General features: G+C 45.3%; 1 protein-coding gene and 21 non-coding genes across 22 annotated transcripts; 21 read left to right on the plus strand and 1 right to left on the minus strand.

Moving 5' to 3' along the window:
* Positions 1-17739: 17739 nt before the first annotated feature.
* trnae-uuc (transfer RNA glutamic acid (anticodon UUC)) lies at positions 17740-17811 on the plus strand. Its single transcript has one exon. It is a non-coding gene; the product is annotated as a tRNA-Glu (tRNA).
* Positions 17812-18680: 869 nt separating this feature from the next.
* Positions 18681-18752, plus strand: trnae-cuc (transfer RNA glutamic acid (anticodon CUC)). The gene has a single exon. It is a non-coding gene; the product is annotated as a tRNA-Glu (tRNA).
* An 885-nt stretch (positions 18753-19637) lies between these two features.
* Positions 19638-19709, plus strand: trnae-uuc (transfer RNA glutamic acid (anticodon UUC)). Its single transcript has one exon. It is a non-coding gene; the product is annotated as a tRNA-Glu (tRNA).
* An 869-nt stretch (positions 19710-20578) lies between these two features.
* Positions 20579-20650, plus strand: trnae-cuc (transfer RNA glutamic acid (anticodon CUC)). Its single transcript has one exon. It is a non-coding gene; the product is annotated as a tRNA-Glu (tRNA).
* An 885-nt stretch (positions 20651-21535) lies between these two features.
* trnae-uuc (transfer RNA glutamic acid (anticodon UUC)) lies at positions 21536-21607 on the plus strand. Its single transcript has one exon. It is a non-coding gene; the product is annotated as a tRNA-Glu (tRNA).
* An 869-nt stretch (positions 21608-22476) lies between these two features.
* Positions 22477-22548, plus strand: trnae-cuc (transfer RNA glutamic acid (anticodon CUC)). Its single transcript has one exon. It is a non-coding gene; the product is annotated as a tRNA-Glu (tRNA).
* An 885-nt stretch (positions 22549-23433) lies between these two features.
* trnae-uuc (transfer RNA glutamic acid (anticodon UUC)) lies at positions 23434-23505 on the plus strand. The gene has a single exon. It is a non-coding gene; the product is annotated as a tRNA-Glu (tRNA).
* An 869-nt stretch (positions 23506-24374) lies between these two features.
* Positions 24375-24446, plus strand: trnae-cuc (transfer RNA glutamic acid (anticodon CUC)). Its single transcript has one exon. It is a non-coding gene; the product is annotated as a tRNA-Glu (tRNA).
* An 885-nt stretch (positions 24447-25331) lies between these two features.
* trnae-uuc (transfer RNA glutamic acid (anticodon UUC)) lies at positions 25332-25403 on the plus strand. Its single transcript has one exon. It is a non-coding gene; the product is annotated as a tRNA-Glu (tRNA).
* Positions 25404-26272: 869 nt separating this feature from the next.
* trnae-cuc (transfer RNA glutamic acid (anticodon CUC)) lies at positions 26273-26344 on the plus strand. The gene has a single exon. It is a non-coding gene; the product is annotated as a tRNA-Glu (tRNA).
* Positions 26345-27229: 885 nt separating this feature from the next.
* On the plus strand, positions 27230-27301 carry trnae-uuc (transfer RNA glutamic acid (anticodon UUC)). The gene has a single exon. It is a non-coding gene; the product is annotated as a tRNA-Glu (tRNA).
* An 869-nt stretch (positions 27302-28170) lies between these two features.
* Positions 28171-28242, plus strand: trnae-cuc (transfer RNA glutamic acid (anticodon CUC)). The gene has a single exon. It is a non-coding gene; the product is annotated as a tRNA-Glu (tRNA).
* An 885-nt stretch (positions 28243-29127) lies between these two features.
* trnae-uuc (transfer RNA glutamic acid (anticodon UUC)) lies at positions 29128-29199 on the plus strand. The gene has a single exon. It is a non-coding gene; the product is annotated as a tRNA-Glu (tRNA).
* Positions 29200-30068: 869 nt separating this feature from the next.
* Positions 30069-30140, plus strand: trnae-cuc (transfer RNA glutamic acid (anticodon CUC)). Its single transcript has one exon. It is a non-coding gene; the product is annotated as a tRNA-Glu (tRNA).
* An 885-nt stretch (positions 30141-31025) lies between these two features.
* trnae-uuc (transfer RNA glutamic acid (anticodon UUC)) lies at positions 31026-31097 on the plus strand. Its single transcript has one exon. It is a non-coding gene; the product is annotated as a tRNA-Glu (tRNA).
* An 869-nt stretch (positions 31098-31966) lies between these two features.
* On the plus strand, positions 31967-32038 carry trnae-cuc (transfer RNA glutamic acid (anticodon CUC)). Its single transcript has one exon. It is a non-coding gene; the product is annotated as a tRNA-Glu (tRNA).
* A 2783-nt stretch (positions 32039-34821) lies between these two features.
* Positions 34822-34893, plus strand: trnae-uuc (transfer RNA glutamic acid (anticodon UUC)). The gene has a single exon. It is a non-coding gene; the product is annotated as a tRNA-Glu (tRNA).
* An 869-nt stretch (positions 34894-35762) lies between these two features.
* Positions 35763-35834, plus strand: trnae-cuc (transfer RNA glutamic acid (anticodon CUC)). The gene has a single exon. It is a non-coding gene; the product is annotated as a tRNA-Glu (tRNA).
* An 885-nt stretch (positions 35835-36719) lies between these two features.
* Positions 36720-36791, plus strand: trnae-uuc (transfer RNA glutamic acid (anticodon UUC)). Its single transcript has one exon. It is a non-coding gene; the product is annotated as a tRNA-Glu (tRNA).
* An 869-nt stretch (positions 36792-37660) lies between these two features.
* On the plus strand, positions 37661-37732 carry trnae-cuc (transfer RNA glutamic acid (anticodon CUC)). Its single transcript has one exon. It is a non-coding gene; the product is annotated as a tRNA-Glu (tRNA).
* Positions 37733-38617: 885 nt separating this feature from the next.
* On the plus strand, positions 38618-38689 carry trnae-uuc (transfer RNA glutamic acid (anticodon UUC)). Its single transcript has one exon. It is a non-coding gene; the product is annotated as a tRNA-Glu (tRNA).
* A 19233-nt stretch (positions 38690-57922) lies between these two features.
* LOC137331546 (probable G-protein coupled receptor 139) lies at positions 57923-61272 on the minus strand. Its single transcript, XM_067995405.1, has 2 exons — positions 61203-61272; positions 57923-58827 (listed from the first exon to the last, which is right to left on the minus strand). The coding sequence occupies exons 1-2, from the start codon at positions 61270-61272 to the stop codon at positions 57923-57925; spliced, it is 975 nt and encodes a 324-aa protein (XP_067851506.1).
* Positions 61273-69587: the final 8315 nt, after the last annotated feature.

The following is a 69587-nucleotide window of genomic DNA, read 5'->3' on the forward strand; positions in this document are numbered from 1 at the left end:
GATCTACAGAGCTGCGACATTCTGTGTGAAAGGCTCCAGTGACTGGCACCCGCACTATACAAATGCCGGGTGTGAGGTAACTGTTTATTTATCTATAACTGTTAGGCAAATTATAGAACAGACTTGGATTGTGTTGTTGCTCAGTAATGAAAGAAAACAAACATTTCAGTTAAACCAGAAAGAAGCAGATTTTACACAACTGTGACAAAGGATAACAGGATCGGAGTATCTAAAATAGATCCTCTGAACAAGTAGGGATTTGACAATCATTATCGGATCAGTAAATACAGGTCACTGAAAGAGTCTGATAATTTAATTGCAATAAATGACATTTATTGCTGTTTTTCTCACTGCCCAAGATACGTCCACTGAAGAGGCTCCTTCTCACTGTTTCTTGCACGTCGGCCGACACCAACTACAGCAGTCTGTATGTCAGAGCATCCCACCCTCTTGCTGAGGTTTAGGGGCAAGCCTCAGCCACCGGACTGTCAACGTGTGTAGGAGAGGGAAGCAGAAACACCAAACATTCAGTAACAAAGAGCAAAATACAGCTTGCGAGTCCACGTCGGTTTCTATGCAAGAGCAATCCAGCCAGTCCCACTCCCCCGCCCTTTCCCCGAAGCTCTGCAATTGTTTTTACCTCCAAGTACTTATCCAGTTCCCCTTTGAAGGCCATGATTTAATCTGCCTCCACCATCCCCTCGGGCAGTGCATTCCAGATCCGAAACACTCGCTGTGTAAAAAAGTGTTTCCTCATGTCACCCTTGGTTCTTCTTCCTCATGTCACCTTTAGTATCAGTAATACTGTTATTAATAAACACTGTACATTATTAGTATGATTAATAGTGTTAATAAACACTGCACATTATTATTATCAGTAATAAAGCTATTAATGTGTTATTAATTAACACTGCACATGATTATTAGTATCAGTGACAGTGTTATTAATAAACACAGGTGGTTTATCCTGATTCCTGTTATTTCTCTCTCTGTCTCGTTATATGTCTCGCTCTCGCTTTCACTCTCAGTGATCCCCAGGCTGAATTATTACGGTCGCACAGAATCTTTTGCAGAGGATCTCGCCTCCGCTCTGAATACCAACCGGTCATTGACGGTTCTGTTCTTGGATAAAAATAATCAGGGAGATTCAGGAGTGAAACTGCTGTCTGCAGCTCTGAGGAACCCGGAGTGTAAAATACAGAAACTGCAGTAAGTACCAGACTGTGTGAGATTGTGTTTTTAATAACTGGATGCCTAACACTACATTATTATTAGTATCAGTAATATTGTTATTAACAAACACTGTACATTATTAGTGTCAATGTTACTAAAAGTAAAGTAGTGTTTATTAATATCAGTAATACTGTTATTAATGAACACTGGGGATTTACCCTGATTCCTGTTATTTCTCTCTCCATGGTCCCCAGACTGGATCGTGTGGGTTTCACAGATTCTTGTACTAATTGATCTCGTCTCTGGCCTCAGGACAAACCGGTCACTGACGTTTCTGTCCCTGAGATTAAACTCCTTCACAGACCGACCTGTCCCCGCTCTCCGCTCCCTCATACTGACCCGCGAGAGTCTGGAGTGGATCGGGTGAGTATTTGTGTTAATGCATAATGTAATGAATAAAATATCAATGGGATTCAGTCCCTTTTATGGTGATACTTGTCTGTAATTATGATTGAAATATTAGCTCGAGTCTCCCTGTTACTTATACTGATGTGCATTCGGATTATTTCCTGTTTAATCTTTAATCTGTTTCAGGCTGTCGAGGGATCAAACGGCAGGAGACACCTGGAATCGCTGTGGCAATCCAGACCCGGATTGAGAGCGGAATTTGATCATTTCAGTTTATAAACATTATTGGTCTCATTGTCTGGACATTTTTGGCCGATTCCCGGTCCCTCCCCTTTAACCGGCCCCGCTCCAGGTTTAAATCCTAACGGCCCTTTAACGGTTTCCGGCTCGAGCTGAGCGAGCGCCGTCTCCCATTGTGACGTCAGAGGCCCAGCGACAGGGTCACGAGGATCAGTCACCCGGTCCCCCAGCGCTGATTCCGCCGGTGACCTGGGACTGGATGGTCCCCAATGGGGAACTGGGTAAACGCACAGACAGTAAGGTCCCAGGGTGGGGCTCAGTCTGGGCTGCAGTGGGAATCTGGGTAAAATCACAGACAGTGAGGTCCCAGGGTGGGGCTCAGTCTGGGCTGCAGTGGGAATCTGGGTAAAATCACAGACAGTGAGGTCCCAGGGTGGGGCTCAGTCTGGGCTGCAGTGGGAATCTGGGTAAACGCACAGACAGTAAGGTCCCAGGGTGGGGCTCAGTCTGGGCTGCAGTTGGAATCTGGGTAAACGCAAAGACAGTGAGGTCCCAGGGTGGGGCTCAGTCTGGGCTGCAGTGGGAATCTGGGTAAAATCACAGACAGTGAGGTCCCAGGGTGGGGCTCAGTCTGGGCTGCAGTGGGAATCTGGGTAAACGCACAGACAGGAAGGTCCCAGGGTGGGGCTCAGTCTGGGCTGCAGTGGGAATCTGGGTAAAATCACAGACAGTAAGGTCCCAGGGTGGGGCTCAGTCTGGGCTGCAGTGGGAATCTGGGTAAACGCACAGACAGTAAGGTCCCAGGGTGGGGCTCAGTCTGGGCTGCAGTGGGAATCTGGGTAAAATCACAGACAGTAAGGTCCCAGGGTGGGGCTCAGTCTGGGCTGCAGTGGGAATCTGGGTAAAATCACAGACAGTAAGGTCCCAGGGTGGGGCTCAGTCTGGGCTGCAGTGGGAATCTGGGTAAAATCACAGACAGTGAGGTCCCAGGGTGGGGCTCAGTCTGGGCTGCAGTGGGACTCTGGGTAAACGCACAGACAGTGAGGTCCCAGGGTGGGGCTCAGTCTGGGCTGCAGTGGGAATCTGGGTAAACGCACAGACAGTGAGGTCCCAGGGTGGGGCTCAGTCTGGGCTGCAGTGGGAATCTGGGTAAACGCACAGACAGTGAGGTCCCAGGGTGGGGCTCAGTCTGGGCTGCAGTGGGACTCTGGGTAAAATCACAGACAGTAAGGTCCCAGGGTGGGGCTCAGTCTGGGCTGCAGTGGGACTCTGGGTAAACGCACAGACAGTAAGGTCCCAGAGTGGGGCTCAGTCTGGGCTGCAGTGGGAATCTGGGTAAAATCACAGACAGTGAGGTCCCAGGGTGGGGCTCAGTCTGGGCTGCAGTGGGACTCTGGGTAAACGCACAGACAGTAAGGTCCCAGGGTGGGGCTCAGTCTGGGCTGCAGTGGGACTCTGGGTAAACGCACAGACAGTAAGGTCCCAGGGTGGGGCTCAGTCTGGGCTGCAGTTGGAATCTGGGTAAACGCACAGACAGGAAGGTCCCAGGGTGGGGCTCAGTCTGGGCTGCAGTGGGAATCTGGGTAAAATCACGGACAGTAAGGTCCCAGGGTGGGGCTCAGTCTGGGCTGCAGTGGGAATCTGGGTAAACGCACAGACAGTAAGGTCCCAGGGTGGGGCTCAGTCTGGGTTGCAGTTGGAATCTGGGTAAACGCACAGACAGTAAGGTCCCAGGGTGGAGCTCAGTCTGGGCTGCAGTGGGAATCTGGGTAAACGCACAGACAGTGAGGTCCCAGGGTGGGGCTCAGTCTGGGCTGCAGTGGGAATCTGGGTAAAAGCACAGACAGTAAGGTCCCAGGGTGGGGCTCAGTGTGGGCTGCAGTGGGAATCTGGGTAAATGCACAGACAGTAAGGTCCCAGGGTGGGGCTCAGTCTGGGCTGCAGTGGGAATCTGGGTAAACGCACAGACAGTAAGGTCCCAGGGTGGGGCTCAGTGTGGGCTGCAGTGGGAATCTGGGTAAATGCACAGACAGTAAGGTCCCAGGGTGGGGCTCAGTCTGGGCTGCAGTGGGAATCTGGGTAAAATCACAGACAGTAAGGTCCCAGGGTGGGGCTCAGTCTGGGCTGCAGTGGGAATCTGGGTAAAATCACAGACAGTGAGGTCCCAGGATGGGGCTCAGTCTGGGCTGCAGTGGGAATCTGGGTAAAATCACAGACAGTAAGGTCCCAGGGTGGGGCTCAGTCTGGGCTGCAGTGGGAATCTGGGTAAAATCACAGACAGTAAGGTCCCAGGGTGGGGCTCAGTCTGGGCTGCAGTGGGAATCTGGGTAAATGCACAGACAGTGAGGTCCCAGGGTGGGGCTCAGTCTGGGCTGCAGTGGGAATCTGGGTAAAATCACAGACAGTAAGGTCCCAGGGTGGGGCTCAGTCTGGCCTGCAATGGAAACTGGGTAAATTATCAATACTTTCCTGCCTTCCCAAAATGAGAAAACAATCGTTGCTGAAACAATTTCTTTGGTACAGATTCCTGTCATTTACACACTGAAGGGTGAATTTTTAAACAGCTGGAACTACACAAGGGGACTGGAGAGAGTGAAATTGAAGAACTTGTAATGATAAATTCACCCACCCGCTCATAAAGTAAAACGTTGTGAAAGTTTATTCAACCAGTGGAAATTATACTGCAGCAAGTGGGCAGGACCCATGTCAGGCCCTCCAGTCTGAACTACTCTGGGCCTAAAAAATAAGCAGAAGATGGTCTAAATACACAGCTGGTTCGTCAGCATTTGAGCGGAAAGAAGATAGTTTGATGTTTCTGGTCATGTTGCTTATGATGTAACTTTTTGTGATGAGACTATTTTTCAGGTCCTGACAGATCTGCTGTATATTTATATTATTTTCTGTTTTATTTTAAGTTCACCATCATAAGCAGTTTTTCTCCCCTCTCCACTCTGGGATAACAAAATACCAAAACTTCTCACTGTCTTCATCATACGTCAAAAATCAAGAGATGGGACCCAATAATCCATTGTACTGAGCAATGGTCAGATTAGAACAACAAACACATACAAGGAATATGAACCGATCTACAGACTGACCGATCGAGGGGGCGGGAGACTCGACTATGGTTTAATGCCAAATATCACAACACAGACATGTCATAATAATCACTATACACGAAGCAATAATATATATATAGTGGGTTGAACAAGTAATCGGAAGAAGAAAAGAAAATACTTGCATTTTCTAACACCTTTCATGTACTTTTGAGCTGAGTAACTGTGGTAATGTCGGCACACCAGGCAACCAATTCTCTCTCATATCCCAACAAATTGCAATGAGATATCAGGCCATTTAATGGACTAGATTCCAACTATCACGATACGGTAGTGTAGTGATTATATTACTGGACTGATAATCCAGAAACGGTGTTAATAACCCAGCGAACTTGAGTTCAAATGGCAGTTTGAGAATTCTAATTCAGTTGAAAAGAAATTGGATCTTTTAAAAAGTGATATTACAGACCATTAAACTGTCCCAGTTTCATTTAAAACAGGTTTATCAATGATTTTTGGGAAGGAAACCAGCCGTCTTTACCCGGTCTGACCTATATATGCCTCCAATCCCTCAGCAATGTGTTCGACTGTTAGGTTACCTGCTCTCAGAAGTGCCCGAGTGAGCCATTCAGTTGTATGAAACAGCGACGTCAACCGTTGAAGAAGGCCCACCAGCAACTTCTCAGGGTAATTGAAGTGAGCAATTAATGTGGCCTTACCAGCGACGCCCACAGCTCAAGAATGAACAAACAAAAACTTAACACTCGGGCGTAGAACTGGTGTTTCTGATGATTGAAATGAAAATCGAACAACTTCTGTGAATCCGCTGATTTCTACCGCCAGTTTCACACCCGAGCAGAAAGTTGGGGGATAAATGTTCATTGGAACATCGGGGGACTCTCCTACTCTTCACGCCTTAGTGCTGTCGGATCTGTTCCGTCCACTGAAACAGATAGAGGGGGCCCTGGTTCAACATCTCATCGGGAAAAGCAACAGTCAATGGAAAAGGAAATCGGACCGAGCACCAAACAGGGCTGCCTAATCGCTATTGCCCGTTTTGCTCCAACGTCCGAGGCGAAATTATTCTGTAATCTGTTCAGTAGACAGGCGAGCTAATGCTGTTAAAATGTCAGATATCTAAATAGTTAATCTTGGGGGAGGGGAATGTGTCAGATTTTTGGGGGAGGGAACTATGTCAAATTTTGTGGGATGGGGACTGTGTCATATTTTAGGAGGAGGGGACTGTGTCAGATTTTTGGGTGGAGGGGACTGTGTTAGACGTTGGAGGAGGGGACTGTTTCAGATTTTTGGGGGAGGGGACTGTGTCTGATTTTTGGGGGAGGGGACTGTGTCTGATTTTTGGGGGAGGGGACTGTGTCTGATTTTTGGGGGAGGGGACTGTGTCTGATTTTTGGAGGAGGGGACTGTGTCTGATTTTTGGAGGAGGGGACTGTGTCAGATTTTAGGAGGAGGGGACTGTGTCAGATTTTGGAGGAGGGGACTGTGTCTGATTTTTGGGGGAGGGGACTGTGTCTGATTTTTGGAGGAGGGGACTGTGTCAGATTTTAGGAGGAGGGGACTGTGTCTGATTTTTGGAGGAGGGGACTGTGTCTGATTTTTGGAGGAGGGGACTGTGTCTGATTTTTGGGGGAGGGGACTGTGTCTGATTTTTGGGGGAGGGGACTGTGTCAGATTTTGGAGGAGGGGACTGTGTCTGATTTTTGGAGGAGGGGACTGTGTCTGATTTTTGGAGGAGGGGACTGTGTCTGATTTTTGGGGGAGGGGACTGTGTCTGATTTTTGGGGGAGGGGACTGTGTCTGATTTTTGGGGGAGGGGACTGTGTCTGATTTTTGGGGGAGGGGACTGTGTCTGATTTTTGGAGGAGGGGACTGTGTCTGATTTTTGGGGGAGGGGACTGTGTCTGATTTTTGGAGGAGAGGACTGTTTCAGATTTTGGGGGGAGGGGGCTGTGTCTGATTTTTGGGGGAGGGGGCTGTGTCAGATTTTGGGGGGAGGGGACTGTGTCTGATTTTTGGGGGAGGGGACTGTGTCTGATTTTTGGAGGAGGGGACTGTGTCAGATTTTTGGGGGAGGGGACTGTGTCTGATTTTTGGAGGAGGGGACTGTGTCTGATTTTTGGGGGAGGGGACTGTGTCTGATTTTTGGAGGAGGGGACTGTGTCAGATTGTGGGGGGAGGGGACTGTGTCTGATTTTTGGGGGAGGGGACTGTGTCTGATTTTTGGGGGAGGGGACTGTGTCAGATTGTGGGGGGAGGGGACTGTGTCTGATTTTTGGGGGAGGGGACTGTGTCTGATTTTTGGAGGAGGGGACTGTGTCTGATTTTTGGGGGAGGGGACTGTGTCTGATTGTGGGGGGAGGGGACTGTGTCAGATTTTTGGGGGAGGGGACTGTGTCTGATTGTGGGGGGAGGGGACTGTGTCAGATTTTTGGAGGAGGGGACTGTGTCTGATTTTTGGAGGAGGGGACTGTGTCTGATTTTTGGGGGAGGGGACTGTGTCTGATTGTGGGGGGAGGGGACTGTGTCTGATTTTTGGAGGAGGGGACTGTGTCTGATTTTTGGGGGAGGGGACTGTGTCTGATTTTTGGAGGAGGGGACTGTGTCAGATTTTTGGGGGAGGGGACTGTGTCTGATTTTTGGGGGAGGGGACTGTGTCTGATTTTTGGGGGAGGGGACTGTGTCTGATTTTTGGGGGAGGGGACTGTGTCTGATTTTTGGGGGGAGGGGACTGTGTCTGATTTTTGGAGGAGGGGACTGTGTCTGATTTTTGGGGGAGGGGACTGTGTCTGATTTTTGGGGGAGGGGACTGTGCCTGATTTTTGGGGGAGGGGACTGTGTCTGATTTTTGGGGGAGGGGACTGTGTCTGATTTTTGGAGGAGGGGACTGTGTCTGATTTTTGGAGGAGGGGACTGTGTCTGATTTTTGGGGGAGGGGACTGTGTCTGATTGTGGGGGGAGGGGACTGTGTCTGATTGTGGGGGGAGGGGACTGTGTCTGATTGTGGGGGGAGGGGACTGTGTCTGATTTTTGGAGGAGGGGACTGTGTCTGATTTTTGGGGGAGGGGACTGTGTCTGATTTTTGGAGGAGGGGACTGTGTCAGATTGTGGGGGGAGGGGACTGTGTCTGATTTTTGGGGGAGGGGACTGTGTCTGATTTTTGGAGGAGGGGACTGTGTCTGATTTTTGGAGGAGGGGACTGTGTCTGATTTTTGGGGGAGGGGACTGTGTCTGATTTTTGGGGGGAGGGGACTGTGTCAGATTGTGGGGGGAGGGGACTGTGTCTGATTTTTGGAGGAGGGGACTGTGTCTGATTTTTGGGGGAGGGGACTGTGTCTGATTTTTGGGGGAGGGGACTGTGTCTGATTTTTGGGGGAGGGGACTGTGTCTGATTTTTGGGGGAGGGGACTGTGTCTGATTTTTGGGGGAGGGGACTGTGTCTGATTTTTGGGGGGAGGGGACTGTGTCAGATTGTGGGGGGAGGGGACTGTGTCTGATTTTTGGGGGAGGGGACTGTGTCTGATTTTTGGGGGGAGGGGACTGTGTCAGATTGTGGGGGGAGGGGACTGTGTCTGATTGTGGGGGGAGGGGACTGTGTCTGATTTTTGGAGGAGGGGACTGTGTCTGATTTTTGGGGGAGGGGACTGTGTCTGATTTTTGGAGGAGGGGACTGTGTCTGATTTTTGGAGGAGGGGACTGTGTCTGATTTTTGGAGGAGGGGACTGTGTCTGATTTTTGGGGGAGGGGACTGTGTCTGATTGTGGGGGGAGGAGACTGTGTCTGATTTTTGGGGGGAGGGGACTGTGTCTGATTTTTGGGGGAGGGGACTGTGTCTGATTTTTGGAGGAGGGGACTGTGTCTGATTTTTGGAGGAGGGGACTGTGTCTGATTTTTGGGGGAGGGGACTGTGTCTGATTTTTGGGGGAGGGGACTGTGTCTGATTTTTGGGGGAGGGGACTGTGTCTGATTTTTGGAGGAGGGGACTGTGTCTGATTTTTGGAGGAGGGGACTGTGTCTGATTTTTGGAGGAGGGGACTGTGTCTGATTTTTGGGGGAGGGGACTGTGTCTGATTTTTGGGGGAGGGGACTGTGTCTGATTTTTGGAGGAGGGGACTGTGTCTGATTTTTGGAGGAGGGGACTGTGTCTGATTTTTGGGGGAGGGGACTGTGTCTGATTTTTGGGGGAGGGGACTGTGTCTGATTTTTGGGGGAGGGGACTGTGTCTGATTTTTGGAGGAGGGGACTGTGTCTGATTTTTGGGGGAGGGGACTGTGTCTGATTTTTGGAGGAGGGGACTGTGTCAGATTGTGGGGGGAGGGGACTGTGTCAGATTGTGGGGGAGGGGACTGTGTCTGATTTTTGGGGGAGGGGACTGTGTCTGATTGTGGGGGGAGGGGACTGTGTCTGATTTTTGGGGGAGGGGACTGTGTCTGATTGTGGGGGGAGGGGACTGTGTCTGATTTTTGGGGGAGGGGACTGTGTCTGATTGTGGGGGGAGGGGACTGTGTCTGATCCTATTCATTCAATTCGGTGGGATCTGATAATATGCGTTTAATTCGCTGGGATCTGATCCCATGCCTTTAATTCGATGTGATTTGATCCCATTCAATTAATTCTCTGGGATATGATCCCATGCCTTTAATTAACTGGAATCTGATCCCATTCATTTAATTTGCTGAGATCTGATTCCAACCATCTAATTGGCTGCGATCTCATCCCATGCTTTTAATTCGCTGGGATCTGATCCCATGTTTTTAACTCACTGGGTTTTGATCCCATTCCATAATTTTCTGCGATCTGATCACATTCCTTTAATTCTCTGGAATCTGATCACATTCCTTTAATTCACTGGGATCTGATCCCATTCCATAATTCTCTGCGATCTGATCACATTGCTTTAATTCTCAGCGATCTGATCACATTCCTTTAATTCATTGGGATCTAATCACATTTCTTTAATTCCATGGGATCCGATCCCATGCCTTTAATCCACTGGATCTGATCCCATTCCTTTAATTCACTGGGATCTGATCCCATGCATTTAATCCATTGGATCTGATCCCATTCCTTTAATTCACTGGGAGCTGATCCCATTCCTTTAATTCACTGGGATCTGATCCCATTCCTTTCGGCCGTACTGTGCTCAGTGGATTGGAATACAGTTACTGAGCCAGCAGTAACTGGATGAAACACCAGTTCCAAAACATTGACGGGACGAATGGGCTAGAATGTAAATCTAATTATCACGATGTAAGGGAAAATCACTGATAACGTGACCTCCTCTTCAAGACATTTTATAAGCATCCTGACTTTGCAGGGCACGACACAGGTTTTCCCCTCCCTCACCGGCTCCCGAGCAACGTTAACTTTTAGCACACCACAAAACTCAGTTTGTTGATATAAGAACATAAGAACATCAGAAATAGGAGCAGGAGTAGGCCATATGGCCCCTCGAACCTGCTTCACCATTCAATCAGATCATGGCTCAGCTTCGACCTCAACTCCACTTTCCCGCCCGATTCTCATATCGCTTGATTCCACTAGAGTCCAAAATCTATTCATCTCAGCCGTGAAAATATTCAATAATCTGCACCCAAAGGCAAATCAGGACAAGGAAAAGAAACGGACCAAACACTTCCCACAAGGCCCAAGAGACAAGCTGGCGGGTGGAAAGTGACGAGTTATTTGAAGAATGAAGAGGCGCTTAAAAGAGATCAACTTACAAGGTGGTAGTTTACAAGGGGGCAGTTTACACGAGAGCAGGTTACAAGGGATCAGTTTACAAGGGGGCAGTTTACACGAGAGCAGGTTACAAGGGATCAGTTTACAAGGGGGCAGTTTACACGAGAGCAGGTTACAAGGGATCAGTTTACAAGGGGGCAGTTTACACGAGAGCAGGTTACAAGGGATCAGTTTACAAGGGGGCAGTTTACACGAGAGCAGCTTGCAAGGGATCAGTTTACAAGGGGCTGTTTAAAAGAGAGCAGTTTAAAAGGGATCAGTTTACAGGGATCAGTTTACAATGGATCAGTTTACAAAGGGTCAGTTTACAATGGGGCAGTTTACGAGTGATCAGTTTACAAGGGGGCAATTTACAAGGAGGCAGTTTACAACGGGGCAGTTTAAAAGGGGACAGTTTACAAGGGAACAGTTTACAAGACGCAGTTTACAAGGGATCTGTTTACAAGAGATCAGCTTACAAGGCATCATTTTACAAGGAGGCAGTTTTTAAGGCACCAGTTTATAAGGGAATAGTTTACAAGGGAACAGTTTACAAGGGATCAGTTTACAAGGGAACAGTTTATAAGGGATCAGTTTACAAGGGATCAGTTTACAAGGGAACAATTTATAAGGGGAAAGTTTACAAGGGATCAGTTGACAAGGGAACGGTTTATAAGGGATCAGTTTACAAGGGAACAGTTTATAAGGGGACAGTTTACAAGGGATCAGTTTACAAGGGATCAGTTTACAAGGGAACAATTTATAAGAGGAAAGTTTACAAGGGATCAGTTTACAAGGGAACAGTTTACAAGGGATCAGTTTACAAGGGGGTAATTTACAAGGGAGCAGTTTACAAGGGAGCATTATACAAGGGATCAAGTTACAAGTGGGCAGTTTACAAGGGACCAATTTACAAGGGATCAGTTTACAAGGGACCAGTTTATAAGGGAGCAGTTTACAACGGATCCATTTACAAAGGGGCGGTTTGCAAGGGATCATTTTACAAGGGGACAGTTTACAAGGGAGCAGCTGCCAAGAGGGCAGTTTAAAAGGGAGCAGTTTACAAGGGTTGAGTTTAAAAGGGACGTTATCATAAGTGACCAGGACACTTATGATAAAGTGAGCATTACCCATGAATGCCAACCTGAGCAGTGATACCTGGTAAAGATAGGAGGGTGGCTCCATGTTAGAGGTGTGTTTGGGAAACAAGTACTGTGTCCACCACGGTCAGTACCATACTGCTAATCTACCCGAATCTGATAGACATTCCATCTCAAAAGCCAGGCCATCAATCAAAAGCTAGCAGGATCCTGATCCTGAAGGTTCACCTTACTGTTTGGATCTAGCAGCCGTGAATAACAATCAATTAGATCTGTTTGTGCTGGAAGCCAGAGTGTGTTCCCTTGCAGTGCCCACCCTTCTCGCCCTGAGTACCACTCGGACTGTGTCCAGCAGTGTGTGGAGTACGTCCGAATGAAGAATGAAGATTCCATAAGAAAGGTAGAGTCATAGAACCACAGAAAGTTACGGCATAGAAGGACGTAATTCGGCCCATTGCGTCCGTGCCGGCAGAAAAAGAGCTATCCAGCTTAATCCCACTTTCCAGCACATGGTCCGTAGCCCTGTAGGTTACGGCATTTCAAGTGTGCATCCAATTACTTTGCCAATGATTTGAGGGTTTCTGCCTCCACCACTCTTTCAGGCAGTGAGTTCCAGACCTCCACCACCCTCTGGGTAAAAAAAAAATTCTCCTCAGCTGCCGACTAATCCGCAGACCAATTACTTTAAAGCTATGCCCCCTGATCACTGACCCCTCTACTAAGGGAAAAAGGTCCTCCCTATCCACTCTATCTAGTCCCATCATAATTTTACATACCTAAATTAAATCTCCCAATTAGCCTCCTTTGTTCCAAAGAAAACAGCCCCAGCCTATCCAATCTTTTCTCATAGCTAAAATTCTCAAGCCCTGGCAACATCCTCGTAAATCTTCTCTGTAGCCTCTCTAGTGCAATCACATATTTCCTGTAATATAGTGACGAGAACTGTACGCAGTACTCAAGCTGTGGACTAACCAATGTTTTATACATTTCCAGCATAACCTCCCTGCTCTAATATTCTATGCCACGGCTAATAAAGGGAAGTATTCCGTATGCCTTTTTAACCAGCTTATCGACTTGTCCTGCTACTTTCAGGATCTGTGGACATGCACTCCAAGGTCCCTTTTGTTTCTCAATATCCTACCATTTATTGTGTACTCCCTTACCTTGTTTGACCTCCCCAAATGCATTACCTCACACTTCCCTGGATTGAATTCTATTTGCCACTTTTCTGCCCGCCTGACCAGTCCATCGATATCGTCTTGCAGACTATAGCTTTCCTCCTCACTACCAAACTCACAGCCAATTTTTATATCGTCTGCAAACTTCTTGATCAAGCCCCCCACATTCAAGTCCAAATCATTAATATATACCACAAAAAGCAAGGGACCTAGTACTGAGCCTTGTGGTAACCCACTGGAAACAGCCTTCCAATCACGAAAAAAACCATCAACCATTACCCTTTGTTCTTACCACTGAGCCAATTCTGGAGCAACTAGCCCCTTTCCCTTGGATTCCATGGGCTTTTACTTTGTTAACCAGTCTGCCATGTGGGACCTTGTCAAAAGCCTTGCAAAAATCCATGTACACTACATCGTATATGTTACCCTGATCAACCCTCCTTGTTAAGTGCACAAAAAATTGAATCAAATTATTTAGACACAAACTTCCCTTAACAAATCCATGCTGAATGTCCTTGATTAACCTGTGCCTTTCTAAATGACGATTATGCTGTCCCTCAGAATCGATTCCAATTATTTGCCCACCATCGAGGTTACACTCACTGGTTTTTAATTACTCGGTCTTTCTGTTTCTCGCTTTTTAAACAACCGTACAACATTAGCATTCCTGCAATCCTCTGGCCGAGCCAGTGAGGATTGGAAAGTGATAGTCAAAGCCTCCGTTATTTCCTCCCTTGCTTCTCTTAACAGCCTGAAATGCATTCCATCCGGGCCTGGCGGTTTATCTACTTTCATAAATGCTAAACCCCTTAATACTTCCTCTCTCACTATGTTAATCCCATCCATTATTTCACACTCATTCTTAATTTCAATCTCTGCATCATTCCCTGTTTTTGTGAAGAAACATGCAAAGTATTAATTGAGAACCATACCCATATCTTCCATCTCCACACATATGTTAACTTTTCGATCTCTAATAGACCTTATAGGGTCTTCAAAAGACTTGGTGTTCTCCCGTGGACTCCTCAAGTCAGACTGGCAGCATTCAAAACCGGAGTGCCTGAGAAGCACGGTTTGTGAGGCCAGGAAAGGTTTAACGAGAATCACGTTCTGCTGTAATTTTCTACAGCATTCTGGAGATCAGGCAATCCTGAACAACATAATCTAGAAACAAAAGAATGAGAGACTATCCCAGTCTCCACCCTGACTGCCTGAGGTCCTTTAGCAGATTGGTGATTGTCCAGTAATGTGAGCAAGTTGATTGATTTGTTAACTCCCCAACTCCTGATGATATTCTGGACTACCTACGTGTGGATCATCCACTCGTCAGGGTGGATTACAAGTTAGCTGAGTGTGCCGACTGTTTTATTGTCCATCCCGACCAAAATTGGCACCAAGAATATCAACCCATGCTTCAAGCACCAATGGGAAGTAACGTGTCATGTTGACAGAGGTACCGGGTCTGGGCCCCTCCCTGTTTGTAGGCGCTCCGGACTACTGTCAAATTGTGTGTCTGGAGGCGCAGTGACTTACGCCGCATCAAGTCTGAAGGTATATAATGTCTTATTGTAGCATTCAAACCTTGAGCCTGTTGAAATGCCAAGTGAACTCATCCATATCGATTGGCCTAGAAGTCCATTGATCCTGAATGTAGCCTCCCACCCATATCGAAGCTGAACAGCCTGATGGCTGCAGCACCAATACCTGGAGAACACTGTGATCTCAGGACCAGCAGCTCTAGTTCAGATGCTGTGACAAAGGAGGCCTGTGGAAACTTAATTGATGGAGCAAGGCTTAACTGGTGAAATATCCCCAACAGTTCGTCCTTCTGGAGGAAGAAGATGACTATGACTATCACTCACTCGCTCTCAGTGTGGATGGTCGAAGATACTGATCTCAACTGCCAGTTTGCCCATTAGTAGCTGGTTGCTTTGATGGTCAAACCAAACTACATTATGAAAACATGAAGGCTCAAGGAGCTAATGCATTGGATGCTCACTAATTCTGGTCTCCGAGGCCCAAGTGTCCCGAGTGATCCATTTCCACATGGAAGTAGTAGAAATGGCTCATCCATCCACATCTGTGGTGGGCTATCAAAGGCAGGAATCACTGCTTGGAGAGGGAGAGCTGGAGAGGGCCTTGAAGGTTACTTGTTGCGTGCTCCCTGCTTTCCAGGTCCTAATCTGGAAACACGGGCTAACATGACACAAAGACATTGCAGTCCGGCGAAAGCTTTGAAAAGACTGCTGTCCCTGAAAGGGCCTGTAGATGGGGTGGGCTCAGCTGCAAAGTGAGACAGTGTCTCCTTGCATGCCAATCCGGGAATGCCTGAAAGTTCTGCTGGAGATGCTTGTACCCTGAAGCAGCTCCTCCACTCGCTCGCCACAGAAGCCCTCAGCATCTAAGGGCATCTGCAGTGGTTGTTGCTGCAGTTACTGAAGGAACTCCAAGATGCGCAGCCAAGCTAAGTGGTGATACAAGATCCACTGGACGATAGACCCTGCTCCTTTATTAATGGCAGCCACACAACCTGCTGCTGCAGTGATGCTCTCTGAAAGTGGTCCTCACTCTGTGGCAGGGATTGCTCCCTCAATTCACCTGTGAGGCATTATCCTGCAATAAGTAAAGCTGGCCACTATGGATTTGGTGGTGGAGAACACGAATATGCGTCAAACACTGAAGGAAGCTCCGCCAAACCCACATGTCCCACTATTTGGATTGTGGTGGGTGGAACAGGACTAGTTTCCTGAGCGATGACTTTCCCTCTGATGCTTTCACGACTGAAGTTCAGCAGTTGGATCAGTGAACTGAAAAGTGTGAAGCAGGTTGGCGGAGGCACTATAGACGCTGTCTACATTGGCCACAACCGGAGGGTGCTGATCAAGACCGACCAAACGGCCCTGGAGTTTGGTAGATCGCATCCAGCAAAGGTCGATGGCTGAGACCTTTGCAAGACCCCAATAAAGACTCAATTCTCCAGGTGCAGGGACTTCCAGAACCTCCAGTTTCAGACTCTGCGTCACACATGTGTTGAATACATGAATAAGCCTCAGTGACTGGAGGTTGTGGTCGGACTCAGGCTCCCAACTGGACTTCCGAAGGTGGGAAGCCGCCAAGCAGCTTCTGTGGGCTGAACCGACAGAGAAGGTTCATAACGGGATGCAACCAACAGAGTACCCTTTGTCGTCCAGTACTTCCCCGGAGCGGAGAAACTACGCCATGTTCTCCGCAGCCTTCAACATGTCATCAATGACGACGAACACCTCGCTATGGCCATCCCCACACCTCCACTACTCGCCTTCAAACAGCCACCCAACCTCAAACAGATCATCGTTCGCAGCAAATTACCCAGCTTTCAGGAGAACAGCGTCCACGACACCACACAACCCTGCCACGGTAACCTCTGCAAGACATGCCAGATCATCGACACAGATACCACCATCACACGAGAGGACACCACCCACCAGGTGCATGGTTCATACTCCTGTGACTCGGCCAACGTTGTCTACCTCATACGTTTCAGGAAAGGATGACCCAGAGCATGGTACATTGGCGAGACCATGCAGACGCTGCGACAACGGATGAACGGACACCGCGCAACAATCGCCAAACAGGAGGGTTCCCTCCCAGTCGGGGAACACTTCAGCAGTCATGGACATTCATCCACCGACCTTCGGGCAAGCGTACTCCAAGGCGGCCTTCGAGACACACGACAACGCAAAATCGTCGAGCAGAAATTGATAGCCAAGTTCCGCACCCATGAGGACGGCCTCAACCGGGATCTTGGGTTCATGTCACGCGACACGTTACCCCACCAGCGAACAAATGTTATCTGTTTTTAATATAACGGGTCAGTTGCTGTCTTTTCTATGTTTCTACCTCTCTATCTCTGTTTATTTTTGTTTGTTTTTTTTTTGGTGATTTGTATATTCTGAGACCTTGCAGGTAACAACTGTCTGTCTGCACACTGATTGCCTTGGCAACGGGCAGTTGAAAAAACTGTCTGTAATCATCAAGCAATGTTCTGTGAATTATAAATGCGATTTCATTTCGAGGATTTCATTTCGTTCACCTGAGGAAGGAGGAAGCCTCCGAAAGCTTGCGAATTTAAAATAAAATTGTTGGACTATAACTTGGTGTTGTAAAATTGTTTACATTTCTTTAAAATGTGTTGACACTGATCAAAGTTTGTGGGAAGATTTTTGTTGCCATTTCTCCCAAGATTCGGAAAAGACCTGTTGCTTGTCACTTTAATTGTCGCCAACTTTTAACTGTAGCTCACAGTGTCAGAACAGTAACTGTTCTCATTAGCCATTTATGTCTCTCCTGGCACGACATCTCCTTAACAACACCAACTAATCACAGCACCTCTTTCTTCAAATTGAATTCCAGTGTAAAAAATGAGCGTTTTCAAAGCTAAGGAAGATGTGCAAGATTGGAAGGAGTGTGCGACTGGAGATAATGGGCCTGAGGCAGTGAGAACATCTCTTGAACATTATCAGTACCTAAAAGGAGGGAGATGAGATCTTTGAGTTTATTTCTCCTGGCATCAGCAAAACCCATCGTCCCTCAATGCCCAACATCTTTCATCCATTTCGAGTGCATGCCGACCCGAACTTGGTGCTGTCATTGTCTGAACAAGTGTTTCATGTTCTTCGATGACCGTCGCAGACACGATGGGCCGAATGGCCTCCTTCTGTGCCCTGAATGTTCTGTGTTTCTATGTACGAAAAGAAAATGCCATTTTGGCCGAGCAGCTTGTTTGGGGAGAAAGGGACGTGAAATGCAGAGACAAATAGGAAAAAGAGGCTTGGACTGATGGCCTGCAAGATCGTGCCATGTGCTTCCCTGGTGGTCTAGTGGTTAGGATTCGGCGCTTTCACCGCCGCGGCCCGGGTTCGATTCCCGGTCAGGGAAAGTTATTTGCAAAGTGCTGTTCGTTCTGATGCCAGTGATTGCTCCTGATCGCTATCAGTTTTACACTGCTGTGGTTGCAACAAGGGGCTGCCCATCATTCCTTTATCTCACAACCCATTGGAGTGACACACAATGTACTTTCTTGCCTTCTGTAAAATGCCAGTATTTATTTTTAAAGAGTCGTGACGCTGATCAAAGTTTGTGGGAAGGTTTTTGTTGCCATTTCTAACAGATTTGGAAAAGATCTGCTGCCTGACACTCTAATTGTCGCCAACCTTTAACTATAGCTCACAGTGTCAGCACAGTCACTGTTTTTTTAGACTTTTATGTCTCTTCTGCCACTACATCTCCTTAACAACACCAGCTGATCACAGCACCGCTTTCTTCAAAATGAGGCCCAGTGTAAAAAAAAATGCACGGTTTCAAAGCGAAGGGAGGTGTGCAAGATTGGAAGGAGTGTGCGACTGGATATAATGGGCCTGAGGCAGTGAGAACATCTCTTGAGCATAAAGACATTCAGTATCTGAAAGAAGCAGGCTGATGAGCTCTTTCAGTTTATTTATCCTGGCATCTGCAAAACCCATCGTCTCTCAAAGTCCATCATCTTTCATCCATTTTGTGTGCATGCATACCCGAACTTGGTGCTGTCATTGTCTGAACCAGTGTTTTATGTTGTTCGATGACCGTCACAAACACGATGGGCCGAATGGCCTCCCACTGTGCCGTGAATGTTCTATGTTCCAATGTGCTAAAAGAAAATGCCATTTTGGGCGAGCAGCTTTTTTTTGGATCGAAAGAGACCTGAATTTCAAAGGGACAATTAGGAAAGAAAAGGTTGGACTCCTCTCTCGCATGCATCAGCCGTAGCTTCCCTGGTGGTCTAGTGGTTAGGATTCGGCGCTCTCACCGCCGCGGCCCGGGTTCGATTCCCGGTCAGGGAAGATTGCTTTCTTGGTGCTCGTCGTTCTGGTGCCAACGAATGTCCCATCACTGAGCCCAATGCTTGCTCCTGATCAACATTAGCTTTTTCGCCAACATAAATGCTAATCGAGCAGCGGGCAGCCGATCATTCTTTAATCTAACAAGCCATTAGAGCGACATACAATGCACTTTCATGCCTTCTGTAAAATGCCTACATTTCTTTAAAATGTGTTGACGCTGATCAAAGTTTGTGGGAAGATTTTTTTTGCCATTTCTCCCAAGATTCGGAAAAGACCTGTTGCTTGTCACTTTAATTGTCGCCAACCTTTAACTGTAGCTCACAGTGTCAGAACAGTAACTGTTCTCATTAGCCATTTATGTCTCTCCTGGCACGACATCTCCTTAACAACAGCAACTAATCACAGCACCTCTTTCTTCAAATTGAATTCCAGTGTAAAAAATGAGCGTTTTCAAAGCTAAGGAAGATGTGCAAGATTGGAAGGAGTGTGCGACTGGAGATAATGGGCCTGAGGCAGTGAGAACATCTCTTGAACATTATCAGGACCTGAAAGGAGGGAGATGAGATCTTTGAGTTTATTTCTCCTGGCATCAGCAAAACCCAACGTCCCTCAATGCCCAACATCTTTCATCCATTTCGAGTGCATGCCGACCCGAACTTGGTGCTGTCATTGTCTGAACAAGTGTTTCATGTTCTTCGATGACCGTCGCAGACACGATGGGCCGAATGGCCTCCTTCTGTGCCCTGAATGTTCTGTGTTTCTATGTACGAAAAGAAAATGCCATTTTGGCCGAGCAGCTTGTTTGGGGAGAAAGGGACGTGAAATGCAGAGACAAATAGGAAAAAGAGGCTTGGACTGATGGCCTGCAAGATCGTGCCATGTGCTTCCCTGGTGGTCTAGTGGTTAGGATTCGGCGCTTTCACCGGCGCGGCCTGGGTTCGATTCCCGGTCAGGGAACGTTATTTGCAAAGTGCTGTTCGTTCTGATGCCAGTGGTTGCTCCTGATCGCTATCAGTTTTACACTGCTGTGGTTGCAACAAGGGGCTGCCCATCATTCCTTTATCTCACAACCCATTAGAGTGACACACAATGTACTTTCTTGCCTTCTGTAAAATGCCAGTATTTATTTTTAAATAGTCGTGACGCTGATCAAAGTTTGTGGGAAGGTTTTTGTTGCCATTTCTAACAGATTTGGAAAAGATCTGCTGCCTGACACTCTAATTGTCGCCAACCTTTAACTATAGCTCACAGTGTCAGCACAGTCACTGTTTTTTTAGACTTTTATGTCTCTTCTGCCACTACATCTCCTTAACAACACCAGCTGATCACAGCACCGCTTTCTTCAAAATGAGGCCCAGTGTAAAAAAAAATGCACGGTTTCAAAGCGAAGGGAGGTGTGCAAAATTGGAAGGAGTGTGCGACTGGATATAATGGGCCTGAGGCAGTGAGAACATCTCTTGAGCATAAAGACATTCAGTATCTGAAAGAAGCAGGCTGATGAGCTCTTTCAGTTTATTTATCCTGGCATCTGCAAAACCCATCGTCTCTCAAAGTCCATCATCTTTCATCCATTTTGTGTGCATGCCTACCCGAACTTGGTGCTGTCATTGTCTGAACCAGTGTTTTATGTTGTTCGATGACCGTCACAAACACGATGGGCCGAATGGCCTCCCACTGTGCCGTGAATGTTCTATGTTCCAATGTGCTAAAAGAAAATGCCATTTTGGGCGAGCAGCTTTTTTTTGGATCGAAAGAGACCTGAATTTCAAAGGGACAATTAGGAAAGAAAAGGTTGGACTCCTCTCTCGCATGCATCAGCCGTAGCTTCCCTGGTGGTCTAGTGGTTAGGATTCGGCGCTCTCACCGCCGCGGCCCGGGTTCGATTCCCGGTCAGGGAACATTGCTTTCTTGGTGCTCGTCGTTCTGGTGCCAACGAATGTCCCATCACTGAGCCCAATGCTTGCTCCTGATCAACATTAGCTTTTTCGCCACCATAAATGCTAATCGAGCAGCAGGCAGCCGATCATTCTTTAATCTAACAAGCCATTAGAGCGACATACAATGCACTTTCATGCCTTCTGTAAAATGCCTACATTTCTTTAAAATGCGTTGACGCTGATCAAAGTTTGTGGGAAGATTTTTTTTGCCATTTCTCCCAAGATTCGGAAAAGACCTGTTGCTTGTCACTTTAATTGTCGCCAACCTTTAACTGTAGCTCACAGTGTCAGAACAGTAACTGTTCTCATTAGCCATTTATGTCTCTCCTGGCACGACATCTCCTTAACAACAGCAACTAATCACAGCACCTCTTTCTTCAAATTGAATTCCAGTGTAAAAAATGAGCGTTTTCAAAGCTAAGGAAGATGTGCAAGATTGGAAGGAGTGTGCGACTGGAGATAATGGGCCTGAGGCAGTGAGAACATCTCTTGAACATTATCAGTACCTGAAAGGAGGGAGATGAGATCTTTGAGTTTATTTCTCCTGGCATCAGCAAAACCCAACGTCCCTCAATGCCCAACATCTTTCATCCATTTCGAGTGCATGCCGACCCGAACTTGGTGCTGTCATTGTCTGAACAAGTGTTTCATGTTCTTCGATGACCGTCGCAGACACGATGGGCCGAATGGCCTCCTTCTGTGCCCTGAATGTTCTGTGTTTCTATGTACGAAAAGAAAATGCCATTTTGGCCGAGCAGCTTGTTTGGGGAGAAAGGGACGTGAAATGCAGAGACAAATAGGAAAAAGAGGCTTGGACTGATGGCCTGCAAGATCGTGCCATGTGCTTCCCTGGTGGTCTAGTGGTTAGGATTCGGCGCTTTCACCGCCGCGGCCTGGGTTCGATTCCCGGTCAGGGAACGTTATTTGCAAAGTGCTGTTCGTTCTGATGCCAGTGGTTGCTCCTGATCGCTATCAGTTTTACACTGCTGTGGTTGCAACAAGGGGCTGCCCATCATTCCTTTATCTCACAACCCATTAGAGTGACACACAATGTACTTTCTTGCCTTCTGTAAAATGCCAGTATTTATTTTTAAATAGTCGTGACGCTGATCAAAGTTTGTGGGAAGGTTTTTGTTGCCATTTCTAACAGATTTGGAAAAGATCTGCTGCCTGACACTCTAATTGTCGCCAACCTTTAACTATAGCTCACAGTGTCAGCACAGTCACTGTTTTTTTAGACTTTTATGTCTCTTCTGCCACTACATCTCCTTAACAACACCAGCTGATCACAGCACCGCTTTCTTCAAAATGAGGCCCAGTGTAAAAAAAAATGCACGGTTTCAAAGCGAAGGGAGGTGTGCAAAATTGGAAGGAGTGTGCGACTGGATATAATGGGCCTGAGGCAGTGAGAACATCTCTTGAGCATAAAGACATTCAGTATCTGAAAGAAGCAGGCTGATGAGCTCTTTCAGTTTATTTATCCTGGCATCTGCAAAACCCATCGTCTCTCAAAGTCCATCATCTTTCATCCATTTTGTGTGCATGCCTACCCGAACTTGGTGCTGTCATTGTCTGAACCAGTGTTTTATGTTGTTCGATGACCGTCACAAACACGATGGGCCGAATGGCCTCCCACTGTGCCGTGAATGTTCTATGTTCCAATGTGCTAAAAGAAAATGCCATTTTGGGCGAGCAGCTTTTTTTTGGATCGAAAGAGACCTGAATTTCAAAGGGACAATTAGGAAAGAAAAGGTTGGACTCCTCTCTCGCATGCATCAGCCGTAGCTTCCCTGGTGGTCTAGTGGTTAGGATTCGGCACTCTCACCGCCGCGGCCCGGGTTCGATTCCCGGTCAGGGAACATTGCTTTCTTGGTGCTCGTCGTTCTGGTGCCAACGAATGTCCCATCACTGAGCCCAATGCTTGCTCCTGATCAACATTAGCTTTTTCGCCACCATAAATGCTAATCGAGCAGCAGGCAGCCGATCATTCTTTAATCTAACAAGCCATTAGAGCGACATACAATGCACTTTCATGCCTTCTGTAAAATGCCTACATTTCTTTAAAATGCGTTGACGCTGATCAAAGTTTGTGGGAAGATTTTTTTTGCCATTTCTCCCAAGATTCGGAAAAGACCTGTTGCTTGTCACTTTAATTGTCGCCAACCTTTAACTGTAGCTCACAGTGTCAGAACAGTAACTGTTCTCATTAGCCATTTATGTCTCTCCTGGCACGACATCTCCTTAACAACAGCAACTAATCACAGCACCTCTTTCTTCAAATTGAATTCCAGTGTAAAAAATGAGCGTTTTCAAAGCTAAGGAAGATGTGCAAGATTGGAAGGAGTGTGCGACTGGAGATAATGGGCCTGAGGCAGTGAGAACATCTCTTGAACATTATCAGTACCTGAAAGGAGGGAGATGAGATCTTTGAGTTTATTTCTCCTGGCATCAGCAAAACCCAACGTCCCTCAATGCCCAACATCTTTCATCCATTTCGAGTGCATGCCGACCCGAACTTGGTGCTGTCATTGTCTGAACAAGTGTTTCATGTTCTTCGATGACCGTCGCAGACACGATGGGCCGAATGGCCTCCTTCTGTGCCCTGAATGTTCTGTGTTTCTATGTACGAAAAGAAAATGCCATTTTGGCCGAGCAGCTTGTTTGGGGAGAAAGGGACGTGAAATGCAGAGACAAATAGGAAAAAGAGGCTTGGACTGATGGCCTGCAAAATCGTGCCATGTGCTTCCCTGGTGGTCTAGTGGTTAGGATTCGGCGCTTTCACCGCCGCGGCCCGGGTTCGATTCCCGGTCAGGAAACGTTATTTGCAAAGTGCTGTTCGTTCTGATGCCAGTGATTGCTCCTGATCGCTATCAGTTTTACACTGCTGTGGTTGCAACAAGGGGCTGCCCATCATTCCTTTATCTCACAACCCATTAGAGTGACACACAATGTACTTTCTTGCCTTCTGTAAAATGCCAGTATTTATTTTTAAAGAGTCGTGACGCTGATCAAAGTTTGTGGGAAGGTTTTTGTTGCCATTTCCAGCAGATTTGGAAAAGATCTGCTGCCTGACACTCTAATTGTCGCCAACCTTTAACTATAGCTCACAGTGTCAGCACAGTCACTGTTTTTTTAGACTTTTATGTCTCTTCTGCCACTACATCTCCTTAACAACACCAGCTGATCACAGCACCGCTTTCTTCAAAATGAGGCCCAGTGTAAAAAAAAATGCACGGTTTCAAAGCGAAGGGAGGTGTGCAAGATTGGAAGGAGTGTGCGACTGGATATAATGGGCCTGAGGCAGTGAGAACATCTCTTGAGCATAAAGACATTCAGTATCTGAAAGAAGCAGGCTGATGAGCTCTTTCAGTTTATTTATCCTGGCATCTGCAAAACCCATCGTCTCTCAAAGTCCATCATCTTTCATCCATTTTGTGTGCATGCCGACCCGAACTTGGTGCTGTCATTGTCTGAACCAGTGTTTTATGTTGTTCGATGACCGTCACAAACACGATGGGCCGAATGGCCTCCCACTGTGCCGTGAATGTTCTATGTTCCAATGTGCTAAAAGAAAATGCCATTTTGGGCGAGCAGCTTTTTTTTGGATCGAAAGAGACCTGAATTTCAAAGGGACAATTAGGAAAGAAAAGGTTGGACTCCTCTCTCGCATGCATCAGCCGTAGCTTCCCTGGTGGTCTAGTGGTTAGGATTCGGCGCTCTCACCGCCGCGGCCCGGGTTCGATTCCCGGTCAGCGAGCAATGCTTTCTTGGTGCTCGTCGTTCTGGTGCCAACGAATGTCCCATCACTGAGCCCAATGCTTGCTCCTGATCAACATTAGCTTTTTCGCCAACATAAATGCTAATCGAGCAGCGGGCAGCCGATCATTCTTTAATCTAACAAGCCATTAGAGCGACATACAATGCACTTTCATGCCTTCTGTAAAATGCCTACATTTCTTTAAAATGTGTTGACGCTGATCAAAGTTTGTGGGAAGATTTTTGTTGCCATTTCTCCCAAGATTCGGAAAAGACCTGTTGCTTGTCACTTTAATTGTCGCCAACCTTTAACTGTAGCTCACAGTGTCAGAACAGTAACTGTTCTCATTAGCCATTTATGTCTCTCCTGGCACGACATCTCCTTAACAACACCAACTAATCACAGCACCTCTTTCTTCAAATTGAATTCCAGTGTAAAAAATGAGCGTTTTCAAAGCTAAGGAAGATGTGCAAGATTGGAAGGAGTGTGCGACTGGAGATAATGGGCCTGAGGCAGTGAGAACATCTCTTGAACATTATCAGTACCTGAAAGGAGGGAGATGAGATCTTTGAGTTTATTTCTCCTGGCATCAGCAAAACCCATCGTCCCTCAATGCCCAACATCTTTCATCCATTTCGAGTGCATGCCGACCCGAACTTGGTGCTGTCATTGTCTGAACAAGTGTTTCATGTTCTTCGATGACCGTCGCAGACACGATGGGCCGAATGGCCTCCTTCTGTGCCCTGAATGTTCTGTGTTTCGATGTACGAAAAGAAAATGCCATTTTGGCCGAGCAGCTTGTTTGGGGAGAAAGGGACGTGAAATGCAGAGACAAATAGGAAAAAGAGGCTTGGACTGATGGCCTGCAAAATCGTGCCATGTGCTTCCCTGGTGGTCTAGTGGTTAGGATTCGGCGCTTTCACCGCCGCGGCCCGCGTTCGATTCCCGGTCAGGGAACGTTATTTGCAAAGTGCTGTTCGTTCTGATGCCAGTGATTGCTCCTGATCGCTATCAGTTTTTCACTGCTGTGGTTGCAACAAGGGGCTGCCCATCATTCCTTTATCTCACAACCCATTAGAGTGACACACAATGTACTTTCTTGCCTTCTGTAAAATGCCAGTATTTATTTTTAAAGAGTCGTGACGCTGATCAAAGTTTGTGGGAAGGTTTTTGTTGCCATTTCTAACAGATTTGGAAAAGATCTGCTGCCTGACACTCTAATTGTCGCCAACCTTTAACTATAGCTCACAGTGTCAGCACAGTCACTGTTTTTTTAGACTTTTATGTCTCTTCTGCCACTACATCTCCTTAACAACACCAGCTGATCACAGCACCGCTTTCTTCAAAATGAGGCCCAGTGTAAAAAAAAATGCACGGTTTCAAAGCGAAGGGAGGTGTGCAAGATTGGAAGGAGTGTGCGACTGGATATAATGGGCCTGAGGCAGTGAGAACATCTCTTGAGCATAAAGACATTCAGTATCTGAAAGAAGCAGGCTGATGAGCTCTTTCAGTTTATTTATCCTGGCATCTGCAAAACCCATCGTCTCTCAAAGCCCATCATCTTTCATCCATTTTGTGTGCATGCCTCCCCGAACTTGGTGCTGTCATTGTCTGAACCAGTGTTTTATGTTGTTCGATGACCGTCACAAACACGATGGGCCGAATGGCCTCCCACTGTGCCGTGAATGTTCTATGTTCCAATGTGCTAAAAGAAAATGCCATTTTGGGCGAGCAGCTTTTTTTTGGATCGAAAGAGACCTGAATTTCAAAGGGACAATTAGGAAAGAAAAGGTTGGACTCCTCTCTCGCATGCATCAGCCGTAGCTTCCCTGGTGGTCTAGTGGTTAGGATTCGGCGCTCTCACCGCCGCGGCCCGGGTTCGATTCCCGGTCAGGGAACCATGCTTTCTTGGTGCTCGTCGTTCTGGTGCCAACGAATGTCCCATCACTGAGCCCAATGCTTGCTCCTGATCAACATTAGCTTTTTCGCCAACATAAATGCTAATCGAGCAGCGGGCAGCCGATCATTCTTTAATCGAACAAGCCATTAGAGCGACATACAATGCACTTTCATGCCTTCTGTAAAATGCCTACATTTCTTTAAAATGTGTTGACGCTGATCAAAGTTTGTGGGAAGATTTTTGTTGCCATTTCTCCCAAGATTCGGAAAAGACCTGTTGCTTGTCACTTTAATTGTCGCCAACCTTTAACTGCAGCTCACAGTGTCAGAACAGTAACTGTTCTCATTAGCCATTTATGTCTCTCCTGGCACGACATCTCCTTAACAACACCAACTAATCACAGCACCTCTTTCTTCAAATTGAATTCCAGTGTAAAAAATGAGCGTTTTCAAAGCTAAGGAAGATGTGCAAGATTGGAAGGAGTGTGCGACTGGAGATAATGGGCCTGAGGCAGTGAGAACATCTCTTGAACATTATCAGTACCTGAAAGGAGGGAGATGAGATCTTTGAGTTTATTTCTCCTGGCATCAGCAAAACCCAACGTCCCTCAATGCCCAACATCTTTCATCCATTTCGAGTGCATGCCGACCCGAACTTGGTGCTGTCATTGTCTGAACAAGTGTTTCATGTTCTTCGATGACCGTCGCAGACACGATGGGCCGAATGGCCTCCTTCTGTGCCCTGAATGTTCTGTGTTTCTATGTACGAAAAGAAAATGCCATTTTGGCCGAGCAGCTTGTTTGGGGAGAAAGGGACGTGAAATGCAGAGACAAATAGGAAAAAGAGGCTTGGACTGATGGCCTGCAAGATCGTGCCATGTGCTTCCCTGGTGGTCTAGTGGTTAGGATTCGGCGCTTTCACCGCCGCAGCCCGGGTTCGATTCCCGGTCAGGGAACGTTATTTGCAAAGTGCTGTTTGTTCTGATGCCAGTGATTGCTCCTGATCGCTATCAGTTTTACACTGCTGTGGTTGCAACAAGGGGCTGCCCATCATTCCTTTATCTCACAACCCATTCGAGTGACACACAATGTACTTTCTTGCCTTCTGTAAAATGACAGTATTTATTTTTAAAGAGTCGTGACGCTGATCAAAGTTTGTGGGAAGGTTTTTGTTGCCATTTCCAGCAGATTTGGAAAAGATCAGCTGCCTGACACTCTAATTGTCGCCAACCTTTAACTATAGCTCACAGTGTCAGCACAGTCACTGTTTTTTTAGACTTTTATGTCTCTTCTGCCACTACATCTCCTTAACAACACCAGCTGATCACAGCACCGCTTTCTTCAAAATGAGGCCCAGTGTAAAAAAAAATGCACGGTTTCAAAGCGAAGGGAGGTGTGCAAGATTGGAAGGAGTGTGCGACTGGATATAATGGGCCTGAGGCAGTGAGATCATCTCTTGAGCATAAAGACATTCAGTATCTGAAAGAAGCAGGCTGATGAGCTCTTTCAGTTTATTTATCCTGGCATCTGCAAAACCCATCGTCTCTCAAAGTCCATCATCTTTCATCCATTTTGTGTGCATGCCTACCCGAACTTGGTGCTGTCATTGTCTGAACCAGTGTTTTATGTTGTTCGATGACCGTCACAAACACGATGGGCCGAATGGCCTCCCACTGTGCCGTGAATGTTCTATGTTCCAATGTGCTAAAAGAAAATGCCATTTTGGGCGAGCAGCTTTTTTTTGGATCGAAAGAGACCTGAATTTCAAAGGGACAATTAGGAAAGAAAAGGTTGGACTCCTCTCTCGCATGCATCAGCCGTAGATTCCCTGGTGGTCTAGTGGTTAGGATTCGGCGCTCTCACTGCCGCGGCCTGGGTTCGATTCCCGGTCAGGGAAGATTGCTTTCTTGGTGCTCGTCGTTCTGGTGCCAACGAATGTCCCATCACTGAGCCCAATGCTTGCTCCTGATCAACATTAGCTTTTTCGCCAACATAAATGCTAATCGAGCAGCGGGCAGCCGATCATTCTTTAATCTAACAAGCCATTAGAGCGACATACAATGCACTTTCATGCCTTCTGTAAAATGCCTACATTTCTTTAAAATGTGTTGACGCTGATCAAAGTTTGTGGGAAGATTTTTGTTGCCATTTCTCCCAAGATTCGGAAAAGACCTGTTGCTTGTCACTTTAATTGTTGCCAACCTTTAACTGTAGCTCACAGTGTCAGAACAGTAACTGTTCTCATTAGCCATTTATGTCTCTCCTGGCACGACATCACCTTAACAACACCAACTAATCACAGCACCTCTTTCTTCAAATTGAATTCCAGTGTAAAAAATGAGCGTTTTCAAAGCTAAGGAAGATGTGCAAGATTGGAAGGAGTGTGCGACTGGAGATAATGGGCCTGAGGCAGTGAGAACATCTCTTGAACATTATCAGTACCTGAAAGGAGGGAGATGAGATCTTTGAGTTTATTTCTCCTGGCATCAGCAAAACCCATCGTCCCTCAATGCCCAACATCTTTCATCCATTTCGAGTGCATGCCGACCCGAACTTGGTGCTGTCATTGTCTGAACAAGTGTTTCATGTTCTTCGATGACCGTCGCAGACACGATGGGCCGAATGGTCTCCTTCTGTGCCCTGAATGTTCTGTGTTTCTATGTACGAAAAGAAAATGCCATTTTGGCCGAGCAGCTTGTTTGGGGAGAAAGGGACGTGAAATGCAGAGACAAATAGGAAAAAGAGGCTTGGACTGATGGCCTGCAAGATCGTGCCATGTGCTTCCCTGGTGGTCTAGTGGTTAGGATTCGGCGCTTTCACCGCCGCGGCCCGGGTTCGATTCCCGGTCAGGGAACGTTATTTGCAAAGTGCTGTTCGTTCTGATGCCAGTGATTGCTCCTGATCGCTATCAGTTTTACACTGCTGTGGTTGCAACAAGGGGCTGCCCATCATTCCTTTATCTCACAACCCATTAGAGTGACACACAATGTACTTTCTTGCCTTCTGTAAAATACCAGTATTTATTTTTAAAGAGTCGTGACGCTGATCAAAGTTTGTGGGAAGGTTTTTGTTGCCATTTCTAACAGATTTGGAAAAGATCTGCTGCCTGACACTCTAATTGTCGCCAACCTTTAACTATAGCTCACAGTGTCAGCACAGTCACTGTTTTTTTAGACTTTTATGTCTCTTCTGCCACTACATCTCCTTAACAACACCAGCTGATCACAGCACCGCTTTCTTCAAAATGAGGCCCAGTGTAAAAAAAAATGCACGGTTTCAAAGCGAAGGGAGGTGTGCAAAATTGGAAGGAGTGTGCGACTGGATATAATGGGCCTGAGGCAGTGAGAACATCTCTTGAGCATAAAGACATTCAGTATCTGAAAGAAGCAGGCTGATGAGCTCTTTCAGTTTATTTATCCTGGCATCTGCAAAACCCATCGTCTCTCAAAGTCCATCATCTTTCATCCATTTTGTGTGCATGCCTACCCGAACTTGGTGCTGTCATTGTCTGAACCAGTGTTTTATGTTGTTCGATGACCGTCACAAACACGATGGGCCGAATGGCCTCCCACTGTGCCGTGAATGTTCTATGTTCCAATGTGCTAAAAGAAAATGCCATTTTGGGCGAGCAGCTTTTTTTTGGATCGAAAGAGACCTGAATTTCAAAGGGACAATTAGGAAAGAAAAGGTTGGACTCCTCTCTCGCATGCATCAGCCGTAGTTTCCCTGGTGGTCTAGTGGTTAGGATTCGGCGCTCTCACCGCCGCGGCCCGGGTTCGATTCCCGGTCAGGGAAGATTGCTTTCTTGGTGCTCGTCGTTCTGGTGCCAACGAATGTCCCATCACTGAGCCCAATGCTTGCTCCTGATCAACATTAGCTTTTTCGCCAACATAAATGCTAATCGAGCAGCGGGCAGCCAATCATTCTTTAATCTAACAAGCCATTAGAGCGACATACAATGCACTTTCATGCCTTCTGTAAAATGCCTACATTTCTTTAAAATGTGTTGACGCTGATCAAAGTTTGTGGGAAGATTTTTGTTGCCATTTCTCCCAAGATTCGGAAAAGACCTGTTGCTTGTCACTTTAATTGTCGCCAACCTTTAACTGTAGCTCACAGTGTCAGAACAGTAACTGTTCTCATTAGCCATTTATGTCTCTCCTGGCACGACATCTCCTTAACAACACCAACTAATCACAGCACCTCTTTCTTCAAATTGAATTCCAGTGTAAAAAATGAGCGTTTTCAAAGCTAAGGAAGATGTGCAAGATTGGAAGGAGTGTGCGACTGGAGATAATGGGCCTGAGGCAGTGAGAACATCTCTTGAACATTATCAGTACCTGAAAGGAGGGAGATGAGATCTTTGAGTTTATTTCTCCTGGCATCAGCAAAACCCATCGTCCCTCAATGCCCAACATCTTTCATCCATTTCGAGTGCATGCCGACCCGAACTTGGTGCTGTCATTGTCTGAACAAGTGTTTCATGTTCTTCGATGACCGTCGCAGACACGATGGGCCGAATGGCCTCCTTCTGTGCCCTGAATGTTCTGTGTTTCGATGTACGAAAAGAAAATGCCATTTTGGCCGAGCAGCTTGTTTGGGGAGAAAGGGACGTGAAATGCAGAGACAAATAGGAAAAAGAGGCTTGGACTGATGGCCTGCAAGATCGTGCCATGTGCTTCCCTGGTGGTCTAGTGGTTAGGATTCGGCGCTTTCACCGCCGCGGCCCGGGTTCGATTCCCGGTCAGTGAACGTTATTTGCAAAGTGCTGTTCGTTCTGATGCCAGTGATTGCTCCTGATTGCTATCACTTTTATACTGCTGTGGTTGCAACAAGGGGCTGCCCATCATTCCTTTATCTCACAACCCATTAGAGTGACACACAATGTACTTTCTTGCCTTCTGTAAAATGCCAGTATTTATTTTTAAAGAGTCGTGACGCTGATCAAAGTTTGTGGGAAGGTTTTTGTTGCCATTTCTAACAGATTTGGAAAAGATCTGCTGCCTGACACTCTAATTGTCGCCAACCTTTAACTATAGCTCACAGTGTCAGAACAGTCACTGTTTTTTTAGACTTTTATGTCTCTTCTGCCACGACATCTCCTTAACAACACCAGCTGATCACAGCACCGCTTTCTTCAAAATGAGGCCCAGTGTAAAAAAAAATGCACGGTTTCAAAGCGAAGGGAGGTGTGCAAGATTGGAAGGAGTGTGCGACTGGATATAATGGGCCTGAGGCAGTGAGAACATCTCTTGAGCATAAAGACATTCAGTATCTGAAAGAAGCAGGCTGATGAGCTCTTTCAGTTTATTTATCCTGGCATCTGCAAAACCCATCGTCTCTCAAAGTCCATCATCTTTCATCCATTTTGTGTGCATGCCTACCCGAACTTGGTGCTGTCATTGTCTGAACCAGTGTTTTATGTTGTTCGATGACCGTCACAAACACGATGGGCCGAATGGCCTCCCACTGTGCCGTGAATGTTCTATGTTCCAATGTGCTAAAAGAAAATGCCATTTTGGGCGAGCAGCTTTTTTTTGGATCGAAAGAGACCTGAATTTCAAAGGGACAATTAGGAAAGAAAAGGTTGGACTCCTCTCTCGCATGCATCAGCCGTAGCTTCCCTGGTGGTCTAGTGGTTAGGATTCGGCGCTCTCACCGCCGCGGCCCGGGTTCGATTCCCGGTCAGGGAAGATTGCTTTCTTGGTGCTCGTCGTTCTGGTGCCAACGAATGTCCCATCACTGAGCCCAATGCTTGCTCCTGATCAACATTAGCTTTTTCGCCAACATAAATGCTAATCGAGCAGCGGGCAGCCGATCATTCTTTAATCTAACAAGCCATTAGAGCGACATACAATGCACTTTCATGCCTTCTGTAAAATGCCTACATTTCTTTAAAATGTGTTGACGCTGATCAAAGTTTGTGGGAAGATTTTTGTTGCCATTTCTCCCAAGATTCGGAAAAGACCTGTTGCTTGTCACTTTAATTGTCGCCAACCTTTAACTGTAGCTCACAGTGTCAGAACAGTAACTGTTCTCATTAGCCATTTATGTCTCTCCTGGCACGACATCTCCTTAACAACACCAACTAATCACAGCACCTCTTTCTTCAAATTGAATTCCAGTGTAAAAAATGAGCGTTTTCAAAGCTAAGGAAGATGTGCAAGATTGGAAGGAGTGTGCGACTGGAGATAATGGGCCTGAGGCAGTGAGAACATCTCTTGAACATTATCAGTACCTGAAAGGAGGGAGATGAGATCTTTGAGTTTATTTCTCCTGGCATCAGCAAAACCCATCGTCCCTCAATGCCCAACATCTTTCATCCATTTCGAGTGCATGCCGACCCGAACTTGGTGCTGTCATTGTCTGAACAAGTGTTTCATGTTCTTCGATGACCGTCGCAGACACGATGGGCCGAATGGCCTCCTTCTGTGCCCTGAATGTTCTGTGTTTCTATGTACGAAAAGAAAATGCCATTTTGGCCGAGCAGCTTGTTTGGGGAGAAAGGGACGTGAAATGCAGAGAGAAATAGGAAAAAGAGGCTTGGACTGATGGCCTGCAAGATCGTGCCATGTGCTTTCCTGGTGGTCTAGTGGTTAGGATTCAGTGCTTTCACCGCCGCGGCCCGTGTTCGATTCCCGGTCAGGAATCGTTATTTGCAAAGTGCTGTTCGTTCTGATGCCAGTGATTGCTCCTGATCGCTATCAGTTTTACACTGCTGTGGTTGCAACAAGGGGCTGCCCATCATTCCTTTATCTCACAACCCATTAGAGTGACACACAATGTACTTTCTTGCCTTCTGTAAAATGCCAGTATTTATTTTTAAAGAGTCGTGACGCTGATCAAAGTTTGTGGGAAGGTTTTTGTTGCCATTTCTAACAGATTTGGAAAAGATCTGCTGCCTGACACTCTAATTGTCGCCAACCTTTAACTATAGCTCACAGTGTCAGCACAGTCACTGTTTTTTTAGACTTTTATGTCTCTTCTGCCACTACATCTCCTTAACAACACCAGCTGATCACAGCACCGCTTTCTTCAAAATGAGGCCCAGTGTAAAAAAAAATGCACGGTTTCAAAGCGAAGGGAGGTGTGCAAGATTGGAAGGAGTGTGCGACTGGATACAATGGGCCTGAGGCAGTGAGAACATCTCTTGAGCATAAAGACATTCAGTATCTGAAAGAAGCAGGCTGATGAGCTCTTTCAGTTTATTTATCCTGGCATCTGCAAAACCCATCGTCTCTCAAAGTCCATCATCTTTCATCCATTTTGTGTGCATGCCTACCCGAACTTGGTGCTGTCATTGTCTGAACCAGTGTTTTATGTTGTTCGATGACCGTCACAAACACGATGGGCCGAATGGCCTCCCACTGTGCCGTGAATGTTCTGTGTTCCAATGTGCTAAAAGAAAATGCCATTTTGGGCGAGCAGCTTTTTTTTGGATCGAAAGAGACCTGAATTTCAAAGGGACAATTAGGAAAGAAAAGGTTGGACTCCTCTATCGCATGCATCAGCGGTAGCTTCCCTGGTGGTCTAGTGGTGAGGATTCAGCGCTCTCACCGCCGCGGCCCGGGTTGGATTCCGGGTCAGGGAAGATTGCTTTCTTGGTGCTCGTCGTTCTGGTGCCAACGAATGTCCCATCACTGAGCCCAATGCTTGCTCCTGATCAACATTAGCTTTTTCGCCAACATAAATGCTAATCGAGCAGCGGGCAGCCGATCATTCTTTAATCTAACAAGCCATTAGAGCGACATACAATGCACTTTCATGCCTTCTGTAAAATGCCTACATTTCTTTAAAATGTGTTGACGCTGATCAAAGTTTGTGGGAAGATTTTTTTTGCCATTTCTCCCAAGATTCGGAAAAGACCTGTTGCTTGTCACTTTAATTGTCGCCAACCTTTAACTGTAGCTCACAGTGTCAGAACAGTAACTGTTCTCATTAGCCATTTATGTCTCTCCTGGCACGACATCTCCTTAACAACACCAACTAATCACAGCACCTCTTTCTTCAAATTGAATTCCAGTGTAAAAAATGAGCGTTTTCAAAGCTAAGGAAGATGTGCAAGATTGGAAGGAGTGTGCGACTGGAGATAATGGGCCTGAGGCAGTGAGAACATCTCTTGAACATTATCAGTACCTGAAAGGAGGGAGATGAGATCTTTGAGTTTATTTCTCCTGGCATCAGCAAAACCCATCGTCCCTCAATGCCCAACATCTTTCATCCATTTCGAGTGCATGCCGACCCGAACTTGGTGCTGTCATTGTCTGAACAAGTGTTTCATGTTCTTCGATGACCGTCGCAGACACGATGGGCCGAATGGCCTCCTTCTGTGCCCTGAATGTTCTGTGTTTCTATGTACGAAAAGAAAATGCCATTTTGGCCGAGCAGCTTGTTTGGGGAGAAAGGGACGTGAAATGCAGAGACAAATAGGAAAAAGAGGCTTGGACTGATGGCCTGCAAGATTGTTCTATGTGCTTCCCTGGTGGTCTAGTGGTTAGGATTTGGCGCTTTCACCGCCGCGGCCCGGGTTCGATTCCCGGTCAGGGAACGTTATTTGCAAAGTGCTGTTTGTTCTGATGCCAGTGATTGCTCCTGATCGCTATCAGTTTTACACTGCTGTGGTTGCAACAAGGGGCTGCCCATCATTCCTTTATCTCACAACCCATTAGAGTGACACACAATGTACTTTCTTGCCTTCTGTAAAATGCCAGTATTTATTTTTAAAGAGTCGTGACGCTGATCAAAGTTTGTGGGAAGGTTTTTGTTGCCATTTCCAGCAGATTTGGAAAAGATCTGCTGCCTGACACTCTAATTGTCGCCAACCTTTAACTATAGCTCACAGTGTCAGCACAGTCACTGTTTTTTTAGACTTTTATGTCTCTTCTGCCACTACATCTCCTTAACAACACCAGCTGATCACAGCACCGCTTTCTTCAAAATGAGGCCCAGTGTAAAAAAAAATGCACGGTTTCAAAGCGAAGGGAGGTGTGCAAGATTGGAAGGAGTGTGCGACTGGATATAATGGGCCTGAGGCAGTGAGAACATCTCTTGAGCATAAAGACATTCAGTATCTGAAAGAAGCAGGCTGATGAGCTCTTTCAGTTTATTTATCCTGGCATCTGCAAAACCCATCGTCTCTCAAAGTCCATCATCTTTCATCCATTTTGTGTGCATGCCTACCCGAACTTGGTGCTGTCATTGTCTGAACCAGTGTTTTATGTTGTTCGATGACCGTCACAAACACGATGGGCCGAATGGCCTCCCACTGTGCCGTGAATGTTCTATGTTCCAATGTGCTAAAAGAAAATGCCATTTTGGGCGAGCAGCTTTTTTTTGGATCGAAAGAGACCAGAATTTCAAAGGGACAATTAGGAAAGAAAAGGTTGGACTCCTCTCTCGCATGCATCAGCTGTAGCTTCCCTGGTGGTCTAGTGGTTAGGATTCGGCACTCTCACCGCCGCGGCCCGGGTTCGATTCCCGGTCAGGGAAGATTGCTTTCTTGGTGCTCGTCGTTCTGGTGCCAACGAATGTCCCATCACTGAGCCCAATGCTTGCTCCTGATCAACATTAGCTTTTTCGCCAACATAAATGCTAATCGAGCAGCGGGCAGCCGATCATTCTTTAATCTAACAAGCCATTAGAGCGACATACAATGCACTTTCATGCCTTCTGTAAAATGCCTACATTTCTTTAAAATGTGTTGACGCTGATCAAAGTTTGTGGGAAGATTTTTTTTGCCATTTCTCCCAAGATTCGGAAAAGACCTGTTGCTTGTCACTTTAATTGTCGCCAACCTTTAACTGTAGCTCACAGTGTCAGAACAGTAACTGTTCTCATTAGCCATTTATGTCTCTCCTGGCACGACATCTCCTTAACAACACCAACTAATCACAGCACCTCTTTCTTCAAATTGAATTCCAGTGTAAAAAATGAGCGTTTTCAAAGCTAAGGAAGATGTGCAAGATTGGAAGGAGTGTGCGACTGGAGATAATGGGCCTGAGGCAGTGAGAACATCTCTTGAACATTATCAGTACCTGAAAGGAGGGAGATGAGATCTTTGAGTTTATTTCTCCTGGCATCAGCAAAACCCATCGTCCCTCAATGCCCAACATCTTTCATCCATTTCGAGTGCATGCCGACCCGAACTTGGTGCTGTCATTGTCTGAACAAGTGTTTCATGTTCTTCGATGACCGTCGCAGACACGATGGGCCGAATGGCCTCCTTCTGTGCCCTGAATGTTCTGTGTTTCTATGTACGAAAAGAAAATGCCATTTTGGCCGAGCAGCTTGTTTGGGGAGAAAGGGACGTGAAATGCAGAGACAAATAGGAAAAAGAGGCTTGGACTGATGGCCTGCAAGATCGGGCCATGTGCTTCCCTGGTGGTCTAGTGGTTAGGATTCGGCGCTTTCACCGCCGCGGCCGGTGTTCGATTCCCGGTCAGGGAATGTTATTTGCAAAGTGCTGTTCGTTCTGATGCCAGTGATTGCTCCTGATCGCTATCAGTTTTACACTGCTGTGGTTGCAACAAGGGGCTGCCCATCATTCCTTTATCTCACAACCCATTAGAGTGACACACAATGTACTTTCTTGCCTTCTGTCAAATGCCAGTATTTATTTTTAAAGAGTCGTGATGCTGATCAAAGTTTGTGGGAAGGTTTTTGTTGCCATTTCTAACAGATTTGGAAAAGATCTGCTGCCTGACACTCTAATTGTCGCCAACCTTTAACTATAGCTCACAGTGTCAGCACAGTCACTGTTTTTTTAGACTTTTATGTCTCTTCTGCCACTACATCTCCTTAACAACACCAGCTGATCACAGCACCGCTTTCTTCAAAATGAGGCCCAGTGTAAAAAAAAATGCACGGTTTCAAAGCGAAGGGAGGTGTGCAAAATTGGAAGGAGTGTGCGACTGGATATAATGGGCCTGAGGCAGTGAGAACATCTCTTGAGCATAAAGACATTCAGTATCTGAAAGAAGCAGGCTGATGAGCTCTTTCAGTTTATTTATCCTGGCATCTGCAAAACCCATCGTCTCTCAAAGTCCATCATCTTTCATCCATTTTGTGTGCATGCCTACCCGAACTTGGTGCTGTCATTGTCTGAACCAGTGTTTTATGTTGTTCGATGACCGTCACAAACACGATGGGCCGAATGGCCTCCCACTGTGCCGTGAATGTTCTATGTTCCAATGTGCTAAAAGAAAATGCCATTTTGGGCGAGCAGCTTTTTTTTGGATCGAAAGAGACCTGAATTTCAAAGGGACAATTAGGAAAGAAAAGGTTGGACTCCTCTCTCGCATGCATCAGCCGTAGCTTCCCTGGTGGTCTAGTGGTTAGGATTCGGCGCTCTCACCGCCGCGGCCCGGGTTCGATTCCCGGTCAGGGAAGATTGCTTTCTTGGTGCTCGTCGTTCTGGTGCCAACGAATGTCCCATCACTGAGCCCAATGCTTGCTCCTGATCAACATTAGCTTTTTCGCCAACATAAATGCTAATCGAGCAGCGGGCAGCCGATCATTCTTTAATCTAACAAGCCATTAGAGCGACATACAATGCACTTTCATGCCTTCTGTAAAATGCCTACATTTCTTTAAAATGTGTTGACGCTGATCAAAGTTTGTGGGAAGATTTTTTTTGCCATTTCTCCCAAGATTCGGAAAAGACCTGTTGCTTGTCACTTTAATTGTCGCCAACCTTTAACTGTAGCTCACAGTGTCAGAACAGTAACTGTTCTCATTAGCCATTCATGTCTCTCCTGGCACGACATCTCCTTAACAACACCAACTAATCACAGCACCTCTTTCTTCAAATTGAATTCCAGTGTAAAAAATGAGCGTTTTCAAAGCTAAGGAAGATGTGCAAGATTGGAAGGAGTGTGCGACTGGAGATAATGGGCCTGAGGCAGTGAGAACATCTCTTGAACATTATCAGTACCTGAAAGGAGGGAGATGAGATCTTTGAGTTTATTTCTCCTGGCATCAGCAAAACCCATCGTCCCTCAATGCCCAACATCTTTCATCCATTTCGAGTGCATGCCGACCCGAACTTGGTGCTGTCATTGTCTGAACAAGTGTTTCATGTTCTTCGATGACCGTCGCAGACACGATGGGCCGAATGGCCTCCTTCTGTGCCCTGAATGTTCTGTGTTTCTATGTACTAAAAGAAAATGCCATTTTGGCCGAGCAGCTTGTTTGGGGAGAAAGGGACGTGAATTGCAGAGACAAATAGGAAAAAGAGGCTTGGACTGATGGCCTGCAAGATCGTGCCATGTGCTTCCCTGGTGGTCTAGTGGTTAGGATTCGGCGCTTTCACCGCCGCGGCCCGGGTATGATTCCCGGTCAGGGAACGTTATTTGCAAAGTGCTGTTCGTTCTGATGCCAGTGATTGCTCCTGATCGCTATCAGTTTTACACTGCTGTGGTTGCAACAAGGGGCTGCCCATCATTCCTTTATCTCACAACCCATTAGAGTGACACACAATGTACTTTCTTGCCTTCTGTAAAATGCCAGTATTTATTTTTAAAGAGTCGTGACGCTGATCAAAGTTTGTGGGAAGGTTTTTGTTGCCATTTCTAACAGATTTGGAAAAGATCTGCTGCCTGACACTCTAATTGTCGCCTACCTTTAACTATAGCTCACAGTGTCAGAACAGTCTCTGTTATATAAGTCTTTTATGTCTCTTCTGCCACTACATCTCCTTAACAACACCAGCTGATCACAGCACCGCTTTCTTCAAAATGAGGCCCAGTGTAAAAAAATGCACGGTTTCAAAGCGAAGGGAGGTGTGCAAGATTGGAAGGAGTGTGCGACTGGAGATAATGGGCAGTGAGAACATCTCTTGAGCACAAAGACATTCAGTATCTGAAAGAAGCAGGCTGATGAGCTCTTTCAGTTTATTTATCCTGGCATCTGCAAAACCCATCGTCTCTCAAAGTCCATCATCTTTCATCCATTTTGTGTGCATGCCTACCCGAACTTGGTGCTGTCATAGTCTGAACCAGTGTTTTATGTTGTTCAATGACCGTCACAAACACGATGGGCCGAATGGCCTCCCGCTGTGCCGTGAATGTTCCATGTTCCGATGTACTAAAAGAAAATGCCATTTTGGGCCAGCAGCTTTTTTTTGGATCGAAAGAGACCTGAATTTCAAAGGGACAATTAGGAAAGAAAAGGTTGGACTCCTCTCTCGCAGGCATCAGCCGTAGCTTCCCTGGTGGTCTCGTGGTTCGGATTTGGTGCTCTCACCGCCACGGCCCGGGTTCGATTCCCGTTCAGGGAACATTGCTTTCTTGGTGCTCGTCGTTCTGGTCCCAACGAATGTCCCACCACTGAGCCCAATGCTTGTTCCTGATCAACATTTGCTTTTTCGCCACCATAAATGCTAATCGAGCAGCGGGCAGCCGATCATTCTTTAATCTAACAAGCCATTCGAGCGACTTTGATGCCTTCTGTAAAATGCCTATTTTTCTTTAAAAAGTGTTGACGCTGATCAAAGTTTGTGGGAAGATTTTCTGTCTGAAGATGCTGTCAACATTGGGTCATTGGGAGTCTCATGGTCGCGTGTAACGCAAATTAAACCACTTGGAACACAAAAGGGGGAAATGAGAAAAAATCAGGAGTGAGACACATTATTCCATCGTACAAATTATTTTGTTTTCACTGTCTCTGTAAAAAGACTGTCTGAATGGTATTGTCTCTTTAAAAGCCTTTGTCAATATTTCGATGCTGTTGGCTGTGGCTCCGTTTCCTTCCCTCAAGTTTAAAGGATCTACTGCTGTCTCTGTGATAACAATCTGATGAAATCTAGTGAAATGGACTACAGCATTGTTGCACAGTGTTAAAGTCAGAGTAGACGACTTCGAAAAAAAAATCTGGGTTTAGTTGTATTCGGAACTTTGAGCATGTTTAGCAGACACGATATCTTTATAAGAGAAGAATGGAATGTTGCTCTTCTTCATTTGGCAAAGTTTTTTTTAAAAGTTAACTTGAAAGCTGTGAATGGCTGTGTGGCACAGGTTGGTGATGCCTGTGTCCGTCTTCTTCCTGCTAAGAAGTTGACGGCTTCCACAAAAAATTGTGTATCTTTTTTTTTTGGTTTCTAGTATGTGCTTGACTCTGCTTGAACCTTGTCAACAATCAGAAGAAGGAGAAAATGTTGAAGTGAACGATGAAAACGTTGTTACTCTTACAGATGAGCGCTAATAAAGAATCCCTGGTAGTGAATCGAGCCACGATCCAATGCGATTGAGAGAAATGGCATCGTGGTTATACTCTCTTGTCTGTGGTATGTTTTTGCTCATGGTTGGTTTACAATGGTACTGAATAAAACTCTCACCTATGAAACGTTTGCCTTTGTCCAACCGAGCCTTGTTATCCATCGGGCTGAATGGGTGGAAGAAGTAAATGATCACTGTCGTATCTCTGGGACTGCTTTTACCGATGTGACCCGAGATGAGTCTTTGTGTTGGTATAATTGCTCGGTGAAATGCTTTGAGAATCAATGAATCAGTTTTGGACGGCAGAGTTAAGGTCCTTACAACAATGGAATGCGGGGACAATATTATATTTCTGTTATGTTTGCGCCAGGGTGCTTACGGTGTAAATTAAATAACAACTTTGTACGTGTATTAAGAAAGAGGATTGCGCGTCGCAGCTGCAGCCTTTTATGTGATGCAGTGACGAATGTATGGGACACTATGATTGTTTACAATAAAAAGTCCGTTATCAGATAGTTCACAAAAGGGGCTTGGCCTCCGTGTGGAGTGATCTCAATGGTCTGGGGTAATGATGGAACCATCCTCAGTCACTTTCTCACTGCGTGGTGGCATGGTAATGAAACCTCTTACACGTAAAACTTTTCAACCAACAATAGAATATTGCCATGAACATCTGTGTAAATACTTCACATACGTACACAGGCAATATTGGGAGGTTGCACGTAACACTTCCACTCTCCTGACATTTTTGTGTGGGAGAGCAGGCAATATGATATCGTTTCCTATAAGGGTGAAACATTTATCCTATCCTAATGTGATTTGTCGCAGAAGTATAATAAATGTTCACGGTCCTTGTCCAGTGTCCAAATTAGAGTAAAACATGACCGTCTAGATACCCAAGCGGCCTGAGTAACACTGGGAGCGGCGTCCCTTAATGCTGAGTAATGAGGTCCTCATGAACAAATTACAAAGCGTTGTAAGATGTACAAGCAGTGGCCCACTCCATGAAAGGTGAGCTCGGGGCTGAATCAGCCATGGCTCAGGAGCTTGTAAATATGGTAATTACTGAATCATAAGATTTATGGGATAAAATTAAGAGCAATTACTTCGGATCCTTTAAAGATATCTTGGGCTGTGGTCTGTCTCGATATTCAAGCTGTCATGGATGGCTAGAAAATGTCACTACAACAGACCATAGGCACTCAATTACCCTACTGGGCTGGAGTCAACTTTCTAGTCATCTTAGCCAGTTTGCTAATGGTAACCTGCGCTCCTGGGCCCTACTGTCCGGACTGTGTACTGAAATGGTTTGCCAATAGTTCTGGTGAATCCCACAGGATGTTAATGCTATACTCTTATGTCGACGTGAGACTAATTATAGGGGGGCTCCGATACGTTTGTAAAGACCGAGAAGACTGGGGATCCACCTTTGATACCGCAACAGGCAGCTATCTGCACTATCATGTAACAAGTTGCCTGGATAATAAGTTTGGATGGATAAGCTTTCCACCCACTCAGCCGATTAGAGAGAACGTAACTCGGGTGATTGTAACCCATGTGTGGAAACTTGTGAGCCTATGTTATATAGTGCTAGACGTGGACTGTTATGTTTTAGAACTAAATGTAATATTGTGACTATTGATATGATCGATTGTCAGACTATATATATATGTATTGTATTGTGTACACGGTACTCGATCGATATCAATGTGTGACGGTTCCTTGTTGAATGCTCCACAATGGTATATTGTAAGACTGTGGGACAGTTTAACTATTCGATTAGTAATATGGAGGTGGGACTAAATATCAAGAAAAGTAGACAATTAATAGGTAATGAGCATGTGAAGATGGAACTGAACAAGTTGAAATATAGTGATTGGAGGTTAGATTTGGGAACTGAAGACGATATGGATCAGATAAAGGTGATCCAAACGAGAACAGAGCGTGAGTTTAAGCACTCATGGTGGGAGTCGTTACTAGGGTGGGAGCCGTTAAGAGGGTGGGAGCCTTTACTGGGTCGCATTGTTACTAGGCTGGGAGTCTTTGCTAGGGTGGGAGCTGTTACTCGGGTGGGAGATATTACAAGGGTGGGAGTCGTTTCTAAGTGGGAGCAGTAACTAGCGTGGTCACCATCAGCCACTGGAAATTTCGAATATTGCATTGCACCCCATAGTTTGCATTGTGACCTCTCAGATTCTGTTACTGATCATCATGTTAACACTTTGCAGTTGGGCGAAGAAGATAATGTCATTGACCCAACTGTCAGAAGAGCAACTGAAGCCTGTAATGTACACACAGTCCACCTCACCATACACAGTCCATCTCATCATACACAGTCCACCTCACTATAGGAGAAACTACGCCATGTTCTCCGCAGCCTTCAACATGTCATCAATGAGGACAAACACCTCGCTGTGGCCATCCCCACACCTCCACTACTCGCCTTTAAACAGTCACCCAACCTCAAACAGACCATCGTTCGCAGCAAATTACCTAGCTTTCAAGAGAACAGCGTCCACGACGCCACACAACCCTGCCACGGTAACCTCTGCAAGACATGCCAGATCATCGACACAGATACCACCATCACACGAGAGGACACCACCCACCAGGTGCATGGTTCATACTCCTGTGACTCGGCAAACGTTGTCTACCTCATACGTTGCAGGAAAGGATGCCCCAGAGCATGGTACATTGGCGAGACCATGCAGACGCTGTGACAACGGATGAACGGACACCGCGCAACAATCGCCAAACAGGAGGGTTCCCTCCCAGTCGGGGAACACTTCAGCAGTCATGGACATTCATCCACCGACCTTCGGGTAAGCGTACTCCAAGGCGGCCTTCGAGACACACGACAACGCAAAATCGTCGAGCAGAAATTGATAGCCAAGTTCCGCACCCATGAGGACGGCCTCAACCGGGATCTTGGGTTCATGTCACGCTACACGTTACCCCACCAGCGAACAAATGTTATCTGTTTTTAATATAATGGGTCATTTGCTGGCTCTCTCTGCCTTCCGGATGTTTCTGCCTCTCTCTGTTTTTTTTCCCTGTTTGTTTTTTTGTTGAATGTGTATTCGGGGGTTCTGCAGGTGACACCTCTCTGTCTGAACACGGTGATTGCCTTGGCAACGGGCAGTTGCAGGGGCAGTCTGTAAACACCATGTATTGTTCTATATGTATAAATGCGTAGGCTTCAAGGAGCTCCTGAAACATTTACCTGAGGAAGGAGGAAGTCTCCGAAAGCTTGTGAATTTAAAATAAAATTGCTGGACTATAACTTGGTGTTGTAAAATTGTTTACAATTGTCAACCCCAGTCCATCACCGGCATCTCCACATCATCACTATATGATGCATAAGAAGAAATAAAAAGTGGTGAATATGTTGGAAATGTTGGAGAGTTAATGGTTAATAATCGAAATAACCTGTATAACTACAAATGGTTATGAAAGCAACAGGCTTTATAAGATAAACAGGAAACTAGAAGGGAATTGGGAGAAGAGGCGATGGACTTCTTCAAGTGTCTGATAACAATCTACAAAGGGGTGTTGCAAAGAGATAGTGTTTGGGATTGCATCGACCATGAGTGATTATTGTACAACTTAGTGATTAGTGTAATAAACATAGGTAGAGGGATCAATTAACCATGGTATAGAGTGGTGGTTTAGGTAAATAAGCTGTCAATAAACTGTTCTTGAAAGGTTCCGAGGACAGTTTGTCAGGAAGTCTTGTTTATGGAATGTACTCAACTAAGACTGTTTATTTAATAAGTTGTTCTTGAAAGAATCCAAGAACAGATCAGTCATGAAGTCTTATCTGTGAGGTATACCTTTGAAGTCAGAAAACTGAAGTGTATAAGAAGGGTGGATAGTTCCAGAGTTAGTTGGGAGAGCTCGAAAGAGAGAGGGATCCGGAGCTATTCCTGTATACGGTATAAATTGACCACCTGCACTGTAAAGGATTACAGTCTGTTCTGTATATTCCACCATCAAGTGTCTTGTACTTACTCGAAGCATGTGGTGGTGAAACTTAGGAGGAAGAAGGTCAACAGCCCGCAAGGATCTATCCTTGACACCCTCCGATTTCTCCGCTACATGCAGCATCAGATACACACATGTACTCTAACCATACCCAGCTCTACCTCACCTACCTACCTCTCTCGATCCTTCCACTGCCTTCGATTTGTCACGCTGCTTGTCCGAAATTCAGTAATGAATTTTCCTCCAATTAAATATTGGGAAGACCGAAACCATTGTCTTTGGCCCCACCACAAACTCCATTTCATAGCCACCGACTCGATCCACCTGCTGAGCCACTGTCTCAAGCTGAACCAAACTTTTCACAATGTCGGAGTCCTATTTGACTCTGTGCTGAGCTTTTGACCATATAGTCTCTCCTCACCAAGTCGGTCTATTTCCACCTCTGTAACATCGCCCGTCTACACCCTGCCCATCTCCCGTTGAAACCCTCATCGATGCTTTTGTTACCTCTAGACTTGACTATTCCAATGCTCTCCTGGCCGACCTCCGGTATCCCACCCTCCATAAACTTGAGCTCATCCAAAACCCTGCTGTCCATATCCAAACTCACACCAAGGCCCGTTCACCCTTCACCCCTATGCTTGTTGACATACATTAGCTCCCGTTCCGACAACGGCTCGATTTAAAATTAACATTCTTTCGTTCAAATCCCCCTCTATCTCTGTAACCTCCTCCAGCCCGATAACCCTCTCTGCATACCTTCAATTACTGCCTTTTGCGCATCCCCGATTTTAATCGCTCCACCAATCGCGGCAGTTCCTTCAAATACCTAGGCCCGAAGCTCTGGAATTCACTCTCTAAATCTCTCAGCCTCTCTACCTCTCACTCATCCGTTAAGACGCCCCTTAAAACGTAACTTTTTTTGACCAAGTTTTAGGTCACCTGCCCTAATATCTCATTTTGTGGATCGGTACCAAATTTTATCTGATAACGCTCCTGTGAAGCACCTTGGGGTGTTTTCTTTAGTTAAAGGCGCTATGTATGCAAGTTGTTGTTAATTGTAAGGTCTCCCACCATTTAAAGAAGTAAGGATATGGTAGTGAGCTTGATAACTGCAAAGCATCTATTGCTGCACCGTGTCCATCACCAACCCAGATGAACCCTTTCGAGAGGATGTATAAAGTGCGGCTAAGGATATATCACGGGGTGAAGCACCAAGCACCAGCGAGCAGGAGTAGCTGGAAATAGTTCTATATTTCTCCCCTGGGGAGGCCGAGAAACAACTGTCCTTGGCTGAGGGTCCCAGTCTTCAAGAGAATTAAGACTTGGTCGCACAGACCTAATGTGCAGGCCGTGGAGACATTCATCTCCCACATTCTGGAGATGGCCGATTAGTTGGAGAAGTTCAAGAGCCGCATTTGTAAGACAACGCATGAGGTATGTGAGGCCAGGCAGATCACTCTGGACAATGTGACAGTCCAGGTGATTCCAGCAGCAGCAAGGAATCTGGTGGAGATTCTAAGGGCGTTCGTTACTTCTGAATGGCAGCTATTACGGCTTCCATTGATTAATTGTGTGATGCCTTTAACAACATCATATCTCAGGGCTTTCACAACTTCATTGTAACAATTTGGTCTGTCTTACGCTGACCTTCAGCGCAACCGAGCCCATTCCCAGTACCAATGACATGCAAGAAATGGTTGCTGATTTCAGTGTTTCTGATGACGTGGTTAATGAGGTTGTTTCATTCCAGTTTGTGGTTATGGACTGAACCCAGTAGGCATGGCAAGTACAAGTGAGATGAGAGCAGAAGCAGGCCCTGCGAGCACATCAACATTCTATCTCGTAGAAGCTGCGGCAGAGAAGCAGGCCATTCGGCCCAACAGGTCCAGCCAGTTTTTACGCTCCTCCCTCCCTACTTCACCTCACCGTATCAGAATATCCTCCTATTCCTTTCTCCCTCGTGTGCTTATCTAACTTCCTCTTGAATGCATCTATGCTAGTCGCCTCAACTACTCCTTGTGGGAGCACATTGCACATTCTAACCACTCTCTCGATAAAGAAGTTTCTCCTGAATTCCTTAGAAAACATAAACATAGAAAATAGGAGCAGGAGTAGGACATTCGTCCCTTCGAGCCTGCTCCGCCATTCAATATGATCATGGCTGATCCTTTATCTCATGTCCAAGTCTCATTGCTGTTCCGGTATTGAACCTGACACAGAATGGCTGACGGGAAGATAGTTTGCGTTAGATTGATAACAGTCATAAATTAAAATGTTATATTCCTTATACTCAAGTTGACCAGGCTTAAACAATGTTTTGGTGCAGGAATTAAGTGTTCGACTATCCGAGATGTGGAAAGATATGGGCTGCTTGACAGGTGTTCAATGATTTCAGTCTGGAGTCAATCGGCTGAGTGCCCCGGATCAGGTCGGAGGCTGGTGGCTGCACCCTGTGGATTATCAGGGATGAAATGTAACTTCGGCGGGGCGGAATTATAGGCCGCAGTGCATCGGCCGCTCGTTTTGCACCCCATGACTTCAATGGAAAGGAGAATTGAGTGGGATGTATAATGGGCGGCCCATCCATTACCGTCTGTGTTGTGCCCTGGTCGAAGTTGAATTTTACCCTCCTTGTTTCTGAGTTGCTTTCACCAGGGTTTTCTGTATTTGCACGTTTAGAATCTGCTTCTTTAGAAACTAAAGGTCTGACACAACTGGTGGAGTGGCGGGATGGGGAAATCTCGGGCCCACAGACGGGTTGCGTCTGACTCCAGTCGGTTTAAATTAGTGGGTAGAAAATAAAGCGCTGCGGCCTTGTGTTTGAGAGCTCGGCTCTCCCCGAGAGTGGCGCTCATCGCTGGGAGCGCCCATTCGTGGAATCAGCCCTGACATCAACAGCACTTGCAGAATGAAATCTTTCCATCACAAACTGTTCTCTGGCAGACTGTACACACAATCGCAGAGTATCCCATCGCACACTACTTCCCCAGATGACTTACAAAATTCAATGCTCTCTGAAAAAAAACTGGGGTTGAAATTGGTCTCCGGCAGTAGTGCAAAATGAGCGAAAGCGCAAAATGAGCGACAGTGTAAAATGAGCGAAAGAGCACCAGCAGCCCGTTTTATTGTTGGTCCGATTTTCCAAACAATTAATTTCAATGTTAAAGGAAATCGGGCGGATTGTAGAAGGGGCTGCTGATTCGTTACCGAACGTTTTACACTACGGCCGGAAATCAATTTATGCCCTATGGTTCACAAAGCTTTCCATAGCTCATATCTGGGTCTGTTGTCGACTCATTGGGGTAGATTGGGACTTTGTGCGGTCGTGTAAAACGGGTGACAGGGAATCCGCAGCAGGTTTTACATCTCAATGAAATAAAAATTGGAGAGATGTAAAAGGGACTGTCAATTCATTCTCACCCCTTTTACACGATCACAATGTGTCACAATCTAGCCCATTGATGGTGATCGAGTGCTATGATTAATCACCAACTTCATTATCATTGTATCGGACTAGCTGGACCTTGCTCATCTTTTGTCCAGCGATTATTATGTGTTTAATTCCCCCCTTCCGGGGTGATATTTACGGTTAATTCTCTATTTTTCGCAAGTCCCCTACACATTTTTATTCCACATCTGCTCCCTGAGGTGATTTTTATATTTAGGTCCTTGTTTCTTCCCAATATTTGCCCCTATTTTCATGTTTTCCCTCTCTCCCTGCTATCATGATTTTGCTGCTAAATCTGTATTCCTACTTCCGGATCCGATCTCTGTGTTTTTCCTTGTGTCTCTGCCAGAAGTCATTTTTAGATTGAAATCTTTGCTGATTCTTGGCATCAGATCCTTCCACTAATTTATTCGCTCTCTTCTTCCTGAGGTGATTTCCATGTTTAATCTCTGTTCATTCCTAATTTCATTCCCTCTCTGCAGGTTATTCCCAGTCTCTCTCCTGACGTGCCTGTGATCAGTTTAAGGCCCTCTTCGCAGCTTATTCCCAGTCTCACTGCTGAAGGGTTCGTGAACAGTTACAGGCCATTCTCTGTTTGTAATTTCAATTTTTTCCTTCCTTTGGTGATTTATGTCTTTAATTTTATGTCGTTCCCAAATTTCAGACCGTTTCTCCATGTTTACACTCTCTCCTTCCTGAGCAGATTTAGTTTATATTTAAATCTCTATATCTATGTGTATAATATAGTAAAAAAAAGAATAAGAATACAAAAGTCAGTATTAATGTATTATGAGAATGTATTATTTTAATAGAGGCTACACTTGTTTTAGATTAGGTCGTTAGGATTCTGCCGGGGTAGGCAAAGTAAGGATGAAGGTGTCAGTTTAATGAAATTTAATGAAGAATCAAAGGCTTTGTGTAAAAATCATAGCTGGTTTGGAGACAACATATCTTATGTTTCAACCGTTACTATTCTATTAAAGTGTGATGATTATAACCGTGCAAAATTGTTTCATCTTCGTCATGAACAAAACACACATTCCAGTCAAAACTTGTTATGGTGAGAGCCACGGAGAGGGGTCATTTGCTGTTCCTGTTGAATCACTGTTGCACTATAATTAAAGATACAAACTGAGTGAGAATGGCACTATCTGGTGTTTAAGACAAAGACAGTGGTGCAGTGAGTGAATTAAACACTAAAACGTGAACTTCTGCAAATAAAATCGATTAACATTTGGTTATTTCGACATAATGCTTACAGAGATGGAGAGACCAGACATTCGGAGGGAAGGTCAAATTAGCCATTTTGTGTAGAGAATGCAATTCCAGCTTCTAGTAAATAAATCAAAGTAAAATTGAACTCAACGTTAAAGTAGTTCGGATCTAGGTTTGCGTTCTCCATTATTGATATTTCAATTTAATCTGATGCAATAACAGTATTTGTAACAGTAGCATTGCAGAAGAGAGCTGCGGGACCCTGTCCACTTTAGTAACACTGCAGAGGGGGTAAGAGTACATTGTGATTTATTATAGAATCCAACAGGTCTCTGGGAAAGTTACACATGGGACAGATGTTGGAGCAAAAAGGTGCAAAGTGATTTTACATTTTAATTTGGGGCAATGTCTTTTTATCTCCACAAGATTTAATTTTATGGAGTCTTTTTTCTAAAGAAACTTCAGGCACAAACCAGGGTTTTATAAAAAAAAAACAATCATTTATTATTAATACACTAGAAAATTGACATTAGATTTTAAACAAAATATTGGGTTGGTGCCCGATTTAGAATTGCTTTAACAACAGCAAAACAACACATTCTGAATTCTCAAAATGCATAACAGTTTGGAAATCAAATGTTTATCTTAGACTAACCCCATAAGGAAAGTCATATCCTTATAGTTGGCTCAAGATTGCCGGAAAGATTCCAGGTATTTTGATGGATACCGTTGTAGGGTCGCATGGCTTTCTCTTGCAACCAGTTCATCTGATTCACAGGCAGTCTCTAAACCTGCATGGAGGCATCAAACTGGGAGGCAGGGAGCAGCCTTGAAGATTGAAGTGTGGTGGCGCTGCCAGGAAGCGAAGGGCGAGATTGGAGCAGTCCTGGTGGATCGGTGTCTCTTCCCACTCAACTTCTGCCAGCTTTCAAAGACCTTTTTAACACAGAACCACACCTCTGGGGCGGTGGCTTTTCCACAACAGGTTGCTACAAATACAACCCACGATTGATTGACACTTCACTTGTTTTGTCTTAGCGGCCACAACGTAACCACATTAAGCAGGCAGGTGTTCAAACGACCTCTAGCCCTTCTGGAATCGTTCTTGATGCTCTGGCGATCCATCCTCTGTTGTGTGATCTTTTACAATGTGTCCTTAACACTCCTTTTAACAGTCCTTTCACTTTTTAAGAATCCTTTTTGTTCAGACATACTGGAGCCGATTTAATATCAGGCTTTCGTTTATCAGGTGAATTTTTACTACAAAAATGCTCTGGGGAAACTCCTGCAATAAGTAATGGTCAGGGTCAGTTGAACAAGACTGGGTGACTTTATTTTGCAGCCTCGAGGCATCACCTTTAGAACTCTCAACATTATATAAACAAGAGCATTACCCCGGAACAAACATGAACCGTCTGGCCTGCTTCATCTGCTGCTGTTCTGCTAGTCAGCACTCTCACACACTCCAGGCTGATTACACAGTTTGTTTGGTTATTGCATGCTTTCTGTGTTCTATTCTCATTCCTGTTTCTACCCTTCTGTCAATATATATGGTTGTCCATCTTTTATTGTGTTTGTTCTCTGTGTAATATCGTTGATCCTTTTTTTATTTTCTGTTTGTTTTTCTATCTTGTTATTTCTACTTCTATTTAATTTCCATCTCTCTGCCGCTGTTTATGTCTCAACCTTTTCTATCTGTTACTCTTGGCTTCTTTTCTACTCATCTCTCTCTCTCTGTTTCTATGTCGCTGCCTGTCTTCTCTCTCTGCCTTCTCTGCAGGCAGAGAGAACGGAGCACGGGATCAGAGATAAAAGGAAGAGCGAGAGAGGAGAGAGAAAGCGGAAGGCGGGATCAGCGATAAGAGGAGCGAGAGAGGAGAGGGAGATGAGCGCGTGTTCAGCGATAAAAGGAGGAGCAAAAGAGGAGAGAGAGAGAGCGGAACGCGGGATCAGCGATAAAAGGAGGAGCGAGAGAGCGGAGCGCCGGATCATGGATAATACAAGAGAAGGGACGGAGAGCGGAGCACCGGCGGGAAGAGAGGTAAAAAAAAAATACCTGAAGTGAATTCAGCACAAGGGAAGGAGCTGATTGGTGAGTAGCTGGTGAGTATTTTTTCTGGTGAGTTTTTTTAAAAGTTTTTTCGTTTTTTTAAGTTTAGTTAATAATATAATAAATCGAGTCATACAGGGCACCTCAGACCAGTTGAATGCACGGCCTGTGCCATGTGGGAACTCCAGGAAACTTTCCCTCTCCTGGAGTGCAGGAAGTGTCATCAACTGCAGGAGCTTGAGCTCCGGTTTTCGGAGCTTGAGCAGCGGCTGGTGCCACTGCAGTGCAGCCGCTAGGCTGAAAGTTTCATGGATAGCACGTTTCAGAAGGTGGTCACCCCACAGTTTAAGAGAGTGCAGGCAGAGAGGGACTCGGTGACCGCCTGACAGAGAAGGAGGACGAGGCAGGTAGAGCAGGTCTCCACTGAGGGCATCTCACTCTCTAGCCAGTATTCAAATGTAAATACTGGTGGGGGAGAGGGTTCCTCTGGGGAGTGCAGCCAGATCCAAGTCCACAGCACCATGGGTGGCTCAGCTGTAAGGGGAGGAAGAGCATGGTCAGGAGAGCGATAGTGATAGGGGATTCTATAGTTAGGGGGACAGATAGGCGTTTCTGCGGCTGCAGACATGATTCCGGGATGGTATATTGCCTCCCTTGTGCCAGGGTCAAAGATGTTATCGAGCAGATGCAGTACATTCTGAAGGGGGAGGGTGAACAGCCAGAGGTCATGGCCCATATTGGTACCAATGACATAGATAGAAAGGGGGATGAGGTCCTGTAGACAGATTTTAAGGAGTTAGGAAAGAGATTAATAAGCAGGACCTCAAAGGAAGTAATCTCTGATTACTCCCAGTGCCATGCACTATCGGTTGTAGAAATAGGAGGATAAAGCAGATGAACGCGTGGCTGGAGAGATGGGGAAGGAGGGGGGGCTTTAGATTCCTGGGGCATTGGGTTCACTTCAGGGGGAGGTGAGACCTGTACAAGTCGGACAGGTTGCACCTCAACAGGGCCGGGACCAATATCCTTGTGGTGTGGTTTGCTCGTGATGTTGGGGAGGGTTCAAATGAGCTTGGCAGGGGGATGGGAACCTGAGCATAGATTCAGAAGGGCGAGAAGCAGAGCTGGAAATGGAAGGCAGAAAATTAGTTTTAAAGGCAGAGGAAACAAAGGTTAGATACTAGACAACAAAAGTATTTGGCCATGCTTAATGGTATATACCTCAATGCAAGGATTATAGTGAATATAAGGCAGATGAGCTAAAGGCACAGATAGATACGTGGAAGTACGATATCTTAGCTAGTACAGAAGCATGGCTTAAACAGGGGCAGGAATAGCAGCTCAACCTTCCTGGTTACAGAGTTTTCAGACGAGATGGAGAGGGAGATAAAGAAATAGGGGGAGTTGCAATATTGGTTACAAAAAACAATTATGGCTGTGAGGAGGAATTATATGTTAAAAGGATCATCAAATTAGGCCACATGGGTTGAGCTGGAGAACAAAAAAGGGGCAGCCACACTGCTGGAAGTGTACTATAGACCACCAAACATTCAGAGGGAGATAGCAGAGCAAATATGTAAGCAAATTTCTGAGAAGTGCTAAAACAATAGAGCAATAATAGTAGGGGATGTCAACTACCCTAATATTAACTGGGATCGAATCGGTGCTAAAGGTATAGAGAGCACAGAATTCTTAAAGTGCATTCAGGAAAACTTTTTTAGCCAGTACGAAGCAAGCCCAACAAGTAGGGGCAGTTCTGGACTTAGTTTTGGGGAATGAAGCTGGGCACGTGGAAGGAGTATCAGTGGGAGAGCATTTTGCTGGTAGTGATCATAATTCAGTTAGATTTAGTATAGTTATGGAAAAGGACAGAAATAGAACAGGATTACTGTTCTAAATTGGGGAAAGGCCAATTTTACTAAGCTGAGAAGTGATTTAGCAAAAGTGGACAGAAACAGCTACTTGAAGGTAAATCAGTGTCAGAGCAGTGGGAGGCATTCAAGAGGGAGATTCAAGGGGTTCAGAGGAAACATGTTCCCACAAAGAAAAAGGGCGGTACTGCCAAATCTAAAGCCCCGTGAATGACAAGAAGCATACAGGATAAGATAAGTCAAAAAGTGAATCTTATGTCAGACAGCGAGATCTCAATACTGCAGAAAGCCAAGACAAGTATAGAACGTGCAGGGGTGATATTAAAACGGAAATTAGGAAAGCAAAGTTGGGGGGGGCATTAAGAAATCCTGCAACTAAAATTAAGGAATACCCAAAAATGTTTGAAAATACATAAAGAGTAAAAAGATAACTAAAGAAAGTACAGTTAACCTATGTGTGGAGTCTGAAGATGTGTTTATGTTATTTAATGAATACATTGCGTCTTTCTTCAGAAAAGCGAGGGACGATGCAGAGAATGTAGTTAAGGAGGAGGATTATGAAATATTGAATGAGGTAAAGATGTTTAGCATCTATGAAAGTCGATAAATCGCCAGACACAGAGGAAATATATCCCCAGCTGCTAAGAGAAGCAAGGGAGAAAATAACAGAGGCTCTAAAATCATATTCCAATCTCCCATGGACACAGGCATGGTGCCGGAGGATTGGAGGACTGCTAACATCGTACCGTTGTTTAAAAAGGGAGAAAGTGATAGACCGAGTAATTATATTCCAGTCAGTCTAACCTCGATGGTGGGCAAATTATTGGAATCGATTCTGAAGGACAGCATAAATCGTCATTTAAAAAGGAACGAGTTAATCAAGGATAGTCAGCATGGATTTGTTAAGGGAAGGTCATGTCTGACTAACTTGATTGATTTGTTTGAGCAGGTAACAAGAAGGGGCCATGAGGGTAACGCATTTGAGGTAGTGTACATGGATTTACCAAGGCTTTTGACAAGGTCCCACATGGCAGACTGGTCAAAAAAGTAAAAGCCCGTGGGATGAAAGGGAAAGTGGCTAATTGGATCCAAAATTGTCGCAGTGGCAGGAAGCAAAGTGTAATGGTTGACAAGTGTTTTTGTGACTGGAAGGCTGTTCCCTGTGATACAAGGTCCCTTGCTTTTTGTGGTATATTTTAATGATTTGGACTTGAATGAGAAGTTTGAGAAGGCTTGATCAAGAAGTTTGCAGATGATACAAAAATTGGCTGTGTAGTTGATAGTGAAGAGTAAAGCTGTAGACTGCAGGAAGATATCAATGGACCGGACAGGTGGGCAGAGAAAATGGAATTCAATCCAAGGAAGTGTGAGTTAATGCATTTGGAGAGGGCAAATAAGACAAAGCAGTACACAGTAAATGGGAGGATAATTCGAGGTGTAGAGGATCAAAAGCGACCTTGGAGTGCACGTCCACAGATCCATGAAGGTAGCAGGACTGGTAGATAAAGTGGTTAAAAAGGCATAATGGATACCTTCCTTACTAGCCGAGGCATACAATATAAGAGCAGGGAGGTTATGACAGAACTGTATAAAATACTGGTTAGGCCACAGCTTGAGTACTGCATACACTTCTGGTCACCACATTACAGGAAAAACGTGATTGCACTAGAGAGGGTACAGAGGAGATTTACGAGGATGCTGCCAGGGCTAGAGAATTTTAGTTATGAGAAAAAATTGGATAGGATGGGGTTGTTTTCTTTGGAACAAAGGAGGTTGAGGGGTGATTTAGTTAAGGTATGTAAAATTATAACAGGACTAGATAGAGTGAAGAGAGATGACCTATTTCGCTTAGCAGAGGTGCCAGTGAACAGGGGGCATAGATTTAAAGTGATTGTAAGGGGATTAGAGGGGAGCTGAGGAGAATCTTTTTCACCCAGAGGGTGGTGGGGGTCTGGAAATCACTGCCTGAAAGGGTGGCAGAGGCAGAAACCCTCACGTCATTAAAAAAGTACTTGGATGTGCGCTCGAAGTTCTGTAGCCTACAGGGCTATGGACCAAGTGCTGGAAAGTGGGATTAAACTGGACTGCTGTTTTTCGGCCGGCACGGACACGACAGGCCGAATGGCCTCCTTCTCTGCGGTAACTTTCTATGATTCTGCCTTTTTTACATCTGCCTCCCTGTGCCCCTCTCTCTCTCTCTCTTTCTCCCTCCTGATTTCATCCGTCTTTTTGTCTTTCCACCTCTGTCTCCATATCCATCACTCTCTTTCTGTTTGCTTCTGTTTATCTCTATCTTTGTTTCTCTCTGTGTGTCTTTTCTTTCTCTCCATCTCTTTCGTCCTCCTCCCCTTTGTTTCATACTGTTTGTTTCTCAATCTCTCCAACTCTGCTTCTGACCACTTCTTTCTCTCTGTTTCTAGTTGATTTCTCGAACTCTTCTTTGCATCTGTATCAGTATTTCATTCCATTTCTGTCAATCTCAGTTTTAATCATTATAATCCCCCTCTCCTGCTTCCTATTTTTCTCCTTGCTTTCTATTCCTCTTTCTCTCTTTCTCTTACTATTTATTTTACGCCGGACGCTATCCTGCCCTGCCTCCCTCTCAGTCTCTAATTATTTTGGTTTGATTTGTTGACTATTTAAGCCTCCGTTTCTAACACTTTGTAATTCTTTGTCAGTGTCTCGCTCTCGAAACATCGATGTCTGCTTCCTCGCTCTCTCTCTCTCTCTATATATATATATATGCATTTTTCATGTCTTTATTTTTCTCTTCTGTCTTATTAACTCTATTTATCTCCGTCTCTGAGCAACTCTGTCCCTTCCCCTCTTTGATTCTATCTCTGTCATACGCACACACTCCCACCCTTTTACGTGAATCGTTCTTAATTTTCTTTGCGTTCTTAATCGTTCCATTTCTTTTGTCCTTTTGTTCTCTCTCCGTGTCTATCTTTCTATTTTTATTTTTGTCTCTCTTCATATCACTTCTTTTCTCTGGCCCACTTTCTGTCTTCTCTATGTCTCTTCACTTCATTCTTTTCCATTTCTTTCTTTTTTCTGACTATCTGTGTTTCTTTCTCCGTCTCGATCTTTGTCTGTCTTTATGTCTTTCTAGTGTTCTCGTGTTTTTTTCTTATCTTTACCTTTCTCCTCCTCAGTCACTGTCTACTATCTTGCATTTCCCTCCCTCCTCATTTCTATCTCTCTCTTTCCTGATCTCTCTCTCTAAATCTCTATATCTGTTTCTGACTTTAAATCTGCCATTCTCTCACTCTCCCTTTCTGTCTGCCTGCATTGGTATGTTGTCTACTTGTGTAACTATGTCTCTTACGTTACATGCCGCTCTCCCTATCACTCGCTCTCACTCACTCACTCACTCTCTCACTCTCTCTCACTCACTATCTCACGTCTCACTCTCTCACTCTCTGTCAACCTCTCTCACTCTAACTCTCTCGCTCTCTCACTCTCTCTCTCACTCACTTTCTCTCGCTCTCTCTATCATACACTCCCTCACGCTCTCTCTAACACTTTCTCTCTCTCGCTCTAGCAGTCGCTCTCTCTCACTCACACACACTCAAGAACAGACGCTCCCATTCAATCGCCAGAAGCAGTGATGAATATCCTGCAGCTGTTGTGCTACACAATGCAGTTACAGTATAGTAGCAGACTTCAAGAGGACATAGACAGACTGGTGAATTGGACCGACAAGTGGCAGATGAAATTTAATGCACAGAAGTGTGAAGTGATGCATTTTGGATGGAAGCATGAGGACAGGCAATATGAACTAAATGGTACAATTTTAAAGGGGATTCAGGGACAGATCGATCTAGGGATTTAGGTACACAAATCATTGAAGATGAAAGGACAGATTGATAATGCTCAAGAAAAACATACAGGATCCTTGGCTTTATAAAGATTGGTCAGGGGAAATTTAGAGCGGGAATTATCGAAGGGGAGTTCAATATAGGGTGAATATAAAAGTGATTATAACTGTAAGGAATAGGCACCACCTGCAACACTCCATTTCTCTTTTGGTCTCCGTCTCCACTGCTCTGGACTTCTCTCTCCTTCTCTTTTGCATACTTTGTTTTTCTCTCTCGGTTTACCTCGTTCTTTCTCTCCCACCTCTCTCACTATCTCTCTGTTTATCGCTCGTTTTCTCTTTCTCTCATTCGGGCTCTCTTTTCCTCTATTTTTCTCTTTTTGTTTCACTGCCTCTTTCTCTGTGTCCATCCCTTTCTCTATGTGTGTGGCTGTTTCTCTCTTTCTCATTCTCTTTCTCTCCCCCATCTCTCTTTTTCTCTTTCTCTGTCTCTCTTTGTCTCTGTCTCTCACTCTGTTTCTCTCTCTGTCTGTCTCTCTGCGTCTCACTCTGTCTCTGTCTCTGTCTCACCCTGTCTCTCAGTCTCTCTCTGTCTATCTGTCTCTGCCTCCCTCTTTCTCTCGCTCTCTGTCTCTCTGTCTCTCTCCCTCTCTCCCTCCCTTTATGTGGAGTGCACCCATTCTGATCAGCCCCACATCAGCTACTTTCATTGGCAGGTTTGCCCATTTTGCAGGGCGGCCATTTAGATGAAGTCAGCTGAGCTCTTCGGTGCAGCCATTTTAAGCTACAATTCATGTGCTGCCTGCAGAGCAAATCCTGCCTCAATAGGTCAGATAATCAATAAAATATATCAGAATCAGATTTGAGGTCATTTCATGGCTCCGTGCTGCTAACATAAAATGAACTTTCAGTCTCCAGGGGATGGTGTATGAAATGGGATTTAATTCTATTGCTTGAAACCCTTTAACTTTCTCTATGATTTCACTAATTTAACAATTAGATTGAATGGGTATTTCACCGCGTTCTTCAGCTCCTCCCTGAATTTAGTCTGGGTCAGGACATAAATACACGTATTTGTGCAGGAACTGAGAAGCTGCAGCATAACTGATGCCTGTTCTGTGATATAACGAGGGTCTGAGTAGGAGTAATAATACTGAATGTCTGTAATTCGTGCATAAATATAAAATGCAACATGTGTCATCCATAACAGTATAAAACTGCCCGATATACTAAAGAGTAAAATGATGGATTTCTTTCGGTTTTCCATCTCTGGATCCTTGTGATTCTCTCCATTGCTGCGGCCCCGGAATCCCTTGCGAACTCGACTGGACACTAAAATACGTCTGACCGTCAGAACATTGAGCAGCAAAATCAGACAGAACGGGACACAAGGTGTTAAAATGAGGTGAAACATGTCAAATGCGGCCCACGTGGGGGAAGTAAAGAAGCTGGCTTTAGTCACACAACGCCAGGGAACATTATAACTTATATATCGAGGTTCATATGTAAAGTTCCAAGGGACGTTCTCTAAACAGCCCAGCACACTCACTGTTCCCAGAACCACAGCCGCCGTTCTCTCGGTGCAATATTTAGTTTTCAGTTTCTCACAACAAATGGCCACAAATCGATCAAAGGTGAAAGTGACTGTGAGCCAGACAGAAACCACCGTGGCTGCATAACCCAAGAACTTAATAAAACTACACACGGGCGTAATGTCCAGGAATGACAATGGGAGATAAATCACCTTAATCCGCACCAATATCACATCAGCGATAACGACCATGAGATCGGCCACTGCCATTCCCACCAGGTAGACACTGATACATTTGGAGAGACCGCACTTTCCTCGGGACAGGATCACAATCGCCACCAAGTTAACTGTGAGAGAGAGAACAGGAAGCAGAGAAATTACTGATCAGACCCGGAGACAAAGCAGCAGTTTGAGACGATCTGGGGGAAAAATTCCAGTTTTGTTTCATCATCAAATGGTGGAAAGTGGTTCACTGATCTGGGCTGCGTTTTTGGGCAGAGAGATATTTTTAAACACAAAGATCAATAATGAATTGGGCGATCGATACAGAAAACGATTAATGTGAGCAGCGGATCCACTGGAAGGGCTGAGTGAGGGCGCAGTGCCGGTGGGGAAATGATATTGTCTTTTACACGCCGGGAATCCATCGGATTAAAGCCGGATTAGGGCTCCAGGTGGAAGGGAATGAGAGTGGACAGGGGGAGGTGCAGTTGTTTTGTTGCACTGGGTCATGAGGGCCGAAAGGGGCTGACGCAAATCGGGAAAGGCAGCTGGGGACTCAGCCAGTGAGTGAGATTGGGCGTATGACAAGGAAAAGGACATGTCGGAGCTGGAGGGGAGTCAGGAGCAGATGGTTTGCGAAAGAGGATCAACTGAAACAAGGGATGAGGAGACAGAGGATTCATTGCATTGGGAGGAGAGGCTGGGATTCACAGGGAGAGACTGCAGCAGAGTGTTAGAGGAAATTTAATCTATAGGCCCCACTAACACAATTCAACTAATACACTCAACAGTTCACTTCTGTGGTTATTGGTGTCAGTGAGCCTGTGTTGGGTATAAAATGTGTTCAATAAATTTACTTTGTACATTCAATTAAAATTAAATTTAGAAGTATTAATTAAATCAAGCTCGTTGTTTATTGATATCAGCCAAGCTTTGAAAATACAATATCCTATTAATTCTTATGATCAAGAAATTATTGATTCCATTCTTGAAGTTAACTTCAATTACCTTTAGTGTTAAGTTGGAAAACAAGGAACGTTCATAGAAACAGACTGAGGACCTGACAGAGATATAAACATGAGGAGCGAGTCCCACAATAAAAACTCACCCAATCTGACCACATCATAATAACTCCTTCAAATCACCTCTTTTATGTTGAATTGTACTGGAAGATTCAGCAGTTCATTCTGATGAATTATTCACACCACAGCCTCTTTATCTCTCACTCTACTCTCTTTCTCAAGTCCATTTTCTTATCTAATGAAATTCTATCATCCTGTGCCTGCATTCTGTTCACCAGTCCCATGTTCCACCGATCCTATTCTCACTGTCAGTTTGTTAAATAGTGAAGCCTCTGTGGAATAGTTTCATGTTTCTACAGATCATTCGGGTCTCCACCTGTTCACCTACACTGTTCACTTCATCTACAAATCATGGAATAAATAGCATCAAAAGCCTCTTTCAGATAGATCACAAAATAATTGAGATTCCTGAAATTATACAGTAAAGCGATAGATGGCGGGATTGTTCAATTAACAAAACGCCAACATCATACTTATAATCTACAAATAAAGAGAAGGGCTCCTGATTGCAACAGATACAGTGCAAACTGAGACAACATGACATCAAAACATTTCAGTTTTACAATGAATTCCAATGATCGTCAGTGAATTCACCAACAGTGAAGCAGAGCAGGAGATGTGCAAGAGTCAGCAGCAAACTCAGCTCAGTGGCCAGACATCTGAAGCGGCGTCAGATACAAACCTAATGGAATAATATTTCATAACTGTGATAACCAATAAATACATTGCAATCCCAGTTAAAGGGAAACATGTTATTTGGGGAGGGAGGACATTGTGCTGCCTCCTTGTAGCACTGAGACCGTGAGCTGTCTCATTATCAATCACTGAAAACACACTGATAAAAACATATTCCAGGATGAGTTAGTTCCACTATATGAAACTGTTAACAACTCCTGATGGTCTGATACCAGCTCTTAGCTCAAATGCTTGATTCCAATATATTCAGTACAGAGGATAATCCAGTAACAATGGATATGCAAAGGTCATTACAGATATAATGCAACTCCTACAATACCGGACGTCGAGAAGCCAAGGGAACACCATTATTCAACATTGCATTCACTACAGAGAATAATCTCGTAACAATGCCAGGTTTGGATATACAAAGGTCACTACAAATATGTTGCAGCTCCTACAAGACCGAACGTTTAGACGTTAAAGAGATACCATTATTCAACAATACATTCAGTACGGAGAATAATCCAGTAACAAAGCCAGGGTTGCATACAGAGAGTTCATTACGGATATAATGCAACTCCTACAAGACCGAAAGAGCAGAGAATTAACACATTACATCATTCAGCCAGTAGAATAGAACATGTTACTGTGTAAAACATGCAGGGAGAAAACTAATTTGCCAAGTACAGCAGCAGAGTTATCATCGATTTACACCATTAACAGATAAGATAACGGCTTACCTGGAACTCCAATGGCTGAAAGAACAGGATAATAAATTAATATTATCTGACCGATTACCGAAGAATGCATTTCTGTGAGAAGCAGTGACTTCTGTTCGCCTGGAAAGCACAGCTCCGGCAGGCACTCTGAGATGATCCATTCCAACAAGCCCTGATTTATACACAGGATAAGTTTCCACTGACATGGTTATACTTCTGATCACTGCTATTAGTTAAAGTTACTTGAACAAACACATTACATCACAGCTTTGACTCCGATGTAAATAATGTTATGAATATAACACATACATCTGAAAGTCCAGGACATTATCTTAATCAGAACTCTCCCAGGAATAAAGTTAAAATACGTGCTCGTATAGGACTGAACCAATAATAATGAGCGGATTCATTTATATTTTCCATGTAATTTTATGGACCATGTTCACTTCTGGTGATTCACTTATAAATGTTACCGATTCTCCGTGGGCGTAGACTGAATCCAGGGACACAAGCAGACCCGTTTCACTCTGTTCCTGCTATTTCCCAGTTAAAATATGAATTGTGAGTCTCTGACACGAGAATAGTTAAAGGGCGGGATGGGGAATGCAGCCTGTAAATTCCTGTGGGGAATATTAGGGGACGGACACTGGACGTGCCACATTGTCATCCCTCTCTCCGCTATTTCACTGCAAATGTTTACCCGTTGTCCAACATTGGTTAACGGCTCCAGTAAAATTGGTCCCTTGTAACACCGAGCTGAGCTCATGGTCCAATTTATCTCCATCACAAAGGTCCCGTGATTCCCTCACAGACTCCATTCCTTCCTCAGCCCATTGCCATTGAAACTCTCCTCAATGCATCTGTCCCCTCCAGACTCCACTCCTCCAATACACTCCTGATCGGCCACACAAACTCCACCTTCCATAAATGTGAGCTCGTCCAAAACTCTGGTGTCCGTGACCAACCAGCACCAGGTCCTGCTCCACCTCATTGACCCTCACTGGCTCCCAATTCAATATCCCTTAAATTTGGAATTCTCATCCTTGGTTTTAAATCCCTCCATGGGCCACCCCTCCCCATCTCCACTCCTACAGGTAACCCACCCGTCAACTCGTCATTCACCGGACACTGGCCTCTTTTGGTGGGACTGCACTCGCTTGGTTCCTCTCAATATCTGAACAGAGCCAGGAGAGTTTCTCTTCCCACCCTATCATCGTTATCTCTGATGTCTCTAAAGGTCCAATTCTTCGCTCCCTCCGCTCCCTCATCAACATGCTGCCCTTTGGTGACATAGTCCACAGACATGGACCAGCTTTCAGATGAACGCTGACGAAACCATCGCCTCTCATGACCCATCCAATGACTTTATGTTGTTAGAACCACATTCTGTTTGAGATGAGACACAATTTCCTACGGTTAACAATTGGGAAGTCATGAACTTGGGTCCCACAATCCTTGCCGCAGATTCCATCCCACCCCTGGCTCACCAATCACGCAAGCCCTTTCTGACCTGCATTGAATTCCAGTATCCTAAGCCTGTAGTTTATTTATATTCTTTCTTACACTTAAATCTATCAGGGCCTCATCCCTCCCTATCTCTCTGACGACCTGCAGCCCTGCAGCCCCTCCCAACACTGTGTTCCTCCACCTCTGGGAGCTTGTAAATCTGCAGTTCCTTTTGCCCTACATTTCACAGCCATGCCTTCAGCCATATCCACGCTCCAGGATGCCCACCATGAGCCCCTCCATTCCCCACCCCCACATTCAGGTGTCAGCCGTGGCTCAGTGGTAGCAGTCTTGTCTCTGAGTTAGAAAGTTGTCAGTTCAAGTTCCACTCCACAGGCTTGAACACATAGTCCCGGCTGACATTGCAATGCAGTGCTGAGGGAGTGCTGCACCGTTGGAGCGTCAGGACTGAGGGAGACCTGCACCATCGGAGGGTCAGTACTGAGGGGGCACTGTACTGTAGAAGGGTCAGTACTGAGGGAGCACTGCACTGTCGGAGGGGTAGTACTAATGCAGTGATGCGCTGTAGGAGGTGCTGACTTTCGGATGACACATTAACTGAGGTCCCCTCTCAGGTATAAGTAAAAGATCCCATGGCACTATTCAAAAAAGTGCAGGGAGTTCTCCCCAGTGTCCTGGCCAATAATTTTCCCACAACCAAAATTATTAAAACCGATTTTCTGATCATTTATCTCATTGCAGTGTGTGAGAGCTCGCTGTTTGCAAAATGGCTGCCGCGTTTCCTACATTATCACGCTGACCACACTTCACAATGTACTTCGTTGACTGTTTGGGACGTTCTGAGATCTTGAAAGGCTCTATATAAAGGCAAGTTCTTTCCTTCTTTCGGACCTCCTATGAAACCCATCTCTTGCTTCAAGCTTTTGTCATCCCTCCTAATATCTCCTTCTTTGGCCAGGCGTCCATTTTTGTCCATCAGACATCTGAATTCTCCTCTTGAATATCAATCCTATCCCCTCCGACTCCCCATTTATTTTTCCTCCTTTTAAATCCTCCTTCAACCCACTCTTTGACCAAGGTTTTCGCCAGTCCTCCTGATATCTTCTTATTCCTTTTGTGCCTGTTTTCCCCTCACTCCTCCATGAATCGCCCGGGAATGTTGATTGCATGAAAGGCGATCTGTGCGAGCAAGTTGTTGTTAACTTTCATTGGAACGTGTTCATTAGTTGCCCATTTTATGAGCAAATGTAATATCTGGGATCATATTCTTGTACAAGAAAGAGATTTATGTCATAGACGGACTTGTTGAAATAAATTAACGTTGTCAACTATTCGTGGACACCGCTTTTTTAGAACCACATAACTCGGCTTATATACAGACATCGCACTGAAATAGGTTTGTACAACTCTGAGGCAGGCTTTAGGGAGTCCTCTATCTAATAGGAGGCCAGCAACACTGAGTAGGATGAAGCTTTATCAGTTATTTGTCTTTTTCCTCTTTGATTATAACCCATTTTACTGCTCCCTGGGACTGGTGACTAGGATTAACATTTATTACTTATACTCTTTTGTCAAAGCCCGTAGCTCCAGAATATAGTGTGCATTTTTGGGCCCCATTATGGTGTTGACCGGAGGTCACCGGTTACAGTTATTGGCTTAGTACAAAGAGGAGCAGAGTCAATTCTCTCTTAACTCTCAATTCGCTTTATTCACGTCGTTAGATCATATACATATAGCTTATACGTCTGGTTAAATATAGACATGCAGTTTGCACCAGATCATACAGTTTTATACCCAAAATAGGATCTAAACGCACACACTAGGTTTCTCTGACACTCCCTGAGTGGTCACAGAATATAAAAGATAATACCCGAAAAGGAGAGCTGATGCTGGCCAGGCGTTCTGTTCTCTCTGTCTCTCTCTCGACGTCATCTCTACGTTCCTGTAGCAAGACCTAGTTACTCTCACACTCCAACCGCCTTGCAATAAAGGCTAACATACCATTTGCCTTCGTAATTGTTTGCTGTAACTGCATGTTAACTTTCTGTGTTACGTGTGCAAGGACCACCCAAATCCCTCTGACAACACTTAATAGTTTCTCATCATTTAAAAAATACTCCGTTTTTCTATTTTTCCTACCAAAGTGAATAACCTCACATTTCCCCACAGTATACTCCATCTGCCACCTTCTTGCCCGCTCACTTAAACTGTCGATATCCCTTTGCAAAGTCTTTGCGTCCTCCTCACAGCTTACCTTCCCACCTAGCTTTGTATCGTCAGCAAATTTGGATACATTACACTCGGTCCCCTCATCTAAGTCATTGATATAGATTGTAAACAGCTGAGGCCCAAACACTGAACCTTGCATCACCCCACTAGTTATAACCTGCCACCCGAAAATAACCCGTTTATTCCTTATCCCTCTTTTCGGCCCATTAACCAATCCTCAATCCATACAAATATATTACTTCCAATCTCTGAGCCCTAATTTTGCATAACAACCTCTTGTGTGACACCTTATCGAATGTCTTTTGAAAATCCAAATATACTACCTCCTCTGGTTCCCCCTTATCTACCCTGCTAGTTACACCCTCATAGAACTCTAATAGATTTGTCAAATACGATTTGCCTTTCATAAATCCGTGTTGACTCTGCCAAATCTTATTATAATTTTTAAGTGCCCTACTACTAAGTCCTTTAGAATAAATTCTACCATTTTCCCTACTACTGATGTTAGGTTAACTGTTTTCTCTCTCCCTCCTTTCTTGAATACTCTCCAATCTACGGGGAACGTTCTAGGTTCTAGGGAATTCTAGAAGATCAACACCACTATCTCTGCAGCCACCTATTTTAAACTCCTAGGCTGTAGGCCATCAGGTCCGGGGGATTTGTTAGGTTTTAGTCCCATTAATTTCTCCAGTACTTTTTCTTTACTAATCTTAATTACTTTAAGTTCCTCACACTCATTAGCCCCTTGGTTCCTCACTATTTCCGGTATGTTTTGTGTCTTCTGCTGTGAAAACATATACAAAATATTTGTGTAACGTCTCTGCCATTTCCTTACTCCGCATTATAATTTCTCCTATCTCTGGATCTAAGGGACCGACGTTTACTTTCGCTAATCACTTCCTTTTTACATACTTCTCAATATCGATTTCTTGGCCATTGCTGACTTGTAAAACCCTCCCAATCCTCACGCTTACTACTCTTTTTTGGCAACATTTTAAGCCTTTCTTTTAATGTATTCCATGAACTCGTCATCCAAACTATCATTGCCAATTTGGTTTGCACAGTATGTATGAAGATTAAAGTCCCCCATGATTATTGAATTAACCTTGTTATATACTCCTCTCATTTCCTGGTTCATACTCTGTCCAACACAATAACTACTGTGAGGGGGACACCTGTGTTTTCTGCACCTTTTTATTTCTTAGCTCCACCCATATTGAATTTCTGAGCTAAGATCCTTTCTCACTACTGTCCTTATTTCATCCTTTATTATCAAGTCTACCACTCCTCCTTTTCCATTTTGCCTATCTTTTCTAAACGTCAAGTAGCCTGCAATATTTAATTCCAAACCTTGGTCACCCTGCAACCACGTCTTAATAATGGCTACTAGATCAAACCCATTTATCTCTATTTGCCCCATTAATTATCTATCATGTTACGAATTCGTCGTGCATTCAGATATAGAGCCTTTAATTCTAACTTTTTACAAATTTTCCGTGATGTGACCTTAGTCACAAATGCCCGAAAACCTTTGTTAAACACTCTGTCCCTTCTTGACACACTCTGCATGCTTTTACCCAAATCGCTAATCTACTCCACAGCCGTGACTGTTTTATTTAGACTTATAAACTTATCTTTACCTAACCCCCACCCCACCCCCACCCCCCTTACGTGTTTCAAGTCCTGTCTACCTACCTAGCAATTTGTTTCGCCAGGACACTGGTCCCAAGCCTGGTTTAAGTGGAACTTGTACCAATTCAACAGCTCCCTCTCTTCCCAGCACCAGTGTCAGTGTCCCATGAATTGAAAACCCTGCTTCCCACACCACTCTTTCAGCCACACATTTAACCATCTATTCTCTTTGTCCGGAAGCAATTTGTTCAGGTAGTATTCCAGAGATTATTACCTTTCAGGTTCTGCATTTTAATTCGGACCCTAGCTCCTCAAATGCCCTCAGCAGAACCTCATTCCTAGTTCGACCTATGTCATTGGTTCCTATATGGACCACGACAACTGGATCCTCCCCATCCTGCTCACGTTCTTCTCCAGCCGCAAATAGATATCCTTAACCCTGGCACGAGGCAGGCAACACATCCTTAGGGACTCCCGATCGCAGCTGCAGAGAACAGTATCTATTTCCCTGACTATACTACCTCCTAATAGTACAACATTCCTTTTCGCTCCCCCCACTTGAATGGCCTCCTCTATCATGGTTCCATGGTCAATTTGTCCATCCTCCCTGCATATTTTCGTTCACATCCGTATCTTGCACCTGTTAGACAAGGGCAAAGGCTGAGGCGCCTCCAGCACTGCATCTGGGGTTCCCTTACCTCCATGACTCGCAGTCACATCCACCTGTCCCTGACCACTGACCAAATCTAAACTAGTACCTAACCAAAGGGGTGTGACTGCTTCCTGAATCAAAAGTGTCCACATAACTCTTCCCGCTCCCTGATGCATCACAATGACTGCAGCTCAGACTCCAGCTGGACAAGTCTGAGCCGAAGTTCTGCGAGTTGCAGACATTTACTGCAGATGGTATTGCCTGGGATCAAGTTGTTTTCCACAAACTCCCACATGTTACAGTTATAGCACACCACCTGCCTTGGCTTCTCTATAGAACCTTGTTTTATTTATTTGCCTCATTAAAGTCTTTATATAATTAATTCACTCGGTTTATTTTTGGTTATTTTGAATTAATTTATTTATCTAATTTAAGTTATTAATTTAATACAATATTAGCAAGTTATAGATTTCTTCTTAACCCACTCCCCGAGCTTAGAGAGCAAAACAAATGTATTACTCACCAACCAGTCACCAACATGCTGTCCTCTGATTTTATCTGCTAACGCTCCTGTGAAGCGACTTGGGGGGTTTCATTACGTTAAAGGCGCTATATAAATGCAAGTTGTTGTTAATTGTAAGGTCTCACACCATTTAAAGAAGTAAAGATATGACAGTAAGCTTCGTAACTCCGAAGCATCTTTTGCGGCACCAGATTCACCGTTTCCATTACTAGCCCAGATGCCCCCTTCTCGAGAGGATGTCTATAGTGAGACTGAGGGTATATCACAGGGTGAAGCACCGAGCACCAATGAGCAGGAGGAGCTGGAAATAATTCTATGTTCATCCCCTGGCGAGGCCGAGAAATAACTGCCTTTGGCTGAAGAGCCCAAAGCCCCAGATCCCAGGACCGCAGTCTTCAACAGAACTAAGGCTTGGTAGCACAGACCTAATGTGCAGGCCGTGGAGACAGTCACCTCCCACATTCTGGAGATGGCCGTTCATTTGGGGGAGTTCAAGATCCGCATTTGTAAGACAACACAGGAGATATGTAAGGCCATGCAGAGCAACCTGGACAATATGGCAGTCAAGGTGATTCATGCAGCCGCAAGGGATCTGATGGAGAATCGAAGGGAGTTCGTTACTTGGGGAGTGGCAGCCATGACCGCTTATTCCAGGGCTTTCACAGCTTCATTGTAACAATTTGATCTGTCTCACTCTGACCTTTAGCCCAACCGAGCCCAATCCCAGCACCAGTGACCTGCATGGAACCGTTGCAGATTTCACTGTTTCTGATGGCGTCGTTTCTAGTTTCGTTCCAGTGTGTGTTTCTGGACTAAACCCAGTAGGCATTGCATGGATAAGTGAGATGAGAGAAGAAACAGTTCCTGCAAGCGCATCAACATCCCATCAGCCCAAGTTCCATTGCTGTTGCTGTGTTGGACCTGACACGGAATGGCTCGAGTGAAGATAGTTTGCGTTACATTGATAATAGGGGTAAAAGTAATATGTTATATTCCGCAGACTCAATTTGAGGAACCCAGAAATAAACAGTGTATTGGTACAGGGATAAAGTGTCTGACTATTCGAAATGTGGAAAGTGACTTGAAACTTTGGGCTGCTTGACAGATGTTCAGTGATCCTGCTGAGTGCCCCGAATCAAATCGGAGGCTGGTGGCTGCGCCCTATGGATTATCATGGATGAATATAACTTCGGCGGGGCGGAATTACAGGCGGTAGCTAATCGGCCGCCCGTTTTACACCCCGTGAATTCAGTGGAAAGGAGAATTGAGTTGGATGTATGATAGGCGGCCAATCCACTACCGCCTGTGCTGCGCCCTGATCGAAGTCGAGTAGCGGGGTGGATAAATCTCTGGCCCACAGACGGGTTTCTTCTGTGTTCAGCCGGTTTAAATTAGTGGGTAGAAAATAAATAGCTGCGGCCTTGCGGTTTATAGATCGGCTCTCCCCGAGAGTGGCGCTCATCGCTCGGAGCGCCCGTTCCTGGAATGAGCCCTGGCATCAACAGCACTTTCGGAATGAAATTATTCCATCACAAGCTTCCCTCTGGCGGACTGTAAACCCAATCGCAAGATATCCCATCGCACACTGTTTCTCCGGATGAATTACAGAATTCAATGCTATCTGAAAAAAACTGGGGATAAAATCGGTCTTCGGCAGTGATGCAGAATGAGCGATGGTGAAAAATGAGTGATGGCGTAAAATGAGTGAGAGTGCAAAATGAGTGATAGTGCAACATGAGCGATGGTGAAAAATGAGTGATATTGCAAAATGAGCGACAGTGCAAAATGTGCGTTAGTGCAACAGCACCCCGTTTTGTTGTTCGTCTGATTTTCCCATCAATTGACTTCAATGGAAAAGGACATCGGGCTGATTGTAGAAGGGGCTGCTGATTGGTGCCGTCCG

Source organism: Heptranchias perlo, chromosome 2 (assembly GCF_035084215.1).
Source record: "Heptranchias perlo isolate sHepPer1 chromosome 2, sHepPer1.hap1, whole genome shotgun sequence".
Lineage (NCBI taxonomy): Eukaryota > Metazoa > Chordata > Chondrichthyes > Hexanchiformes > Hexanchidae > Heptranchias > Heptranchias perlo.

Bases quoted from the DNA above. Each gene is read 5' to 3' on its own strand.
- LOC137331546 (XM_067995405.1), bottom strand. From the start codon at position 61,272: ATGCATTCTTCGGTAATCGGTCAGATAATATTAATTTATTATCCTGTT. The intron at 58,828-61,202 runs GTAAGCCGTTAT...TCTCTCTCACAG, and splicing joins TTCAGCCATTGGAGTTCCAG to TTAACTTGGTGGCGATTGTG.